At 38.4% G+C, this 72,089-nt stretch overlaps 3 protein-coding genes across 8 annotated transcripts; all 3 read left to right on the top strand.

Moving 5' to 3' along the window:
* The first annotated feature begins 9,294 nt into the window (after positions 1–9,294).
* LOC311300241 (uncharacterized protein) lies at positions 9,295–25,144 on the top strand. Its single transcript, XM_084424399.1, has 8 exons — positions 9,295–9,353; positions 22,507–22,715; positions 22,809–22,866; positions 22,989–23,107; positions 23,232–23,458; positions 23,848–24,007; positions 24,419–24,529; positions 24,932–25,144. The coding sequence occupies exons 2-8, from the start codon at positions 22,514–22,516 to the stop codon at positions 25,018–25,020; spliced, it is 966 nt and encodes a 321-aa protein (XP_084280525.1). The 5' UTR covers positions 9,295–9,353; positions 22,507–22,513; the 3' UTR covers positions 25,021–25,144.
* A 20,788-nt stretch (positions 25,145–45,932) lies between these two features.
* On the top strand, positions 45,933–51,736 carry LOC311300237 (uncharacterized protein). The gene is made up of 9 exons (XM_084424390.1): positions 45,933–46,146; positions 47,193–48,952; positions 49,278–49,486; positions 49,580–49,635; positions 49,758–49,851; positions 49,946–50,172; positions 50,557–50,716; positions 51,111–51,221; positions 51,583–51,736. The coding sequence occupies exons 2-9, from the start codon at positions 47,241–47,243 to the stop codon at positions 51,645–51,647; spliced, it is 2,634 nt and encodes an 877-aa protein (XP_084280516.1). The 5' UTR covers positions 45,933–46,146; positions 47,193–47,240; the 3' UTR covers positions 51,648–51,736.
* A 1,037-nt stretch (positions 51,737–52,773) lies between these two features.
* On the top strand, positions 52,774–71,789 carry LOC311300240 (nuclear GTPase SLIP-GC-like). Of its 6 annotated transcripts, XR_014629247.1 has the most exons (21): positions 52,774–52,791; positions 60,068–60,164; positions 61,085–61,210; positions 62,709–62,741; positions 62,838–62,897; positions 63,036–63,346; positions 63,464–63,679; positions 64,280–64,474; positions 65,347–65,525; positions 66,779–66,809; positions 67,154–67,237; positions 67,347–67,443; positions 67,557–67,693; positions 67,790–67,963; positions 68,043–68,200; positions 68,983–69,106; positions 70,131–70,239; positions 70,585–70,864; positions 71,276–71,409; positions 71,501–71,585; positions 71,706–71,789. XR_014629247.1 is itself a non-coding variant. In XM_084424395.1 (20 exons), exons 4-20 carry the CDS (start codon positions 62,729–62,731, stop codon positions 71,759–71,761), a joined length of 2,163 nt encoding a protein of 720 aa, XP_084280521.1. In that variant the 5' UTR covers positions 52,774–52,791; positions 60,068–60,164; positions 61,085–61,210; positions 62,709–62,728; the 3' UTR covers positions 71,762–71,789. The 6 variants fall into 6 exon arrangements, 4 of the variants coding, with proteins under 4 accessions (XP_084280521.1, XP_084280524.1, XP_084280522.1 ...); XR_014629246.1 differs by lacking the exon at positions 70,585–70,864 and having other exon boundaries at positions 71,476–71,585; XM_084424395.1 differs by lacking the exon at positions 70,585–70,864.
* The last annotated feature ends 300 nt before the right edge of the window (positions 71,790–72,089 follow it).

The raw sequence follows: 72,089 nt of genomic DNA, 5'->3' as shown, positions 1-72,089 counted from the left end.
TTTATTCAGAAGGCATATTTTCAAGAGGCACATTTTCAAACAACCAAAAAAGCAAATAGGCCTACTCAATATTGTATATTGCAGTAACATGAATTCAGATAAAGCAAAAAATAAATAAATAATAATAATAGAAAAAACACTATGCTGTAAACACAGAAAATCATGGCAATTGTGCATACGTGGGCTCATGGATCCCGCCGTCTGTTGGGGTCTGGCCAAAGGACCTCATCGACATCGCAAGCAATGTCTTCTCCCGCTAGGCACCGGGGAAAATATCCCCTTGCATGTCGAAACCATCCATGGATTGCTGTCACCTGAATGTCGCCGCAGGCCTGTTGCCTGCAGAAGAGGCATGCGGGCATGTGGTTGGTGGTCATATACACGCCATCTCCAAGCCGAAAAGAATTCCTCTATAGGGTTTAAAAATGGTTATACTGTAAGTAATCATGGCAGGGGCGTAGCACAAGATCCCAGGCCCTATGTATAGGCAGTCCTGATGGGCCCCCATGTTCCAAATAAAATATATTCCAGCCTTTTCAAGGGCCCTCTCTCCCATTGGGGCCCTGGTAATCAGTACTGGTTTTACCCCTGAATCATGGTATGTTTCACAAAAACTACCACTTTGGCTGCAAAAGGAGCATTAGCACCCTGCAATACCCTGTACACGTGATGTGGTAATGTGATATACTGTAGTACAGTGCTGCCTGTAAATACCATCTGAGTAGAAGGTAGAGATGTGAGTGGACTCTCTGCCCAGCTTCCCTCATGGTCAGGCCATGGTTGATGACATGGTCCACCAAAATTGCTCTTATATCATCAGAAATAGGGGTCCGTGCATGGCCTCTTCGACCTTGACCTTGACCTTGACCTTGACCTTGTCCTTGTCCTCCTCCTCCTCCTCGTCCTCCTCCTCCTCCTCCTTTTTGTAGCTGGCTGATTGGTGTTCAGTTTTGCAAGTAAGTGCCTTCAGGTGTGTATTTGAGTGGTTGCAATTACCCGATGTGTTTTGTATTTTGGATACATGTGTTTTCCAAATGGCACCCTGAGATTTCATTTTTGAACGAAGTGTCTTATGTATGAAATAGAGTGTAGTATGCAGGACCAAGTGTGTTGCATAAAGGAGTAAGTGTGTTGCAGAATTGCAACTAGAGTGCAAAGCAGCGCTTTTGTTTAAGGTATGGGTACATGTGTTGGAGGTATGGTAACAAAAGCTTCAAGTTGTGTTACTTTAGTCTAAGCATGGGTCTATAGTGTTCAAGCAAGGGTCAAAAACTGTAAGATGATTTGATTGGTCATCTTTCCAATTTATTATGAAATATTTATTTTTCAATTAGGGCTAAATATCCTGTTTTGTTTTTTTCTTTCTTTTTCTTTTCTTTTTTACTAGTCAGATCATGTATGCAGTTGTTACCTTGCAAGACTCAGATGAGGTGATGGTAGCACCGTCACACTGGTTGAGCTCAGACAAGAAACAAAGTTACTGGCCTCCATTCAGATCACCAGAGAAGTGCATGGAAGCTGTTCAGAAGAGACTTAAACCTGAAACAGGAGGAAAAACATGGGAGACATTAGATATTAGCTTTCACAAAGAACATGGTAACATTTACAATTTTTAAAATAACGTTACGTTAATGTTTAAATTTAGGTATCTTTATCATTATTTTTACTATAATATAATAAAATAAAATATGTATCTTATTGCAGACAATGTCATCAAGGCAATAGAAGAGCAAAACAAAATGAAAGAAGAGAAAGAAAAATGGTTACACAAACAAACATTTTGTTCCCAATCAAAATTGTTCAAAATATTTGACCCATGAAAAGGTAAAATAATTAATTTGTACATTGTTTGCTTTCAAATAAAGGCAATTTCTAGTAGCCGAATTCCCTGGAATACTAAAAAGACAAAAGCTTGAAAGCAATCAAGCAATGTTACAACCGCTTCCTCCTGTACCAATTCCATCTACATCCAGAATGCCAGCTAATGGTGAGTCAACTTCTTTTGTCATAATCAGTTGGAATTTTTTTTTTTTTTTTTTACTTTGTACAGAAAAAAACTAATTTTACACAACAGACAAGGAGGAGCTCCTACATATGCTGAGAGACATCAAAAGCACAGTCCAGGGAAACTCTGACATGTTAAAGAAACTACTGAAAGACACGGCTTCTGAAGCGCCCAGCAGTACCAGCTTGCCCACTAAAAATGTCAAAACAAGCCTAAAACTGCCTCTTAAAACCTTTGCAGATGTGAAGAGGATTGAAAGAGAGCTCAACACTGCACCATCACGCAAAAAATATGTGAGTCAACACAGCGTTTATCAAGAATTTAAAGGGATACTGCACACTCAGCTTACTTGTAGACAAGCTTAAATCGTTTAAGAGCAATTGCAGGCAGACAACAGCATAGTTGTCCGTATACAACATATTTGACAATTCATCAAATACAATTACAATCAAATATTGCAGCGATTTGTAATTAAAATAATCAATAAACTGTAATACAATTCTCACTATTTTCTTCACAGGTACAATATTTGTCAGGGCTTGGAGGCTTTGGACACGTGGTTAAGAATATTATGCAGCGCATCTTAACTAATGATCTGGCTAAGGAGTTCAACTGGCTGGGCAGAGGAGATAAAAGGCCCTTCTCTCAGCTCATTTTAGCAGATGTTATCAGAAGTAAACTCACTGCTACATAAACACTTCCCACATACTTAAAATATTTGTTATTATTAATATTATGTCTGCATTTGTCTTCACTTTCAAATCAAAATTTCAATGGAATAAGCTTGAAACATATTTAAAAGCTCTTCAATTTGACCAATTTTTCCCAAGAGCACATAGGCCTGGGCAATACTGTATATGGACAAATAATTGCATTACAATTTTCTTTTATGGAAATTGCGTTTGCAATATTATTGCAATTGTTTATCCTTACATGCTATCTTCAAAATCGTATTTTAGTGTACAAGAATACATATAATAGTATTAACAGCTTGATAAATAAAATGTAATATCATACATTCTGAAAGACTAGATAACGTTAAGAGGCTGCATTTCCTTTTTCAGAGGCTGCACTGAAAAGAAAAGTAACCAGGGGCGAGTGTGAAACTGAAATTAAAAAATATCTGGGTAACAAAGCTGATCGATTAGGTCGGAAGAGACCAAGAGAACAAGGAGGTGAGTGATAGATAGTATGTCAATGAACTCATGGGACTATTTTTTAGATTCAGATGGACTCCTGACATACTTCCAGGAATTTCCTTTGTTATTTGATTTTTAAGTTCACATCCATTTAAAAATAAATCATGCAATATTGGATGCTTAGGCTATATGAAATACAATCTGGGGGTAGATGTGTGCCAGATCTGGGCCAGCACTATGTTGCTGTCTGGGTAACAATCAATCAACAAATTAAACTCACTCATACTGAAAGAAATCACTAAAACGTCATTCGAATTTGACAAATAATCAATTGTCTTCTCTCTAATAGTCAACATAATGCAGGGGAACTGAATATACAGAGATCCAGGCCTACTGTTCAATATTCAGTAAAATACTATACTTGTACTATACTTATACTCTGTAGTGCTTATTTTATTGATTCATGTGTGTATGATCTAAAAGCATTGTTTTATTTTGAGTACAGCAATTGTTTGACTTTTTGAGAAGAGTCAATGGTTTTGTGAGTTTAGTTTGAAAATTTGGATTTGTGTTTAATGTTGTGAGAAAATGGGTAAAGGTTTCAAGAAATGTTTCTTAGCAATTGTGAAAAACTGTAAAGAAAGGTCAATGCCTGATATAGACAAAGTCCTCAGGCCGGACCCAACATGATTGATGCTTTGATTTTGCAGTGCACAACTCTTCCATAACATGCTTTTCATTTAGTTTTTTACTGTAAATTTTTTGGCTTTTGGAGTTGGACTATTGTATTTTTACAGTATGTAAGTGCTGAATATACAGACATTCATTACATACTATACAATATTCAGTACAATACTATACTTGCAGTACATACAGTGTACAATTTATTAGTTGCAATTACTATAGCCTACATGTTTTTTACGTAAAATTGCTAAATTTATTTACTTTGTTACAATACTTTTTTTCTGTAACTGCATACTTTGGATGCTGTGTTCTCCATTTTTTGATGTAGTGACTAACGAATGATCTGTAGTGTTTAATATTGACTCATGTGTGTATGATCTGAAAGCATTGTTTGATTTTGATCACAGATAAAATGGTTTTGAGTCAATTGTTTGATTTTGACAAAAGAGTCAGATGTTCTCTGAATGTAGTTTGAAGATTTGGTTTTGTGTTTAAGGTTTTGAGAAAGTGGGTGATGGTTCAGAGGAATGTGTTTTAGCAATTCAGAAAAACTGTAATATAGATTAAAACATGTATACCAAATGAATACATAATATACAAATAAAAAGTGGATAAAATCTAATCAAGCATGATCTTTTATTTTAAGAACTTAAGAGATCTCAACACTGACTCAATCTTAATAAAATATGATCATAATCTTTCACAAATAAACATCCTAAATGTTAAAGTGGAAAGGTTTATTTAAAACTTTCAGTAACAATATTCATATTACAGTAAAGTGTAGTAGCTTTTTTTTAAGTTTCTGGAATATCCTATTATTGGAGCACCGGAGGTGCTCTACAATTCAATCCATAACAATATTCTCAACATAACAGAACATTATTTACAAACAAACAAAAACAAACAACAAAGATGCATAACTAGTTCATAACATTTATTATCTGCAAATATTTTAAACTAGATTCACAGGTCAAAACATTTTCATATATATATGTATATAGGCCTATGTATAAATAAATAAATAAATAAATGGATATTTTATATATATACATTTATATATATTATTAAATATATTTCCAAATATATAAATCTAATATTTATATTTATGAAAACCATCTAGATCTATGTCTGTTTTTTAAATGAAAGATTATTGCAAAAAGTAAAACATAAAAATACTACATTTACAAAAAATTGTATGGACTGTGTGAACATTGTACATTAGGCAATAAAACTAACAATAAAACTAACAATAAAATAACAAAACTTTTCTATATATATATAGTTATATTTTATATAATTTTTATATAACTTTGTTACTTTATGTTCTAAAATAACAAATTAACAAAAAAAATACAAATTAAAACGAATATATTGGTCAAATTAAGACTATTGAATGTCTGTATGTAGGCTACTGTATGTCTGCTCTTTGAAAGTAAAACACATAGGCTAGCCTCAAAAGCACAGGATTTAGGAAAAAATGTTTTAGTGTTGTTTTAGGTTGTTTTAATACCTATATGTATTGCCTTTAATGTCCATTTATAGTCTTTACACATCAGCTTGGATATTTGCATATCATAGTAATTAGGTGTGTTGGTATGGATGTCAGAGTGTGGTTTGTATGTGTGTAATCAAAAACATATATATACGTATATACTGCACCCATATTGGTACTGCACCCAAACAAAATCTTACTGAAAGCTACTTTTTTGAGATATCAAGCTCAAATTTGAAACACAACTTGTTTAGATTTATGACTTTGATTTTCTAGCAGTTTTAGAGTTCAACGTGTTTCATAAAATATATATTTTAGGCTATATAAAATAATGTTCATAAATCTTTTTTATAAACTTAAACTTGTTTGTTTTACTTTTTAGACTTTTTGGTAACACTTTACTTGAAGGGGTGTGCATAAGACTGACATGACACCTTCATAATCATGACATGACACAAGGTTTTATGCATGTTTATGACAAGTGTCATTCACTCAATTATGACATTTTTAATGCAAATATGACATTGTATGAGATTACTTTGTTATGACAACTTGACATAAACCAATATATCATAACCTTTCAGTGTCTTGGTAATGACAACTTGACATTACCAAGACAACATAACCTGTCATAAATATGTCATAAACATGATATAGCAGATTAATGATCAATTATCAATAATTAATTATCAAACTTGATAAATTAATTATCCGACTTAAAGGTACACTGTGTAGTTTAAGTATTTTATTAGCTAAAATCAATGTCTTTATTCATAAATATGTCCTCATTGGTGTAAAATTACCTCTGCCAATGATCTGATTTATCTTCGTAAGCAAAGCATTTCTTATCTTTATTTACATGGGACGGGTAAGTCCATGGAGGCTTCCATGTCATTCCGCCATCTTGAAAAACTATACTAGCAGAGAGGGACAAAAAGCACTAGGCTACCTCAACGCGTTTCCTCAACGCTTTTCCGTTCAGAGCCAGCGTCACGTGACTAAAACCAGTAGAAACCTATAGGTACATAACGGCTACCGTAGTTGCAACACGCATTTGAAAAAAAGTGAGGCGCTAGAGAGCACTTTTCGTTTGAATGCAAAATACAATTTCACCGCTAGATGGGAGAAATTCCTACACAGTATTTAAGAAACTACTTAGCTTCAGTATAGTTAAGAAACTACTTAATGTCATTAAATGACATTTTAATGACTAATTCAATTTGTACCACTGTAGTTGAGGTCAAGAAAAATATTCATGACACAGTTATAATGGCATCATGATAGCAATGTCAAAACCAACCACATGACAGTTTAATGTAATGTTAACACATAAAGCTAAGTGGTTTCTCAAGTATGATAATTAATCTGCTATGTCATGTTTATGACATATTTATGACAATTTATGTTGTCTAATGTCAAGTTGTCATTACCAAGACACTTACAGGTTATGATGTATTGGTTTATGTCAAGTTGTCATAACAAAGACATCTCAAACAATGTCATATTTGCATTAAAAATGTCATAACTGACCGAATGACACTTAATGACAGTTGTCATAAACATGCATAAAACCGTGTGTCATGTCATGATTATGAGGGTGACATGTCAGTCTTATGCACACCCCTTCAAGTAAAGTGTTACCAATTTTGGTACTTCCAAAAACAATTTGCCATGGGTCTTCTTTAAAATAAGACCAAACTTAAGTCTGTGCTCACAAGCTTCAAATTTATATGACAGTTTCTCGACACAGACATTTTTGTCCACTATGGATATGTGTAACTTTTTTTAATTGACGCACAAGGGTTAATTGTCAATTGTCCATTGTTAATAGTGTCACGATGTAATGTAGCCTATTAAACTCACATAAGTCACTTTGAAGCAGCCTTCTGTTGGTCAAGCCAGCAAATTTGACCAACCTGAAATTCCCGATTGTTTGGATTTCTATTGAAATGACTAGAGTTCAACTGTGAAAATTTGCCAGACAACAGTGACAGACGCGTGGAGCACTTTAATCATGAATGTATGCGATTTGATAGACTTCCAAATAAATACAGCCATTCACTCCCATTATAAAGCTTGGAAGAGCCAGGATATTTTTTTTAGATAACTCTGATTGTATTCGTCTGAAAGAGGAATGTCATATACACCTAGGATGACTTCAGGGTGAGTAAATCATGAGTAAATCATTTTTGGGTGAACTCCTTTAAGTCGTGATGTAAGGAATACTGTTTCTGGGTCCAAGCCTCTACTTGTTTCTAGTGAGAATACTCAACAGCCGTTTATGAGCACTGTTGATTCATATGACACATTTAAGTAAACAATATGCAAACTTTTGTGCTTTCTGTTTAACACATTTGCATGCTATGAGTCAACAAAATGATCCTGTTCATATTGTTCCTCAAACAGAGATGAGAGGTTTGTTGAAGTAACCAAAAATCTGAACATATTTAACAAGCAATCAAGTTTTATTAAAACATTTATAAGCACACCAACATAAAAAAAAAAAAAAAAAACCTGGAGGTGCACATAGGCTACACAAAACAAAATGTAACATTCCTTTCTTGAATGATCACAGATCTGAAGCCTGTTGTTACATCGCAAGATGTATATTGTTGCTGATGTTTGTCTCTCTCTCTCTTTCTCTCCCTCTGTCTGTCATTCTCGCAGGTTGCCCCGCCTAATTGAACGGACCAGGGTGCACCGTGGTTGGCTGAGATTGAACTCTGCGTCTTTTAAAAGTGACAGAGATGCTAATTTCCGTGTGGGAAGCTGAAGATAGTGTAGTTGACTGTGATTATTGTTGTTGCTAATGTAATAAATTCAGTGTACTTCTGTAAAAGTTTTCTTTTTTTGTTTGTTATTTTGGCCTTGACCCAACCCCAAAGCCAATTTGCTGCTTCTTTGATTTGTAGTGATGGTGGTTTTAAGTAGGCTATATATAAAAAAGAGAATACAAGCAGTTTTGATGTATAGAACACTTTAGGCTATTTTTGTTATTTTCCCTGACCATAGACTGGGGACTTAAAGGGATAGTTTGCCCAAAAATAAAAATTCTGTCATCATTTACTCACCCTCAAGTTGTTTCAAACCTGTATGAATTTCTTTTTTCTGCTGAACACAAAAGAAGATATTTTGATTAATGTCGGTAACCAAACAGTTGATGGACCCCATTGACTTCCATAGTAGGAAAAAAAAAAAACTATGAAAGTCAATGGGGTCCATCAACTGGTTACCGACATTTTTCAAAATATCGTCTTTTGTGTTCAGCAGAAAAAAGAAATTCATACAGGTTTGAAACAACTTAAAGGGTGAGTAAATGATGACAGAATTTTCATTTTTAGGCGAACTATCCCTTTAACACTTTACAATAATGAAGATCTAATGAAGATATACTGATGTCCAACTCTGTTTATAGCTTCACTTCATGTGATTTCACTTAATTTTCTCTGTTACATTAAACTAATCAGTAACACTTTAGAATACTGTTCCATCATTAATAAACACAGGAACAAATGAGTAACACATTATTAACACTCTAGCAACTCCTATTAACTAACAAGAAACTCTGGATAATGAATTAGTAAGTAATAGTGCTCAGTTGAATGTGGTAGTTCACTATTAGCTAATCAGTAACTACACATTTTTTCAAACCTCCCAGAGGACTACTAAGAACTACTGTATACAGGTTCATAATTAATGTGAATAATTCATAATGTATAGTATAAGGTAATGGTAACCCACTAGTAATGACTCAAGTATTCCCAAATCCTTCAGAAGGAACTTATTTGGAACAGTAAAGTTAAAAGCATGATAACTCCCTAAAGTTGAAAGGTTTTTAAGAATGTTGGGGTCCAAACAATGATGAAAGAATGTAAACTATCCCTTAAAAACACAGAATGTTCAATTGGTACTGCGATTTAATAAGTCCACACCCAAGAGTGAGTCTATTAAGCAAATCTAACGTCAGACGTCTTACTCACTGTTCAACCAGACAGCTGAACTGACGACAGTGTTTTTTCCTGAGAGATACAAGGTAACTCTTCCCTCCAATTATTCTGCTGCTTAAAGTTATCTGAATTCTACAACTTAATCTTAAGAGTTAATTAAGTTGTGTTAACATGTTGTGTCTGTAGTAAAAAAGTCTTGAATTGATTCTTTCTTTCTTTCTTTTTCTTTCTTTCTTTCTTTCTTTCTTTCTTTCTTTCTTTCTTTCTTTCTTTCTTTCTTTCTTTCTTTCTTTCTTTCTTTCTTTCTTTCTTTCTTTCTTTCTTTCTTTCTTTCTTTCTTTCCCGAAACAAGCCACAAAAAAAAATTAACCCTACCTTCATAATTATTTAGAGTAAACATTTTTCTAAAGCAAGAAACTCAAGTAGGGTATGACTGATTTTTTTTTTTTTTTGCTATGATGTGTTACTTTTGGTTATTGAAGTAAATGTTTATGTTTGTTATAAAAACTGTTTATGTTTTATAAAAAAACTATTTTTGTTGCCATTAAGGCAAGTTTATACCAAAGATTTATGACGAGGCAAGCTGAAACTTGCAAAAGATTGTGGCCTGCAATATTCTAACACTGTCTCTATTGGGTGCATCCGAGGACACATCAAAGGGAATATTTCAAATTAATTTGTCCTGTTGTCAGAGGTGGCGCAACCGCATGGAGTAATGAACAGGGCATCTGCATCAAGTGTAGACAGTATCTCTGATTATAATGGACTGCTTTGCCTTTTAGTGAGAATGATAATATTAATGATGATTATATATATTAATAATAAAAGGCCAATTTTTTTGGTGGGGGCCGGTATAAGGGACCTGCACATGGGGGTGCTGTCCCAAAAAAGACTGAGAACCACTGATCTAGAGGAATCCAACACATGGTTTAGAAGCACACAGCAGTTGTAGGAGAAACAAATACATAACCTGTCGAACAACTGTCAGACAACATTGATGTCAAACACATACACTGAAATCTGAAATACTGAAAGGAAAGCAATATTTTTGGAGTTCTAAATTTTGCGATTTCCATAAATATTGCTTTCCTTGAGCTCTGCACTTAATTTTGTATTCTTGGATGTGTCATGAAATAAAGTTCCTATACCTTCCATCACTCTTTGTTTTGACAGGGAACTAAGCTGAAGATTTCTCGCTGGTCTGTGAGAGCAGATCTGTCAATGGCTACTCAGTCCAAAAGTTTCATACATGGAATGTTAATGGACTTAAAGAAAAAAAGATCACAAATTTCAAGAACTACAAAATGCTGATGTTGTTTTTTTACAAGAGACACACATTGGAGAAGGAGATGAACATATTATAGAAGACCTAAAAAAATTAGTGGCATGTTTTCTACACAAAGTTTACCTCCACTAGTAAGGGAACAGCCATACTAGTCAGGATAAGACTAGATTTTGAATGTATAAGTGATGAAAAAGATAACTGTGGAGCTTATGTTTTGTTGAAATGTAAACTGGAAGGTCAGCTGTACACTCTGGTTAGTGTTTATAACCATTAAAAACTTTCACGTTACCTGCAGTCAATGACCACAGGGCTGCTGGTGATTGGTGGAGATTTCAACACGGTTTTCAATCCATTTATCGACAAAGACAATTCAAAAGGGGTGACAGACAGGCCAAACCACAGACAGCTGCACTGTTGTGTGAATAAGTTCATGAAATCTCTTCAGCTAGTTGATGTCTGGAGAAGAAAGAACCCTGTAAAGCAGGAGTATACATTCCACAGTCAAGTTGCGTCCAGGCTGGATTACTTTTTTATTCCAGAAGAATGTATGTGTTGCGAGTCAGAAGTTGTGAAATCAGAGACTCCTCCATCGTTCCCTTTCGTTGTCACTCCGAGTTACGTCGGATGACGATGAATGGGGTTTCGCTTAGAAAGCCTATCATCTTTGAGTATATAAAACAAGCCAATGGCAAAGAAATGCCATGGGTCTGCGGAATTTGCATAGCGTAACTCCGCCCCACCCTGGGGGTCAGGGCCGGCGCTAGCCATTTGGGTGCCCTAAGCAAAAAAAAAAAAAGACTCAACATGCAGGGCTAAAGCCCCGGATCTTTTGCACTACTAGCGACGCCCCTGGACATGCATACACGCATAGGCGTAATTTGCGGGTAGGACATGTCCCCACCACTATTTTCTAAGGTCAATATTGTCCCCACCACTTTTGAAACATCTCGCGGCACGAATGTACCAATACAAACAAACAAAACATCTCCAGTTAACCAGCAGAGCATTCATTTCATTCGTTTTTTAAATAAGAGGCGAACTAGCGCTGAAGTGTGTTGTTTTTTAAAATCAACTGATCAAAGTGCTCGTTGCCGCTGCGATCGGTGGCGCGGATACTATGTTTGTTTCTGGCTCGCGCACAGCCTTCACTCAGACGCGCGCTTCAATCCGTTGTGGAGAGACTCTCTATTCGTTGAATCACTTCGTGAAATGTCTATCACTTCACAACGTGTTCCCCCCCTCCCCCCCGCACCCGCAGTGTCCCACCCACTTTTTAAAACAAAGTTACGCCACTGCATACACGCAAGGGCTACAAAACTAACATTTTTATTTAAAACATTGTCTTACATGCAAACGACGCGTGAGCATCATCCCGCTGTCTCTTCTTTTTTCTTTTTTCCACCCCCGACTCTTGGTGCCTTTTCGACGCCATGTCTGAGGTCGGTGTCTGCCAAATTTGACACTGATTGAGGCATAATCGAACAGACCACTGGGAAGTGGGGAGGGGGGGGCACCAGAGGGAGACTGGCACAGGAGATTCACCTTTTTCTCGACTAATTTGGTCTAGGCCTATATTACTTTTGTTTTGCTTATATTAACATGCTTTAGACATTTTATTTGTTATTTATACTAGTAGCCTATTGTGATGATTTTTCACGACCCAGATTTTTTGGTGCCCCCCCAAGCACTTGGTGCCCTACGCGCAGTGCGTGATGTGCGTGTGCGGAGCGCCGGCCCTGCTGGGGGTATATAAGGAAGTGCGCTGGCAACATGCAGATATGTTTTCGCTTCGGAGCCAAGTTTAGCACTTCACTCCACAGCCAAATCCCTGAGTATCATCTCTATTTCTCTTCGAGACGAGCCACTCTCCAGGTGTTGGTGTGACAGCGAGTTCCAGCGAGTGCACATTCCCTGCTTATCTGTGCAGTGATTTGCCAGTGTTTGTGTGTTCATCTCCCTGGTCACTTCAACACTTGTGGAGAAAATCTCCTTTCTAAAAGAGCTTGCACGCGGCACGTCTTTTTAAAGATGCCTCGCCCGTGCACTTCTGGTTGCGGTCTATACATTTCTGACTCTGATGGGAACAATCGCTGTCTTGTGTGTTTGGGCTTGATCACGCTAAGGCAGCGTTTGTGGATGAGTCATGTTCCCATTGCGGGAACATGCCCATCGCACGGTTGCGATCGAGACTCAATGACCTTCATGGTAGAGTCCCCTCATCCGCACCCCGATCTACGAGCTCCGCGAGAGCTGGTACTTCGGCTGGCGGCCAGGGTGATCTGAGGGTTACGGTGTGTAACAAAGCGCCGACTATTCCATGCTCCACACCGCCCTCTAGCACTGTGCAACCCGTGAGTGTTCCGAATGAGCCCGCAGTACAGTCCTCTGACTTGCCGCGGGTCTCATTCGGCGCTCCAGAGGAAGATTTGATGTCGATCGCTGCATCACAAGGTGGGCAGGAGTCCTTGGGAAGTGACGATTCGGCTGTGCTGCCACCTTCGGGTGCTCCAGCATTGCCCGAGTCGGATCCCGAGCTGACGGCCATGCTTTCCCGGGCAGCCGCGGCCATTGGTCTTGAGTGGTCCCCACCACCTGGTCCAGTGCGCTCGCGGTTGGACGATTGGTTTTTGGGGCCGACCGCTGATCCCCGTCAGCGTCCAACCCCAATGCCTTTTTTCCCGGACGTGCATGAGGAGGTCACGAGGTCCTGGAAGGCACCCTTGTCTTCCCGCGATCGCTCGGCGGCCTCCTCCGCCTTTCCTCCCCTCGACCAGGCGGCTGCCAAAGGGTACACTGGGGTTCCCCAGGTTGAACGCTCTGTTGCCATGCAACTATGTCCTCAGAGTGCTTCTTCCCGCGGCAACCCTAAGCACCCCTCCAAGGCCTGTAGGTTCTCCTCCACGCTTGTGGCGAAGGCCTATAGAGCTGCGGGGCAGACAGCTTCCTCACTGCATGCCATGGCGACACTCCAGGTCTACCAGGCTCAGATGTTGTGTGACATGCACGGGGGGAGGACTGACCCAGGGCTCTTCGATGAGCTGCGTGCCACCACGCGCCCCGCTAAACACCAGGCCAAGCGGCGCTCCTGAGCTTACAGCTTCCTGGACTGTCTCGCTGGGTCGCGAGGACCGTCAGGCTCGGCTACGCGATTCAATTTGCACGATCTCCTCCCCGCTTCGCGGGAGTCCGCTTTACTGTGGTCGGGGGCAATGCCCCTGTCATGAGAGTGGAGGTCGCCACCCATAGGTGTCATTTACACTGGGGACGCTGGGGACATGTCCCCACCACTTTTTGAAATGGCTGATTTTGTCCCCACCACTTTTTGAAAGCATTTGGTTAAAATGTTCTGAAAAATGAAGTGAACCAAGAAATGTTAAAGGTTTATTTATCAATTATCACTTAAAATATTACTAAAATCCATATTGCTATCACACGAGCCAATGGCAATTAAATGCACAGATGCATAGTCAGATTAATGATTCACGAACAGAAGATTGTATTTGACTTATGCTGCATACACATACGCAATGACAATTATGCCTACTGTAAATATAGAGTTACAACTATGATTAGAGTTGTTTGCATAAAATGCACCGCAAACATTCACATGTTTGCCCTGTGATAGGCTACGATTTATCTCCATAAATACTATTTTCTCAATTCTGCGCATATATATTTTTACTTTCATCAATTGCTCGATCAATATTATCATCACATATTTTACATTTACATTTTTTACTGTAGGTAGGCTACCTGTAAACAATTTAATATAGGTTAATAAAGTTGTAACCTTTAATATAGGTTACAACTGTTTAACTCCCCCAGAGTTAAACAGTTGAGTTTTACCGTTTTGGAATCCATTCAGCCGATCTCCGGGTCTGGGGGTACCACTTTTAGCATAGCTTAGCATAATGAATTGAACCGGACAGGACCATTAGCATCTCTCTCAAAAAAATGAACAAAGAGTTTCGATATTTTTCCTATTTAAAACTTGACTCTTCTGTAGTTACATCATGTACTAAAACCGACGGAAAATTAAAAGTTGCGATTTTCTAGGCTGATATGGCTAGGAACTTTACTCTCATTCCTGCGTAATAATCAAGAAACTTTGCTGCCGTACCATGAGTGCAGCAGGCGTAATGATATGACGCAGCGCCTGCCGCCTGATAATAGGCTACCGAGCTGGGGACTATTTTCAGGCGCTGCGTCATATCATTACGCCTGCTGCACTCATGGTACGGCAGCAAAGTTTCTTGATTATTACGCAGGAATGAGAGTATAGTTCCTAGCCATATCAGCCTAGAAAATTTTTGACTTTATTGATTCTGCTTTTATTCGTAACGCAATGGACCGGTCAACGGGACATAAATTAATCCTTAAAGGATGGGACATTTGCACAAAAATAATAAATAACTTACCGTAGCCTATTTTATAAGTCGCTCCAGAGTCGCATATCAGTCAAAAAATGCGTCACGAGGAAGAAAAAACATATAGGCCTATAGCTTAAGTCGCACTGGACTAAGTCGCATTTTTTTTTAGAAATTTATTTCACACAAAAAAAAAACATATAGGCCTATAGCTTAAGTCGCACTGGACTAAGTCGCATTTTTTTTAAAAATTTATTTCACACAAAAAAAAAAAAAGAAAAAAAAAAAAGAATTTTTACAGACAGTTCTCCATTATGGACGTGAGCGCGTCTAAAGCGGCACTAAACGAATGTTTTAAACTTTCACAGAGACCTCAAACTGAAAGCACAAAGCCTGTCTTTACATTTAATTTCGTTTTGTATTAATTGTATCTTAATTTTAATCGATGTTTCATCAACAAATTGTCTGGATTTAATAAGAAGTAGCTAAATATAGGCTATTAGAAAATAGATAATCAGGACACGGAGGCGCTGGCGAACCTGGAGCTCGTCTCATAATCAACCGAAACTCAGCGTAGGCCTATAAGGTAGCCTATTGCCTCACAGACCTGAGACATAGATAGCTTGAAATGTCTACTTTTAAGCAGAACAATTCAAAACGAAAGAAAACAGACTGCGCTGCTTATGTAATTCGTATGAAATGTGCATTTCTCTCTGGCGCTGCGAAGATCGCGATTCGTCAACTTCATGGCTATAGCCGACACTGACATGAAAAAAATAACTGTTTTATTAGTAAACAATTAAAATGTATCCTGCTATATTTTACATATTTGCCTGTTCCTTACAAAACACTAACAGTGAGGTTTTTGACTTTTTTTTCTTTTTTTTTTGCAGCTGCGGACAAATTCTTTCACACACACACACACACACACACACACACACAATACACTCTGCGCTTATGTTTTAAAATCATAATTTAACATATATAACAATTTTTAAAAAGCCCACTTAAAGTGTTTATTACAAATTAGGCTGTTATTAGGTTGCTCAGGAGTCGATATGTACTAGTCCGATCAGACAATACCGCGACAGTAGCGTACATCAATCATCAAGGTGGTTTACGCTCCCGCCATATGTCGCAACTCGCTCGCCACCTCCACATTTGGAGTCAGAAGCATCTGAGGTCGCTTCGAGCCATCTATATCCCGGGAGACCTGAACCAGACGGCCGACGAGCTGTCTCGGCTTCAGCCTCTCGCTGGAGAATGGAGACTCCATCCCCAGACGGTCCAGCTGGTTTGGGGTCAGTTCGGGGTCGCACAGGTAGATCTGTTTGCCTCCCACGACTCGTCCCACTGCGACCTGTATTATTCCCTGACCGAGGGCACGCTTGGCACGGATGCACTGGCGCACAGCTGGCTGCGGGGCCTCCGCAAGTATGTGTTTCCCCCAGTGAGCCTTCTTGCCCAGACTTTGTGCAAGATCAGGGAGGACGAGGAGCAGGTCATTTTGGTTGCCCCGTATTGGCACAACCGCACCTGGTTCCCAGAACTAGTGCACCTCGCGACAGCACCTCCCTGGCCTATTCCTCTGAGGAAGGACCTGCTTTCTCAGGGACGGGGCACCCATTGGCACCCTCGTCCCGATCTTTGGAACCTCCACGTGTGGACGGGACGAGGCAGGTTTGAGTACCCTACCACCAGCGGTGGTGGCTACCATCACTTCCGCTAGAGCATTGTCCACGAGACATGCCTATGCGTTGAAGTGGAAGCTCTTGAACTGGTGTTCTTCTAAACAACAAGAACCCACGAAGTGCCCGATCAGTGTCGTGCTTTCCTTCCTGCAAGAAGGGTTGGAGCGAAGGCTGTCTCCCTCCACCCTGAAAGTGTATGTTGCCGCCATTGCCGCACATCACGACGCAGTTGATGGTAAGTCTCTGGGAAAGCACGACCTGATCATCAGGTTCCTGAGGGGAGCGAGGAGACTGAATCCTCCTCGTCCTCCCCTCGTACCCTCTTGGGACCTCTCAGTGGTTTTAACTGCCCTGCAGAGTGCTCCCTTTGAGCCTCTGCAATCAGTGGAGCTTAAGTTCCTGTCAATGAAGACAGCGCTCCTGGTTGCTCTGGCCTCCATCAAGAGGGTAGGGGACCTGCAGGCATTTTCGGTTGACGAAGCGTGCCTGGAATTCGGACCAGCTAACTCTCATGTGATCCTGAGACCCCGGCCTGGATATGTGCCCAAGGTTCCTGTAGATTTAGAAATCATGGTTTCCCCATTATGGTTGAATAACGGAAGCCACACCAGTTACCTTTGCCAAGAGATATCAGTTTATTACGTATCATGTGTCAGACAGAGAGAAACAGGCATATAAGAATAAGGCTACATGAGAGGTCTTCATTCCAGATTTTGCTGTTCCCCATTTCTTTATCTTCTTATCCCATCATACTAGATGTAAATGGTTTCTCTGGCTTTATGTTTCTCTGCCATTATGCCTTTGTTTCTCAGTTTCCCATGCCTCTGTTTCTCTGCCTTATGCCTTTGTTACTCATGCCATTAAGTATCTCTGAGGTGGTACAGTAATGTTGAGCTTATATACATTACAGAGCAGCTTCCTTTTAAGGTAACAAACTATGTTGCTTGAGCTTTAAAAATGGAACGTATATGTCATACGAACACATGGCACAATTCACTTCCATATTAAGAAACTATCTTTGTTATTTACATCTGCATCAGCTGAAAACATGTTACAGTATACACCCCTCTGTCTCCCTCCGTCTCTGACATATGATCTTCACATGCATCCATGCTATCTATAGTCTCTCATGCACTCAAACTGTCATGCACATAAAACTCATAACTCTATAAGATAATACAACTGATTATGAATATTAATAAAGAATAATAGTACAGATACATAATATTCAATAATAAAATAATGAAATTAAAATAATGAAATTATATTAAAAGATGAAATTTTATTCTTCAGTTCCCACCACTCCCTTTCGAGACCAGGTGGTGAATCTGCAAGTGCTGCCCTTGGAGGAGGCAGACCCAGCCTTGGCACTGCTCTGTCCAGTACGCACCCTCCGTGCTTACGTAGACAGAACTCAGTGTTTCAGGTCCTCAGACCAGCTCTTTGTCTGTTATGGTGGGAAGCTGAAGGGAAAGGCTCTCTCCAAGCAAAGGTTGTCCCACTAGATAGTAGACGCCATTGCTTTGGCATACCAGCAGCAAGGCCGACCATGCCCCCTTGGTGTGACGGCCCACTCCACTCGGAGTGTGGCATCCTCTTAGGCTCTAGCGCATGGCGCCTCATTAACAGACATCTGTAGAGCTGCAGGCTGGGCGACACCTAATACTTTCGCGAGATTCTACAATCTCAGAGTAGAGCCCGTTTCTTCTCATGTACTCGCTTCAACTAGCCGGTACTAGATTCTGCTCAGGTGTCTTCGCTTGCTCGCCATTACTCTCCACGGACGGGATACGTGCGATATTTTCCTCAGGTGAGCCTAATAAGCCCTGAGTCTCCTCCAGCACTGACGACGTCAACGCCAGAGTTTTGCCACTGGCAGCTCTCGCGCTTGGCTAGGTGCCTCCATGTGTATGGTTCCCCCTCTGGGCGACCCCCACATGTGTATTTCCACTGTAAGCCTCTCTGAGCATGTGTCTTTCCCTTGGCAAGCCACCTTGCCACCCCTGGGGTTGAAATATTCCACCTGCGGCTGGACACCCCAGTGATTCTCCATATGTAGCCCTTCGGGGTCATATGTGTATTCTAAGTCCCCCCCTTCGGGTTGGGCATGATTGCATATTTCCACTGAGATATGCTTCCCAGTGTACCTTGGTATTCCTGTGTTAAGTAGGAATCCTTCGTCCGTGCCAGTCTCACGACAGGGAGCTCAGACTTATGCAGGGCACTGGAAGACAGTCGAGAGGTGGCGTGATTACACTGGGAACCCCATTCGTCGTCATCCGACGTAACTCGGAGTGACAACGAAAGGGAACGTCTCGGTTACGTATGTAACCCTCGTTCCCTGAGTAGGGAACGGAGATGTTACATCTCCCTGCCACTTCCGCTGTACCGCTGGAACGCCTGAGTTCAGTCTCGGCTCCTCAGCGAAGACATATCTGCATGTTGCCAGCATACTTCCTTATATACCCCCAGGGTGGGGCGGAGTTACGCTATGCAAATTCCGCAGACCCATGGCATTTCTTTGCCATTGGCTCGTTTTATATACTCGAAGATGATATGCTTTCTAAGCGAAACCCCATTCGTCGTCATCCGACGTAACGTCTCCGTTCCCTACTCAGGGAACGAGGGTTACATACGTAACCGAGACGTTCTCTGTCCTTAGAGATCAACAATGTTCCGACAACCCTTTTTCAGAAAGATCACCAGATACAATTAATGCTGAATCTAAAAATCAAAGATCTTTTGACAGGTGAGACGGGTTCATCGCTGGGTGAAGAAAGCTCACATGCAGTCAGTGAGATTGACATTGTATCAGCTGTACAATCTCTTCAAGTGTCAGACACACCGAGACCAGACGGCATCCCAGTTTCCTTCTATAAAGACGACATTCAGGATCTAATTCCATACATTAAGATGCTCTATAACAGAATCCACAGAGGTGCATTTAACTGCTCTGAGAAACACTTTAATGAAACTGTGAAAAGTCCACATGATGATATTCAACACTTTTTTAATGTTGACTACCTCATCATTGCAACTATTCTCAGTCTCAGTCTCAGTCAAAGGGTCGAGTACCAAAAGTTTCAGCTTCTGTCATGATCACTTCTAAAACACTCTGCACTCAGATACGTTTGTCTTGTATTAAGGATGAGATAGAAGAGCAAAAACGGTCAAACCCGACTCTGTATCAAGATTTCCTCATTGTGAAAAACCTTCTCAGAGATGCACCAGAAACTGAATCTGTAGAAGTTTCAGTTGAGAAAGACAAACTGCTGGATCAGGGCTGCCCTTTGACCCCAGTTCTCATTACACATGGCTCTGAAATGCTTTGCCTCCACAATGTTAACTGGATGTTTAAAACAGAATGATATTCTCGTTTTTAAACAAAGTGTGATACTTTGCATCCAACCTGAGGACCTTGAGAAAGTAATTACAGCTGTGAAGAGCAGAGATAAAGAAGTATATGACACTGTGGAATTATCAGTGTTTGGAATAACGCCGTTTAAAAGAACGGCGTTAGGTAACGACGTTATTTTTTCAGTAACGGGGTAATCTAACTAATTACTTTTCCCGTCGTTACAACGCCGTTAACATTACTGGACTTTAAAGTCGTTGCGTTACTATGCATTGATTGAATAAACTGTGTATTCCGAGGTGGGTTAATAACGAGTTAAGCGATTATGATTGGCTAAGGCAGAGTCATGTGTTTCATGGTAGCCAATCAGAGCCAGTGTTTTTACACACACGCCAGCACACGCGCCACAGAGAGAGAGAGAGAGAGGCGCGGGCGCGATCGAAAAGGCGCAAAGTGTTTACATTTGTGTGAGTGCGTGCGTGTGTGTGTGTGTGTGTGTGTGTGTGTGTGTGTGTGTGTGTGTGTGTGAGGTGCGGACACGATCGAACAGTGGAAACATAAAAACATACTCCGTAATTTTGTTTATGGATATTCAAACTGCAAAGTGTTTAAGTTACTGCTAATTAAAATTTTAAGGAAAACAAATATAACGTTATTAATCTGAAATGTAGCAAATTAATTTGTCAATTCATTCAGGTACAATTACCAAACATATCTCAAGGTCTTTTTGTCTTTTTATTAATTTAATTAACTAATTATATAAAACTATTGTCAGTGCACTACAAATAAACTGGTTCTATGCCTTTACTTTATTAATAAAACTTTTAATAAAAAGTTGAGAGCGGTTGATTTAATTTGCGGTTGAGTTAAATGCACTTTATATGGTGTAACTGTTTACTTTTCTTACAAAGATAATGCTTGAAGTGCAGGATAAACCTCTTGCTGTCTGTCGACATGCAATAAATATCGAAAGTTATGTACAAACACCTGTCTGTTCTATTTCAACTGACTTGTGAAAACTGCTAAAAAAAAAATCCAAATTCTTTGACATATAGCAACTTTTTTTTTAACAGTAACGCAAATAGTTACTTTCCCTGGTAGCGAGTTACTTTTATTTTATAGTAATTCAGTTACTAACTCAGTTACTTTTTGGAACAAGTAGTGAGTAACTATAACTAATTACTTTTTTAAAGTAACGTTCCCAACACTGGGAATTATTCAGAGGAAATGTTAACGATGAACAATTAAAGTGCTTGGAAAATGAGACTGAGGCATCAGACAAATGCTTAAAGGGATACTCCACTTTTTTCGGAAATATGCTCATTTTACAACTCCCCCAGAGTTAAACAGATGAGTTTTACCGTTTTAGAATCCATTCAGCCGAACTCCGGGTCTGACGGTACCACTTTTAGCATAGCTTAGCATAGATCATTGATTCAGACGAGTCCAGTAGCATTTCTTTCAAAATGACCGAAGAGTTTCAATATTTTTCCTATTTAAAACTTGACTCTTCTGTAGTTAAACCGTGTACTAAGATCGACGGAAAATGAAAAGTTGCGATTTTCTAAGCCTATATGGCTAGGAACTACTCTCATTCCGGCGTAATAATCAAGGAACTGTGCGGCCGTAACATGGGTGCAGCAGGCGTAGTGATATGACGCAGCGCCTAAAAATAGTCCCCAGCTCGGTAACTTCTTCCAACGTGACCGGGACTAAGTTTGTCTAACCTATTAGACCTATTTTCAGGCGCTGCGTCATATCACTACGCCTGCTGCACTCATGGTACGGCAGCAAAGTTTCTTGATTATTACGCCGGAATGAGAGTAGTTCCTAGCCATATAGGCTTAGAAAATCGCAACTTTTCATTTTCCGTCGATCTTAGTACACGGTTTAACTACAGAAGAGTCAAGTTTTAAATAGGAAAAATATTGAAACTCTTTGGTCATTTTGAAAGAAATGCTACTGGACTCGTCTGAATCAATGATCTATGCTAAGCTATGCTAAAAGTGGTACCGTCAGACCCGGAGTTCGGCTGAATGGATTCTAAAACGGTAAAACTCATCTGTTTAACTCTGGGGGAGTTGTAAAATGAGCATATTTCCGAAAAAAGTGGAGTATCCCTTTAAAAACAGGTGAAGGCTATGTTGATGAATGTGATTTTTTTGTCTATAATAAATGAGGAAGAAGACATTTCAATGGAGAGTGATGGAAGGTGAGGCTCATGAAGATGACCAAGATTTAATTTGCTGATTTTACTTTCTGCATTCAGTACAGAAATTTAGCTTGTGCCAAAATTTGTGCCAGTGAGGCAATTAACATAAATTATTAAATGTATAGATGTATGTTTAGACATCTACTGATTAAATAACACAAGGCTAGATCAGTTAATGGGACGATAATTTCTGTGTATATTTTCAAGAAATAAATCCTTTCACAACTTTAAGATGATTTGATTGGTCAACTTTCCAATTTACTATAAAATATTTATTTTTCAATTAGGGCTAAATATCCTGTCTTGTTTTTTCCCCCCTCTTTTTTTAGGCAGATCATGTATGCAGTTGTTACCTTGCAAGACTCAGACGAGGTGATGGTGGTATCATCACACTGGTTGAGCTCAGACAAGAAACAAAGTTACTGGCCTCCATTCAGATCACCAGAGAAGTGCATGCAAGCTGTTCAGAACAGACTTAAACCTGAAACAGGAGGGAAACCATGGGAGAAATTAAATATTAGCTTTCACAAAGAACATGGTAACATTTACAATTTTTTAAATAACTGTTTAAATTTAGGTATCTTTACCATTATTTTTACTATAATATAATAAAATATGTATCTTATTGCAGTCACTTTCGACAAGGCAATAGAAGCGAAAAAAGAAATTGAAGAACAGAAAGAAAAATGGTACCAAAAACAAACATTTTGTTTCCAATCAAAATAGTTCAAAAGTTTTGACCCATGAGAAGGTAAAATAATTAATTTGTACTTTTCTGTTTAAAAATGCATTTGTTTGCTTTCAAATAAAGGCCACTTCTAGCCGGATTCCCTGGAATACTAAAAAGACAAAAGCTTGAAAGCATGCAAGCAATGTTACAACCGTTTCCTCCTGTACCAATTCCATCTACATCCAGAATGCCAGCTAATGGTGAGTCAACTTCTTTTGTCATAATCAGTTGGAAAAGTGTATTTTTTTCTTTTGTATAAAAAAAAAATACACACACACACACACACACACACACACACACAAAAAATTTTTTTTTACACAACAGACAAGGAGGACCTCCTCCATATGCTGAGAGACATCAAGAGCACAGTCCAGGGAAACTCTGACATGTTAAAGAAACTACTGAAAGACAATACGGCTTCTGAAGTCCCCAGCAGTACCAGCTTGCCCACTAAAATTTTTAAAACAAGCATAAATCTGCCTCTTAAAACCTTTGAAGATGTGGAGAGGATTGAAAGAGAGCTCAACACTGCACCATCACGCAAAAAATATGTGAGTCAACACAGCGTTTATCAAGAATTTAAAGGGATACTGCACACTCAGCCGGTCAATATCACCAAATAAACCTTACTGGAAATGTCTTAAAGACGTTTATTTTGCAATAATGACAGACTGACTGTACAAGTTGCCCTACTTGTTCTATGATTTACCAAGAAAAGGGAAAGAAAATATTGATTGGAGTCCAAATTATTTTATGATCTCACTTGTAGACGAGCTTAAATTGTTTAAGAGCAATAGCCCAGGCAGACAACAGCATAGTCGTCCGTATACAACATATTTGACAATTCAATGCCATTGATCAATTAGAATCAAATATTGCAGAGATTTGTAATTAAAATAATCAATAAACTGTAATAAAATTCTCACTATTTTCTTCACAGATACAATATTTGTCAGGGCTTGGAGGCTTTGGAGACAAGGACATGATTAAGAATATTATGCAGCGCGTCCTAACAGATGATCTGGCTAAGGAGTTCAACTGGCTGGGCAGAGGAGATAAAAGGCCCTTATCTAAGCTCATTTTAGCAGATGTTATCAGAGGTAAACTCACTGCTACATGAACACTTCCCACATACTTAAAATATTTGTTTTTATTAATATTATGTCTGCATTTGTCTTCATTTTCAAATCAAAATTTAAATGGAATAAGCTTAAAACATATTTTAAACCTCTTCAATTTGACCAATTTATCCCTAAGAGCATTTAGGCCTTGGCAATACTGTATAGGGAGGAAAAAAATCGCATTACGATTTTCTTTTATGGAAATTGCGATTGCAATATTATTTGCAATTTTGGCAATTGTTCTTCCTTACATGCTATGTTCAAAATCTTATTTTAGTGTACAAGAATACATGTAATAGTATTAACAGCTTGATAAATAAAAATGTAAATAAATGTAATATCATACATCCAAAAGACTATAAAGTTAAGAGGCTGCATTTCCTTTTTCAGAGGCTGCATTGAAAAGAAACGTAACCGTGGTCGACTGTGAAACTGAAATGAAAAAATATCTGAGTTACAAAGCTGATCGATTAGGTCGGAAGAGACCAAGAGAACAAGGAGGTGAGTGATAGATAGTATGTCAATGCACTCATGGGACTATATTTTAGATACAGATGGACTCCTGTCCTGACATACTTCCAGGAATTTCCTTTGTTATTTGATTTTAATTTCACTTCCATTTAAAAATAAATCATGCAATATTGGATGCTTATATGAAATACAATCTGCTCAGTGTTTAGCCGTCTCTAAACCATCTAATGCATATAGCAATTTTCCCCCCTAAGTAAGTTTTAAAACACCAATCGAAAAGGGCTGGGAAAATGTAAATTAGTTACTTGAGAAATGCATGCTATAGGCTGATCTTTTCATGGTCTTCTTTTAGCCAATGGCTAAATCTATATCTAAATCTATACCTTGTTTAATTATCATTTTTATATATTGTATAAATAATTCTCACTGCAGGTCTTGGGCCTGAGATCTTTAATGTGGCTTCTTCCTCACCGATGGACAACCAGCCAAAGAAGGGAATAACTTGGAACCTTTTTGGATGACTGAGTTTTTGATCATGAATCCCTCAGCTCTCATCTAACTGGAAAAAAAAAAAACTTTATATACTGTATATATATATTGAAAAAATGTGTAATACTGCCATATTACAGCATCAACTTGACAATATTAAGTATTAAATCAATATAAAAAAAAAAAAAAAAAAAACTAAATGTATACAGCTTTGGTTTTATCAAGCTATTTCTGTCTTTTACAATGTTTATTAAATTACATGTAATGATTCCATTTAAAATAATTAAATATTACAGGTTATTTCTTCTCTACCCATGCTTTTGACTTTTTTGCTAGTATCATATATAATGAATTTGAAATTTGAATAATTTGAAAGATATTATGAACCTACAAATACACTTCCAGATACAGTACATACACACGCACACACTTACACAGAGGCCCGAAGCGCAAAAGACAGAAAGGACGGAAGAATGCCCATGGGAAACAATGTCGACACCGGAAGCCTCCTTGACTGAGGCAATAGAAGGCTGATGTCACATGATTTAGTTCCTCTGGGAAAAAAAAACAAACAAGAAATTGCATAGGAACAATGTAACCCAGTTCTGTATAAATGTGACTGCTTTTTGACTGTTAGTTGTTGCATTTTTGATTGTGTTGTCGTGTGCATCCCTGGGGAAAAATTAGTTCTCTTCAAGTTCAGTTTATTAACTGAAATTCTTTTTGCTCAAACTGCTCTGCTGTATTATCTTAACTTGAATAGCTCGGATGAGGACAAGTTATTTTTTACATCTATTCCTTGAACTGCTTACAAGGTAAATAGCCTGTGTAATTTTCCACTTATACAGGACTGCCCTGTTGAGATTGGATAAGCTGAAGTATTATAACCTGTAACCTTTTGATATATTGCTACAATTATTAATCATTGTGTAACCAGTATTTTTATCTTTTGTTCAAATACATTTTTATTTTATAAAGACAAATACTGTTCAGTTTTACTTCAGCTTACAAAGACAGTTCTATAAGTAATAGAAAGAGCATTATAGTATATCTTGCAAGACCAAGGACAACGAAGGATCCAGGAAAGATTCTTCTGGAGGGTAAGCATGAATTTGATCAATAGGCCTAGTTGTCAATGATTGTTATTTTTTCATGAAGATGTAGGGACACACCTAGATTTACTGGTATAGGCTAAACAAGCTGAGGATTTAATCCTATTCTGACCTGACAGCAAAAGACCACCTAGCTACTAGGGGTTCTTCAGGACCTGAGATGAATACCAGATCTCTCCACAGTATCGATATACATAGCTCAAAATGTATGTGTAATTCACACCTTTTTGTGTAATGCACACACAAGGCAATGATACTGAAGGGGTGGATTCTTGAATCCACTGCTGCTTCAATATACACTATTCAGCCAAAAGTTTTGGGACGTCAGCCTTTACATGCAAAAGAACTTTAATGACATCCCATTCTTAATCCGTAAGGTTTAATATGGAATTTGCCCGTCCTTTACAGCTATAACAGCTTCAACTCTTCTGGGAAGGCTTTCCACAAGGTTTAGGAGTGTGTTTACGGGAATTTTTGACCGTTCTCTTTTAAACGCATTTGTGAGGTCAGGCACTGATGTTGGATGAGAAGTCCTGGCTCGCAGTCTCCGCTCTAATTCATCCCAAAGGTGTTCTATCGGGTTGAGGTCAGGACTCTGTGCAGGCCAGTCAAGTTCCTCCACACCAAACTCGCTCATCCATGTCTTTATGGACCTTGCTTTGAGCACTGGTGCGCAGTCATGATGGAACAGGAAGGGGTCATCCCCAAACTGTTCCCACAAAGTTGGGAGCATAAAATTGTCTAAAATGTCTTGGTGTGCTGAAGCATTAAGAGTTCCTTTCACTGGAAGTAAGGGGGGTCAAGCCCAACCCCTGAAAAATAACCCCACACCATAATCCCCCCTTCACCAAACTTTACACTTGCCACAATGCAGTCAGGCAAGTACCGTTCTCCTAGCAACCGCCAAACCCAGACTCGTCCATCGGATTGCCAGACAGAGAAGCGTGATTCTTTACTCCAGAGAACACGTCTCCGGGGCTCTAGAGTCCAGTGACTGTCACTTGGTGATGTAAGGCTTGGATGCAGCTGCTCGGCCATGGAAACCCATTCCATGAAACTCTCTACGCACTGTTCTTGAGCTGATCTGAAGCCCACATGAAGTTTGGAGGTCTGTAGCTATTGACTCTGCAGAAAGTTGGCGACTTCTGCGCACTGTGTGCCTCAGCATGCGCTTGTCACAGTTGGGTTCTGTTTAGTTTGGACTTGTCTACCTGTCATCATGTCACGTGTCATTATTAGTTCATCTGTCTTACCTGTTACCTCGTTAGTCTTGTCAGCTGTGTCTCGTTTCCCTGATCTGTTTCCCCATGTATTTAAGCCCTGTGTTTTGCCTTGTTTATCGTCCATTTTTAGTTGTATTTAGAGTGTGTGTTCCTGCCTGCCTGCCTTAGAATAGTATTATTGTAGTAAAACGTTTGATTTGGAGCTCTGTGCCTCTTCGCCTTCTTCTGCCTGCACCACACCGTGACAGAACAACGAACCGCCCAACATGGAGGATAGGGTAAGAATCATCCTCCTTGCTCAAGAGAGCTAAAACGTATTTTCTTTTGTTAAGAACCGGTGTCTGGAGAGCATCGTGCCCTGATCCGGAGCACAGCCAGAGCCAGGGAATCTTCACGTCCTGCCTGACCAGCCTGATCTTCACGTCACGCCTGACCAGCCGGATCTTCACGGCTCCACCTTGATTTTATGTGGCCTAACATTTTATGGCTGAGTTGCTGTTCCTAATTGCTGCACTTTGTTATAATCCCACTAACAGTTGACCGTGGAATTTTAGTAGTGAGGAAATTTCACAAATGTAACCCTGGACAAAACCACATGGGTAATTTTTTTTTGGATTTATACATCATTATACATACTTTATTTATACATACATTCCATTGATGTACAGTTTTTTTAGGATAGGACAATATTTGTCCGAGATACAACTATTTAAAAATCTAGAAACTGAGGATGCAAAAAAAATCAAAACATTGAGAAAATCGCCTTTGAAGTTGTCCATTTATGTTCCCGATTGTGATGCATTCACTCACAAAAATAAATGTTTTATATATTTTTACAAAATATTACAAAATATCTTCATGGAACATGATCTTTACTTAATAGCATAATGATTTTTGGCATAAAAGAAAAAATCGATCATTTTGACCCATACAATGTATTGTTGGCTATTGCCACAAATATACCAGTGCGACTTGTGACTGGTTTTGTGATCCAGGGTCACATATGGTCTATGTTTGGATTAATATTTGCCCATAAAGACTATATAGTAGGTAAGTATGCGGATGCAACCAAAGTTTTACTCTTAGGCTACTTCACCAATAAAAACAAAAAAACTAAAGTAATTTTTTCTTATGGTTTAAATTGAATCATCAATGGTCAGCAGCAAGTACATTGGTCAATAAAGTGAGATTAAATGCATACAAATATTTGTTTTATTTAATATATTTAATTATTGGAGGTTTGTGTAATATTCTTTGAGGAATACTGGATCTTTTTCTTTTTTTTTGCCAGTAAGCTGCATAGTTCAAGTTCAACATGCTTTATTGTCATTACAACCATACAACAATAGTGTACAGCAAAACGAAATTGCGTTTCTCCAAGCTCAAATGGGCAAGGTAAGTACAAGCATAGATAAGAAAACAAGATAAGGGTAGTACAATCAGGACAACAACAGGTGGACATAACATATTTAGATTTTATTTAGATAGACCAAATAAATCAACATAAGACAATCAAAACTAAATACTAAAAATATACAAAAATTATATAAATACTATATAGTGCATATAGTAGTATGTGATTCATGTACATGCACATGTATCAACAATCCAACAGCCAGCATATCTGTGTATTTTATTGTGAGTTAAAGGGATAGTTCACCCAAAAATGAAAATTGAGGGTGAGTAAATCATGGGATAATTTTCAATTTTGGGTGAACTATCTCTTTAAGTACACTTAATTTTTGTTAGGGTTAATAAAAAAAGCGGTAACACTTCAGAATACTGTATCTTACTTACTGCATAACTAATAAGGGATTATTGAAGAAATAATAGGTAATTTTTCATTAACTACTTCTTCACTACTGTTAACTACTAAGAAAGATGTGTTAGCTAATCAGTATGTAATAGAATTTTATGGTTGTGTTAAGTATCAGTTAGTTAATCAATAACTAATGAATTATGTCATATCTCCTGAAGAACTACTATTAATTACCTACTACCGGTAATTAAGGTTCAAGAAAAATAACTTTGAAGTAACTAATGAACAGTCATACAAAACTACATTGAGTTGTGACCTTCCTTATTTACTAATGTTATTAATAGAAGAAAATACAATTTTAACAAATGCATATAAATGTTAAAGAGGTTTTGTGAGTGTGTTCTGTAAGAAATAAACTTCAGAAAGGAACCCCACTCAAGTGCCTTGCCTTAACTAACCTTAGATTAGTTTTTATATTGTATATACAGTACTGTGTGTGTCTGTATTCCTCAGCATAGAATGCCATTGAGTAAATTCATGTATTTGAGGCAACGACTAAGGGAAACTGAACATGTAGGGAACTTATTAGTAATTAATAAATAATTGTTAGATAATTCTTCAGGAATTACTTAGAACCTGGAACAGTATTCTAAAGTGAAAATATAGGGAACCCATTAGTAATTAATAAAGAATTACCACATACTTCCCACTCAAATTAAACTTACTGTTAAAAAAAAAAAAAACACTATTAACGTAATCATCTTAACCTTTGTAAAATACATGACAATGACTCGTTTAGGGTACATTATATCTTCCTTTATTTCAGATAAGGACATTTCTTAATACCGCTTATTTTATTTTGTTTTTGTCACGGTTAATCGATCCGTGTGTTCATTTTGCGTATCTGAAAACTCTTGGAACTCAGATAAAAACTATTCCAAGTGTAATCACCCGTCTCTGTTCTCCCGTTTCCACGGTAGTAGTGCTGGATCTCTTGCGGGAGCTGGGCTCGTGTTTGGCGGGGAAACTGCTAACTTCAAGACTGCCGCCGAAAGATGCTGTGACTCCATAACCTGCCCATAAACAAACAGTGCACAGCTCTGAGAACATATTTTAACATCTGATGTAAATAGATTTAGTATCTTTAGAAATACAATTATTTGTTTTATGCAAGGGATCAGGGCTGCGTTCTCCGAAACTATAACGCTACGTCGTTCTTAAGTTGTACCTTAAGAAGTACCTTATCGTTAATACGTGTTTTCCGAAACCTTCTTAGTTAAGTATACCTTCTGTTAGTCATACGTTCGTAAGGTTGGTCTGGAGCGCTCTTAGCTATACCTTATCGCTGCTGACGGTTCATACCGCTAGTGGCCACCACTACGCAAAAAGCTTTTTTACATCGCAGTTTAATTACACATAGAAAATTTTATATGAATCTGATTTAGTATTAAAATTACATTTTTACTTTACTTTAAAATTTTACACATAAAATACTTAAGTTATTATAGCCTACACCCAGTGTATGGAAGTGTTTTCATTAATAAAGTTTCCATACACTAATGGTTGTTAGCTTTTTTAATTACTATCCTAAGGCACATCAGCTGGCGAACCATTTGACAGAAAAGGCTTAGGAGTCTATATAAAGAAAGATGAGTTTACACAAACTTTATAGCTATGGCAGCGAGACATCGAGTACTTATTTTAAATCAAAGACGGCGCCGTCCGCAGAGCCAGTTAGTGTATGTCAACTACATGGCTGGTGGATAATCAGCATACGTTGTGGAGAACATTAATACACTTATGGCCGTGAGGGTTTGGGATTGCACACTTGCTAAATTATAAACACATACTCATATTTATTTCTGCATGTACATATTTCAATGAGCCCCGATAAATGCAGTTTGTACTATTTCTAAAACGCTTCTTTATAAAGAACATTGTTTTCTCAATACTTTACCTATACCGCTGTGAAGGAAAGAGCGCACAATCGATCATCGAGGCATCGATATCAACCTATTCAGCACCTCCACCATGGACAGCACCTGGGTCATTCTATATTTAGGGGTACATTTCATGTCAGGCAAAAAGTCAGAAAATCAGTATTCTTTTTTGATCAATAAACTAGTTGGTTAAATAATATATGCCCTTAATGTGCTAAATTAGTTATTTGGCAAGCTTAAGCTCTAATGATTTTTTAAATATGTTAATTAAAATTTACATTTGATTCATTATTTTGTCAACTGTGTTACGGACAAATGCAACATGAATGAAGTACCACATGCTTGATAACACATTTGTTTGAAGGTTTACCCAAGATTTCCATCTCCAGAGATATCCCAATCTATTTTTCTGACGGTTTAGTTCACATTTAAAAGATTTATGACATAAAAACCACACATAACACAGTTGACAGAGAAAGTAACACAGTTGACAGGAGTAACACAGTTGACAGGACACATTAGAAGGAAAAGAGAAAACTTTCTTTAAGATGATAACTTTCTTTTTATTCAACAAATGTAAGTAACAAGCAATTAAGCAAAGAGTTCAGTTAAAAAAAAGATTAATGAATATTTTATATTATCATCAAGGTAAATTAAGTTTTATAATGCATTATGACACTTCGGGTTGTAAGGACTGATCAGTCATGACTAAGCAGAAATAGACATGTAAAATCTATAATAATATATCGGTTTAAGTCAATCATGAGGAATTCTGAATGCTTTATAACCCTTGACAAATGTGAATATATAATGTGTATATTATGTTATGCTGAGTTCATAGAAAGTGTGGCCGTGATGAGATCAGTTAAGTTTATCCATTGTAATGCAAACCATAGTTTTAGGCATGGTTTTAGAAAAATTTGTAATTTTGTGTAATGTAAATGTAATTTCCATATAATGTAGTGTGAGCATAAATTGAAACTGAATTGCCAACATTGTCAAATGTGTTAATCCTTGTCAACTGTGTTACAGTTGATGGATAACACAGTTGATGGGTAACACAGTTGACAGGTAACACGGTTGACATTTCGGCCATTTTGGGGCCTTGTGCAAACTGCTGGCCTTGGACTAGTTAGTAGTTGACCTTGATTAACTTATGTTTTTATATTCTTTCTCTACACATTTATAAATATAACATATGACGTAAGTTCACCAGAACATGTTGATAACACAGTTGACGGTCAATTAATCTACTCTATGCGCAGACAATAATATAGATAATATATTGAAGAGGAGAAGTTATGACTTAACACACTGTCTTCACATTTCCCTCCAAAAAAGGAATTGCATCACAGTGATGTTGTAAAATGTGACTTTGGAACAAACCATTGCTGATTTATAGGGGGTTTTATAGCGAGTAACACAGTTGACACTGATTTCTCGGACATACACAAAATGAATGATTAAATGTAGATGCATGAGCAAAATATTTTTTTTAACACCTTTCTCACAAGTTAATGATTATTTTGGACAAATATTTATAAGAAATATATACAGAAACATGCATTCTAGAGCTAATCTGAAGAGCAAAACCTCACATTTACCAAATCGGACAGCACAAAAACAGCAACTTCCAGTATAGAATATGCCATTTTTGCAAGATAAAAGATGGGTATCTGTTGGATTTTTGTATTAAATTAATTAGAAATGTCCCCTGATATAAAAGTCACCATTGATTGAAGTGAAAAGTTCATGATTTAAAAAAAAAAAATTATAATAGAGTCCATGGACATGAGATGTACCCCTAATTATAGAATGACCCACCTGCTAAGGTCGAACTTAAGAAGGTTTACCTTAAGCAACATCCTAAGGTATAGTTCGGAGAACACACGTAGGAAATGTATACCTGTAGTTAAGGTGTACCTTTTGAGTCTTCGTAGCGCGCTAAGAGACAACGTTATCGGAGAACGCAGCCCAGGCGTTTCCATCACGCAAAAAAGACCAACGCGTTAGCTAGGTAGGCTAACTGACATCGCGTCCTTGTATGTTGCTTGCATAAAATAAAATGATTTACAGCACAGTAATGATTTTATAGATTAAATGAAACGTACACAAACCTGTATTTCGCCGAAGAAATGCACCATATCGGCGGCGCTGAGAACTCTCGAAGAGGATGCAAATGCCCGCACTCTTGATCACAAAATCACTGTAAAATGTAGTCTTGCTAATGAAATAAAAAGTTTGCTTATTTGCTGATCAATATATAGCCTATAGGTAAATGTCTGCACTTATCTTTCTTATTAGTGCTGAATGACTTAAACTGTCTAAAAAAAAAAAAAAAAAAAAACATTGATCAGTGCTTTTTACTTTTTAAGTAGGCTACTTTAAAAATTAATTACATTTGTACTTTTAAGGTTAATTTGAAAACGAATAGGCCTAATTATAATTTTACTGAAGTCATATTTTATTGGGGTATCCGTACTTTTACTCAAGTTCTTGATTTGTGTACTTCATCCACCACTTCACTGAAAAAAACCTGGATTATTGTAGTACCGGTAACTACTGTATTATTTTTCTTGAACCTTAATTAGTAGATAATTAATAGTAGTTCTTCAGGATATATGACATAATTCATTAGTTATTGATTAACTAACTGATACTTAACACCATCATAAAATTCTGTTACATACTGATTAGTTAACACATCTTCCTTAGTAGTTAACAGTAGTGAAGAAGTAGTTAATGAAGAATTACCTATTAGTTCTTCAATAATCCCTTATTAGTTATGCAGTAAGTAAGATACAGTATTCTAAAGTGTTACCAAAAAAGCTTTTCATTTATACATTTCATTTATGAAACGCACATAATTTATTTATTTTCATTGTTCTGATGTGTTCTCTATGAAAACGAAAATTAATGTAAACAGAGTGTTGCTTATTTTAGAAGCTGGAGCAGTGACTGGAATCGGATCCATGAAGAGAAGGCAAGAACTGTTAATAAACAGGGTTGATGGATAAAACAAGACTTGGTAGTGCTTAACATCAGTAGCATCACTATTAAGGGGATAGTGCATCCCCAAATTAATATTTTTGTCATCATTTACTCACCTTCATGTTTTTACAGACCTGGGGCCCGTTCTTCGTACTTCGCTAACTCAGTTAGCTGGATTTGATTGTTGGCGATTTGGCATGATCTTGGATCGTTTGGTTCTTCGACGCTCATCCTGGGGCCTGTACCATGAAGGTAGCTGAACAAACTCGGGGTTACAGGATTAGTTTTGAGTTGACAAAACCAAACCGATGCAATCAGGCTTTATTGGTACCATGATGCAGCTCATCAACTTTCTCTGTCAACTCAGGCTTTGATCCTTAAGCTATGATTACTCCACGCGCGCGTGCACATAAAAGAGTGACATCGACACTGAACAACCAATCGCGGGTAGAGCAAGAGTGTACTAAAATGAGGGCCAGTCATTAATCTGTTTGAAATCATATTACAGACATTAATATATTCATATGTATATGTGATATTTAATTCACTGTTGCTTTGTAGTCAGGCAGTAAGTTACTCGCCTATTGTTAGGACCCGACGGTGCTAAGGACCCTGATGCTGATGCAGTTTAGTTTGAGGTACGAGCGCTATTATTACTATATGCGCAAGACGGACCTAACGCGATGAGAACGCCAGTTCATCCGCGAGCGATAAAGAGTAATCACATGTGTGCGTGCATCAAAGAGTAGCCTAAGTTAATCTTTATTATACTGTGTTATTTACACTGTGAATGTGCGTAAATTTGTCTTTAAAGACGTGATTAACACATATGCAGTAGCACACGTGTCTGTAAGATAATCCTATTACGATCACTGTATAGACATATTTCCAGTGTTAATGTCATACGAAATACAGATTGTATTCACTTGCATATTGATGTTTTATCAGTGTGTATATTTATACTTTTATTCTTGTTTCTCTTTCTAGAACCACACTTAATTAAATAGTTCAAGTTTAAAAAATACAGTGTCCCTGTTGAAGCCAGCACACATACACACAGTCTCTCACACAAAGGTCAGTATGCAGCAGACAGAACACCAAACATAACCTGCTTTACAACAGTTATGCTTTGTATTGGCCTATTTTTATTTATTAGGGTGGAGGAAATGATGAAGACACTCTGTCTGTGTGTTCTCAGACAGTTGCTGATGTGAATGCACTGGGCTTTTTCTTATGGCAAACATTTGAATGTGTGGCATAAAAAAGGGACTGGCCCTTAAACATCTCTTTTATTGTAGGATTTTTCACAACCTGCCCCAGAAACTGAGGCCTCTACCTCAAAGGCCTTCAGATGAAAGGTGAACAAGGTAAGGATTTAAAACCCTTGACATAAATTACAGTCAGTCCTGTGTTTGTAGGAAGTCAAGGAACTTTTTGTGATTTGATTAGCCTCCAGAAAACTTGTAATGATCATGTTTGTGGTGGAATTATGTTTCAGGTGGAAACAGACTCAGTCAGGGCCCTGTACAAAAGGAGTCTTGAACTAGACTGCACACTAAAGGAGACTTGAACTAGACTGCACACTAAAGGAGACTTGACTGTTCACTAAAGGAGACTTGAACTAGACTGCACACTAAAGGAGACTTGACTGTTCACTAAAGGAGACTTGAACTAGACTGTTCACTAAAGGAGCTGGACTGTGAGCTGAGGAGGCTAAAAAAAATAAAAAAAATAAAAAAATCAAACAGCTGGATAAAACCGATCTCAGTATGTGAACTTATTTAACCAAGTAAAACTTTAGTATGAATATTTATTAATGCAACTTTCTCTTGCTCTCTTTCTCCCTCTCATCCCACAAAACCAATAAAACAGTTTGAGACCTATCTGCAGTTCCCTTTCGTGGTCACTCCGAGTTACGTCGGTTGACGACGAATGGGGTTTCGCTTAGAAAGCCTATCATCTTCGAGTATATAAAACGAGCCAATGGCAATGAAATGCCATGGGTCTGCGGAATTTGCATAGCTTGCAGATATGTTTTCAGATATAAGCTGGTGAAAACATGCAGATATGTTTTCGCTTCGGAGCCAAGTTGATGTACTTCACTCCACAGCCAATCCTGAGTTTCATCTCTCCTTCTCTTCGAGACGAGCCTCTCTCCAGGTGTTGGTGTGACAGCGAGTTCCAGCGAGTGCACATTCCCTGCTTATCTGTGCAGTGATTTGCCAGTGTTTGTGTGTTCTCTCCCTGATCGCTTCAACATTCTGTGGAGAATCTCCTTTCACAAAAAGAGCATTGCACGTGGCACGTCTTTTTAAAGATGTCTCGCCCTTGCACTTCTGGTTGCGGTAGACTCATATCTGATTCTGATGGGCACAATCGCTGTCTTGCGTGTCAGGCCCAGTTGTTGCGTGACATGCACGAGGGGAGGACTGACCCAGGGCTCTTCGATGAGCTGCGTGCTGCCACCGACCTTGCTCTCCGAGCGACGAAGGTGACCGCACGCTCCCTGGGTCAGGTAATGTCCACGTGTGTGGTCCAGGAGCGACACCTGTGGCTCAACCTGGCCGATATGCGGGAGGCCGAGCAAACCCGGTTCCTCGACACCCCCATATCCCAGGCTGGCCTCTTCGGTGGTGCAGTCGAGGACTTTGCCCAGCAGTTCTCGACTGCTCAGAAGCAGACTGAGGCTTTAAAACACGTCCTGCCCCGACGGCCCACTGCTGCCTCCACTCAGCCGTCGGCACAGGTGCCTCAGTCTGCTCGCCGCCGAGGGCGCCCTTCTGCGGCTCCCGCCCCTCCCGCACGGCCCCAGCAGCAGCCTCCATCCAGGTCGCGTCGTGGAGGAAGGCGCAGGAAGGCGCCACAACCCTCTCCCGCCCCGCGAGGCGCCACAACCCTCTCCCTCCCAGGAGACATTAGCATGGCCGCTCCTTCCCCCGGTGGAGGGCTGGGGGAGAATCCTTGCCCCTGTCATGAGAGCGGAGGTCGCCACCCTACTGGCGAAGGGTGCAATCGAGACTGTCCCTCCAGCCGAAATGAAGTCCGGCTTCTACAGCCCCTACTTCATTGTACCGAAGAAATCCGGTGGTTTACGACCAATCCTGGACTTGCGCGTTCTGAACCGCTGCCTTCACAGGATGCCGTTCAAAATGCTCATGGCCAAACACATTTTCAAATGCGTACGGCCGCAGGATTGGTTTGCAGCGATCGACCTGAAGGACGCCTACTTTCATGTCTCCATTCTTCCTCGACAGAGACCTGAGTAGGGAATGGAGACGTTACGTCTCCCTGCCACTTCCGCTGTACCGCTGGAATGCTTGAGTTCAGTCTCGGCTCCTCAGCGAAGACATATCTGCATGTTGCCGGCGTACTTCCTTATATACCCCCAGGGTGGGGCTGAGATACGCTATGCAAATTCCGCAGACCCATGGCATTTCATTGCCATTGGCTCGTTTTATATACTCGAAGATGATATGCTTTCTAAGCGAAACCCCATTCGTCGTCATCCGACGTAACGTCTCCGTTCCCTACTCAGGGAACGAGGGTTACATACGTAGCCGAGACGTTTCAATGTGCTTTTATTAAGTGTAATATTGTATGGTGATTGCCTCTACATCTGCACCAGCTGGGTGGTCAAGTGTGATCGGGTCAGTTTCATCGGGGAGAAGCTGGTTTAGTGGTGTTTCTCACTCCTTTCCACTGGTGGTTATATTGTGCAGAATGGCACATGCAGCCACTATCTGTGATGCCCGCTCTGGTGACTCTTAAGGGCCGAACACAGTTGAAATGTGCCTTTAGTATGCCAAAGGTCATCTCTATCTTCACTCTGGTTTTACTGAGGGCCACATTGAAGCTGTGCTGTGGCCCTGTCTGAGGGTCATGATAGGGGGTTATTGTGTAGGTTTTTCTATCTCAGATCAAATTAACTGTTTTGTGCTGTACCAAATTTAACTTGCTTTCCTCAAAGTGCTGACACAACACAGACTCATGGAAAATTTGTGAGACAAGCACTGGAGCCAGGCCATTTGGCATCCAAACTTGATCATACGTTCATGACCACAGGTCGTCTGCAGATGAAATGTTTAGTAGATCATTGTTATATCTGTTAATGTTACTATTAATTTAAAGATTCATCTCACAGAAAATAATCATCTCACATATTCACATCATCTCTACCTGAACATTAAGGCTGTGATAGGACTTCCTATTAACATAATCTGCCTCATGTTCCCCTAGAGCAGTGGAGATTGGAGCAATAGACTGCATACATGTTGTCTGGCTAAAAACTCTTTCTTTATGAAGTGCTCGTCTAACAATTTGCGCTGAGATGTCACAGGATTTGGAAGAAAAGGTGAAGTCATTGCAACAGACACTGGGAATAAGTTACGTCACCTATATGTTTCTTTGCTCTCAGCTGATTGGTCAAACTTCAGTCTGAGATCTTGAATCCAGAACATAACCTGCCCCGGAGCAGGTTAGCCGTGCAGCGTAAGATACCATGGCAACGAACACTGATTAAAGCCAAGCTACTTTCATAGTACCTAAAACCCAGGGTTGGCGGAAACTAAACTGAAACATATCTGGCTAGCTGGCAGTCATGGCCTAGTGGTTGGGGAGTTAAACTGATAACCCAAAGGTTGCTGGTTCAATTCCAGAACCGGTGGGAAATGACTGAGGTGCCCTTGAGCAAGGCACCTAACCCCTAATCGCTCCCCGGGCGCCACACAAAGGCTGCCCACAGCTCTGGGTGTGTGCATCCACGTTTGCAGTGTGTGTGTGTGTTAACTACTCACTACTCTGCTCCTAATGTGTGTGCATTAACTTGGATGGGTTAAATGCAGAGGTCAAATTCCAAGTATGGGTTACCATACTTGGCCGTCACGTGTCACTTTCACTTTCACTTTGACTTTCACCTAAACCGGCTTCATGGTACAGGCCCATGGACTTGCTGTCATAGCAATAGGTGCGCAAACTTAAACCTGCTCGGGAGCAGGCTTATTTCATGTTAACAGGATTAGATCCCGGCTTCATAAGCGGAGCTGAAACGGGAAGTCCAGCGCAGCGCGATAGTGCACTTTCTGAGATATATATTTTTTCTCGTGACTCGTGAGATTGTCGTTTACATTATTAATTTGTTGGAAACGCACATTTATTTTCGACTTGTCAGAGTCGGGCTTTAACTACAGCACAAACTGTTTGCATTGCCCTAAGATTATTTGCGAGTGGCCTTTACACTATTGGAGATGCGGAGAACTTAATGGAAAGTGCTGTCTGTCGTGTCATTTGGAGTTTACTTAGCGCTTTTAGGTTTAAAAAACAGTTTTAGGTTTTTTTGTGGCATTTCCAAGCCACTGAAGACCCAATGTTGTAAAGCAGTGTTTTTTAAAGCAGTTATTTTTATTTTTTTTAGGCTATCATAATTTTTTATGAAGATCATGCAATCACAACCATGCCAATTACAGTATGTGTCACTCAGGCTTCACTAACGTGATTGGTACCAGACTATAGACTGCCATCAAGGCCTCAATGAAGGGGATTATGTGAACAGAAAGGGGGTTCACAATGTAAATGTGCAGCCCAGTTACTATTGGGATTCTTAATATTCCAGATGAATAATATTATATCAAATAAAAAAAAGGCAGTTGACTAAAATCTTCCATATCACAAATGTGAAAGCAAAATGGCTAGGATCTGTGCATGACTTACGAATTTTCAGAGATTCACATTTATGCACATTATTTGAAATTGGTAAGGAATGTTCCACAATTAAATATCAAGCTCACTGTATTACATACTTATGCTGATCCTAACAAAACTGCATTTTTTCATAGGTGATTATGACATGTTCCTGCCTGCAGACAGGTGTTTTATGACCCCATTCCCTGACCCAAACCAGTTACAATGCAGCTCCAGGACAAGGGCACACAATGAAATTAACTTTGGTTAAAGGGAAGATTTCAGTGTCTGAAAAGTCTGAGGGGTTGCACTCCTGACAGGGCCTGTGACATTGTTGCATGTGCCATATTACACAACATTGTCAAAAAAAAAAAAAACACTTTTCATTAAATGTTTAATAAAAGACAAATATACTTAGTTCCTTGAGTTTTATTTCAATTGTTCTTTGTAAAGAAAAGCCAGTGGTCAAGTGCCTGCAACAAGAGATATTAGACACATGCCTCATGCAACAAATAAAAAGGAAAAGTTGGCTATACACTGCCCACCTGTAGGCTTATGTCTCCTCTGTCTGTGCAGACTTCTGTAGATATGGAATCCTGCAACTTATATTGCAGCCATAAAGCATACAAGTATAAATTAAGTAAAGTTATTTATGCACTTGCATAGGCTAGTTCATCCATATGACAGTTATCTGAGAGGGTTTATTCACTGTCCAGTGCAATGGAAACAAATGGACATTAGAAAGTCTCATACTTTCTTTCCTTTGGAAAGTTAGAAAATGTCCACTTACTGCACATATTTCAGCCACCACTTTCTTGGGAACAGATACAAGTGTTGGTGTATTATGTAAAAGTGCACAAAAGAGGAAAACACAATGTCATTACAATGAACTACACTCGGGAAAAATGTGATCAATAACTCATGGCAAAATATTTTTACATTAACATAAGTTTATCAGTTTTCACTTTCACAAGTCAAAGCAATTCATCATTACTCAAGATTCAACAGTTGAAATGACTATACGGCCTTAATTTAATGCAGCAAAAATGATTTTACAGTGTAGGCTACTAAGATCTTTTCTTTTTTTTTTCTCAGCCTTTTTCTTGGTTGCTTTTATAAACAGACAACCATTTATTTAACAGTGTCTTTCATAAAAGAGACTATAATATAACTAAAAATTACCATTATGTAGAATATTTTTGTACTTCACTTTTATTTTTTCCCATGTTCTAGTGACTCAGACATTACAATGAACAAAGTAATTATGCAATTATTAAAATACAAAATTAAAGGCTATTAAGTGATAAAAAACATCTAACATGGCCACTTCTAACGGATTTAAATTGTCTGCTACTTTTTGCCAGCCCTCTCTCCTGGCTTTTGCACATTTTGAGGTGTTCCCTGGCGTTTTGATTAAACATTAAAATTCCGAATAAACTTCGACTATTAGTTCTTGCTCTGCTGAGGAGAAAAACTGAGCCCGCTCTTTGGCCACGCTAAACAGCCAATAGCAGCGTTGCTGACCAATGTTTCTACTATCGATACATATCCCCTTTTAACCAGCTATACTAATCATATCCAGCAAGTGTTTTCGAATAACCTAATTAGCCAGATCATGATTAGCACAATGATATCATCTTGGATGTCTCATTTGATCGCGGATGTTTTAAGCAACCTACGAAGAACGGGCCCCTGGATGACCTTCTTTTGTGGAACCCAAAAGAAGATATAAGGGTCAATAAGGGTCATTGAAGTTCAGCTACTAAAATATAGGCTACATCTCTGTAAAGCTGTTTTGAAACTATAAGTACTGTGAAATGTTCTTTTTAAACAAAGAAACATGACTTGACAATCATTTTAATTACTACGCACTTTGTAGAACCATTTGCCCTGCAGGCCAAATGGAGATGATCCAAACTGAACTGGGGTGAGTTTCCCTAAATGCATCGTTATTATGGTCGCAAGTTCCATCATTATCAGCACAGTTCAACGAGTTTGTTTTTCCTGAAAACCATAGTTCAAATGAACATTCACAAGCAGCATCACAAAGTTGTGTGGTTGGAACGACAGCTCTCGCCCTGTGGTTAGAAGCATAGTTTCTTGTTCGCATGCCATGTAGACTCAATAAATCCTTATCTCGAGCAAAATAAGCTGACATTCAGTACAATCTGTATCTTTTATTTAGAATACATACAAATGTCGTTTACACCTTTTTTGAAGAGTGTGCATACGTGCTTATGTAAGAACAAGCCTATGATTTAATTAGAAAATAAAGCAAAATAACTGAGAAAAATGAGAAATAGTCCTCAGATGCCATGTCTGTAATTTATAGCAAAACATCTAGCATTAATTCGATCTCAAACAGATTCATTAAAAGACGTTATTACTCCACCAATGTGGTGACATCATTAACCAATGTGGTTGAGTGACCAATTTGCGACAATATGGTTTCTGGAAACAGTCGTGACTTTAGTTGATTTCTTCAACAATGTATCGTACTATGGTAGTGAAGCAGCGAGTTACGTCGTTTTATGGGAAACGCACATCTAGATGGATGTTTGCATATCAGACACTCAAATATCTGTTATTTCAAAGGTAAAGGCTTCAGGTCTGTTATCATTCAAGGAACTGGTGTTACATTTCTGATTTAACTGAGATGTACTGAGATAGAAGATGATTTCTGAAACAATGATATCTTCAGGACAAAGTTGGTTTGTGATTAAAGCAATATACCACTGAATAATGATTCACATTTAGATTAACATTGGCATATTTGGGATAGGGTTTAATGCGGCCATTTGCAGTTTTTCTTTTGTGTTCATATGCTCCAGGGCTTCTTTATTTAATTTAAGTTTGTACAAATAATAAATGTTTAAATGAAGTTTTATAGCTTCTTAAAAGTTCAGATATATTTGAGGATGGTTACTTCACCAAACCTCTCAGTTCTGTTTTGAGTGATATTATGAACATCATCAGCAGTCAGGGACGTCCAGTCATGTTTAATATTTAAGCCATGTTAATACTTGCTGTATCCACATCTGCCAAGGGTGTGTGCTCATGATAATTTTGGCACAGACAATTTTTTGTTGTGTGGCACACACTGAACTTTGTGATATGTGATGTGACATTTTGCAATTCAGGCATGGCATGTATGAACCAGCACAAAATACCAAAGTGAACAGTCTTGTCTGTTTTGTCACAGTATAATGTGTCCTTGTTTGTCTTGTGCCTGCCCTGAGTACATGGCTCTGTCTTTGTTTGTGTTGGCCATGTGCTCCTCTTGTCCCGCTTCCTCATTTCCAGTTCCCAAGCCCCCCTTGTTTAGTCTAATTGTGCTCACCTGATCCTCATGTGCTCTACCCCCTTTATATTGTGCCTCTTTCCCTCATGTCTTTGCTGGTTTGTGGTCCTATGGTGTGTTCCTATTTGCTTGCCTGTGTCTGCAGTTTATCTCTGCTCTTGTTCTAGTAAACTAGTGGTGGGTAGATCGAGGCTTCGTTGAACACTGAAACAGTTGAAGCAACTGTGCCGCGGTGACCCCTAGTGGTCAGATGCAACAAAAACCCAGGCAAACATGCATAAAAAACCTTTTACAAATCTACTGCACTTTTTTTTTTGGCCCCAACGATGAACCATTGAAATTTCGAAGTGTTTCGAAACAGCTATGATGTAATGAAGCCTCGTTTACTGAAATCACGTGACTCTGACAGTTTGATACACGCTCCGAACCATTGACTCGGAACAAAATATTTGTAAAGGTTTCGAAGCTTCATGAAGCAGTGTTTTGAAATTGCCATCACTATAGTAAAGTATTTGATTAGTTCTAGTGTAACCTTGTTGCTATTTTCTTTCTTCTAGTCTTGTTCAGGTTAGTTTGCCCCTGTGTCTTGGGCCACGTCCACACGAAGCCGCTGCGTTTCCTATCCGATAAAAAAAAATTTCTCGTTCTAAAAAATAATATCGTAAACACGGCGTCGTCTAAAGAAATATCTGCGTACACACGAAACCACTGAAACCGACTGAAAACGGTGTATATGCCAGACCAGTATGGGGCGTTGTAATTCTGCCACAGAAATACACTATATACGGAGAAGACGACTTTGAGCATGCGCATAACCTTGCGCGCTGTATCCGAACCAAGAAGAAGAAGACGAAGATGGCGAACGCAACAACTTCAAGAGCAAGAGTGGAGTCTTTCGTATGGACTGACGATGAAGTCGAACTACTACTTAGAGTCACACTCGACTACAAGTCCAAGCTCCAAGAAAACGTTGACTGGGAGTTGTGTCACTCCAAATATTGTGATATAACGGACGCGTTTCAGGCACCGTATCCGAGAGAGCTAACTAACGTCTCAAAAGCCCAAGTCACCGCAAAGTTGAAAAATATACGCAGCAAATACAGGCACGCGGTGGACACAGGGCGTCGAAGTGGTCAAGGACTCAGTAGTACTCATATTTTATGAGCTTTGCGAGGAGATCTGGGGTGGTTCGCCTGCTACACGCTCCATCGACGCCGGCTTCGAGACAGGTGACCTGGAAGAGTCGTCTACATCGACAGTGGAGCTGCCTTCCGATTCTCCAAACTCCACTGAATCCCTCGACTGTCTTCCATCTGCGGTTGTAAAGCAGCGCCGGGATTTGCTCCAGGTACAATTTAATCATTTAATTTACAAAAAAATTGTATGATAAGTGGTTGCACACAATTGATTTTAGCTTCATTTAAACAAATGCATTAAGTTGAACTTAAAGGAATAGTTCACCTCAAAGTTGAAAATTGTGTCATCAATTACTTTGAATACGAATATGGGTGCAATCCACTGTACCAATTACATTAGGAAAAGCTGTAACACAAAATAATGAGTGTCATACTGTGACTGTGCTAATGTAACATTTTGTAGTAATCTGTTATTATTCGTGTTACCTGCAATCTTGTAGAACTCCTCCTTGATGTGGATGAATCTTCTGCGACCAGGGAAGGTGATAAATATGTGCACAAGAGATTTCAATGCCAGACTTACATTTCTTATTGTGCGGCAAATAGTGGCTTTATTGAGGTTTTCTGCATCACCGACAGAATACAGAAACATGCTACTTGCAAAGAATCGCAGTGCTACGCAGACCATCTGTGGGACAGTGAGAGCATGGCTCTGTGCTGTCCTGTGCTGTATGTTTGGACCCAGCAGCCTACACAAATATCTGATGCCATCACCGGAGACTCTATACCTCTCAGTCAGATATTCGTCTGAAAAGGCCAATGGGTCTGCCCTATCTCGGAAGACTCTTTCATGCCTGAATGCTTGTCTGAGTATTAAAACTTCCTCATCAACTACATCATCCAACAAAGGGCAAGCCATTGTGAATAGGAAACACACAAATCTTTAGTCTATATATACTACATATTGACCTTGTTACGGACTTAATTGAAACCACATTTGCAACTTCATGAGCCATTTCTTATTATCTCATCAACTGCAATAAAATATAATATATTGATATTTTTTCTCATTCAACAGTACATTTCAACTCTATACTTGCATATATAGATACACATAGTCTATATTCTATTTCTCATATTGTATAGTATAGTTCTTTTGCACTGTGTTGGCATTCATTGTGGACAGCAAATTAATAATTGCTCAGGAAAATCTGCTTTTCCTCACTGGGTGTATGACAATAAACGCTTTAAATCTCGAATAATAATATATTCATCAAACCTCTGACACTAAAATGAGTTCTCCACTGTTGATTAGTTACCTATGATCACAATCAACTACTATGGACTTCGACCGAAAACAGGACATAAATAAATGTATGTGCGCTGGCCGAATTAACTTAACTTAAACATATCTTTCACATCTACTGCAGTCAGATTCACCCGTGTTCACTCTGAAGGAATCACTCACATTGGCTGTGCACTTGTAATGACACATCAAGGATGTTAAGAGGCTAAAAGCAGGTTTAAAACTTGCCCCATTGAAGTCAACAGGGTGCAAATTTTAAAAAGAGGATAACACGGTGTAAGCAACACCGATTTTTGTCATTGTTCTCTGTACTGACAGCACTCCAAATTTACAAAAAAATTAGCTCAATGTTAAAATTGACCGGAGTTCTCCTTTAATGTAGATTAATTTAGCCTCCCTTCATGCAACCGAGTCGGGGCTAAATTCAGCCAGGATAACTGGAAAATCCCAGCTTAATTCCTTATCTTGCTTTTGTGCAATACCCCCCTGGACTTTGACCTGTTGCCTGTTCATTTGTTTACGTGTCTGGATTGTCCCCTTCTGATTAAAGCTGCATTTGGATCTAAACTTTCTGGTCTCCGAGCAGTTCGTAACAGATTTAATAAGTCCACACCCAAGAGTGAGTCTATTAAGCAAATCTAACGTCAGACTTCTTACTCACTGTTCAACCAGACAGCTGAACTGACGACAGTGTTTTATCCTGAGAGATACAAGGTAACTCTTCCCTCCAATTATTCTGGTGCTTAAAGTTATCTGAATTCTACAATTCTTTTCTTTCTTTCTTTCTTTCTTTCTCTTTCTTTCTTTCTTTCTTTCTTTCTTTCTTTCTTTCTTTCTTTCTTTCTTTCTTTCTTTCTTTCTTTCTTTCTTTCTTTCTTTCTTTCTTTCTTTACCACAAAAAGAAAATCTCTATTAATGTCTATTTCAGCAAAAAATAAATAAAAAATAATTTGGCAAATTTAACCCTACCTTCATAATTATTTAGAGTAAACATTTTTATAAAGCAAGAAACTCAAGTAGGGTATGGTTTATTTTTTTTTATTTTTTTGCTATAATGTGTTAGTTTTGGTTATTAAAGTAAATGTTTATGTTTGTTATAAAAACTGTTTGTTTCATGGATGCAATTTTTGTTGCCATTAAGGCAAGTTTATACCAAAGATTTACGACGAGGCAAGTTGAAACTTGCAAAAGAATGTGGCCTGCAATATTCTAACACTGTCTCTACATTGGGTGCGTCCGAGGACACATCAACAGAATATTTCAAATTAATTTGTCCTGTTGTCAGAGGTGGCGCAACCGCATGGAGTAATGAACAGGGCATCTGCATCAAGTGTAGACAGAATCACTGATTATAATGGACTGCTTTGCCTTTTTAATGAGAATAATAATAATGATTATATTTAATAATAATAAAAGGCCAATGTTTTGGTGGGGGCTGGTAAGGGACCTGCACATGGGGTGCTGGCCCAAAAAAGACTGAGAACCACTGATCTAGAGGAATCCAACACATGGTTTAGAAGCACACAGCAGTTGTAGGAGAAACAAATACATAACCACATGTCGAACAAGTGTCAGACAACATTGATGTCAAACACGTACACTTAAATCTGAAAGACTGAAAGGAAAGCAATATTTTTGGAGTTCTAAATTTTGTGATTTCCAGAAATATTGCTTTCCTTGAGCTCTGCACTTAATTTTGTATTCTTGGATGTGTCATGAAATAAAGTTCCTATACCTTCCATCACTCTTTGTTTTGACAGGGAACTAAGCTGAAGATTTCTCGTTGGTCTGTGAGAGCAGATCTGTCAATGGCTACTCAGTCCATAAGTTTCATCACATGGAATGTTAATGGACTTAAAGAAAAAAAAGATCACAAATTTCAAGAACTACAAAATGCTGATGTTGTTTTTTTACAAGAGACGCACATTGGAGAAGGAGATGAACATATTGTAGAAGACCTAAAAAATGAGTGGCATGTTTTCTACACAAAGTTTACCTCCTCTAGTAAGGGAACAGCCATACTAGTCAGGAAAAGACTAGATTTCGAATGTATAAGTGATGAAAAAGATAACTGTGGAGCATATGTTGTGTTGAAATGTAAACTGGAAGGTCAGCTGTACACTCTTGTTAGTGTTTATAACCATGAAAAAGACACAAAAACCCTTGATAAACTTTCACGTTACCTGCAGTCAATGACCACAGGGCTGCTGGTGATTGGTGGAGATTTCAACACGGTTTTCAATCCATTTATCGACAAAGCCAATTCAAAAGGGGTGACAGACAGGCCAATCCACAGAAAGCTGCGCTGTTGTGTGAATAAGTTCATGAAATCTCTTCAGCTAGTTGATGTCTGGAGAAGAACGAACCCTGTAAAGCAGGAGTATACATTCCACAGTCAAGTTGCGTCCAGGCTGGATTACTTTTTTGTTCCAGAAGAATGTATGTGGCGAGTCAGAAGTTGTCAAATCAGAGACTCCGAGAAGCGCGACCATCGTCCTGTGTACTTGGAGATCAACAATGTTTCCACAACCCTTTTTCAAAGAGATGCCCAGATACAATCAATCGTCCAATGGCTGAATCTAAAAAAGGATCTTTTGACAGATGAGACTGGTTTATCACTGGGTGAAGAAAGCTCACATGCAGTCAGTGAGATTGACATTGTATCAGCTGTTCATTCTCTTCAAGTGTCAGACACACCGAGACCAGACGGCATCCCAGTTTCCTTCTATAAAGACAACATTCAGAATCTAATTCCATACATTAAGATGCTCTATGATAGAATCCACAGAGGTGCATTTAACTGCTCTGAGAAACACTTTAATGAAACTGTGAAAAGTCCACATGATGATAGTCAACACTTTTTTAACGTTGACTACCTCATCATTGCAAATATTCTAGCAAGACGTCTAGATGATTTCTTGGAGTCTCAGTCAAAGGGTCGAGTACCAAAAGTTTCAGCTTCTGTCATGATCACTTCTAAAACACTCTGCACTCAGATACGTTTGTCTTGTATTAAGGATGAGATAGAAGAGCAAAAACGGTCAAACCCAACTCTGTATCAGGATTACCTCATTGTGAAAAACCTTCTCAGAGATGCACCAGAAACTGAATCTGTAGAAGTTTCAGTTGAGAGAGACAAACTGCTGGATCAGGGCTGCCCTTTGACCCCAGTTCTCATTACACTGGCTCTGAAATGCTTTGCCTCCGCAATGTCCACATTAACTGGTTGTTTAAAACAGAATGATATTCTCGTTTTTAAACAAAGTGTGATACTTTGCATCCAACCTGAGGACCTTGAGAAAGTAATTACAGCTGTGAAGAGCAGAGATAAAGAAGTATATGCCACTCTGGAATTATTCAGAGGAAATGTTAATGATGAACAATTAAAGTGCTTGGAAAATGAGTCTGAGGAAGAAGCATCAGACAAATGCTTAAAAACGGGTGAAGGCTATTTTGATGAGTGTGATTTTTTGTCTATAATAAATGAGGAAGAAGACATTTCAATGGAGAGTGATGGAAGGTGAGGCTCATGAAGATGACCATTTCATTTGCTGATTTTACTATACTGCATTCAGTACAGAAATGTTGCTTGTGCCTAAATTTGTGCCAGCGAGGCATTTAACATAAATTATTAAATGTATAGATGTTTAGACATCAACTGATTTAATAACACATGGCTAGACCAGTTAATGGGACAATAATTTCTGTGTATTTTTTCAAGAAATAAATCCTTTCACAACTTTAAGATGATTTGATTGGTCAACTTTCCAATTTACTATAAAATATTTATTTTTCAATTAGGGCTAAATATCCTGTCTTGTTTTCTTTTTCTTCTCTTTTTTTAGGCAGATCATGTATGCAGTTGTTACTTTGCAAGACTCAGATGAGGTGATGGTGGTATCATCACACTGGTTGAGCTCAGACAAGAAACAAAGTTACTGGCCCCCATTCAGATCACCAGAGAAGTGCATAGAAGCTGTTCAGAACAGACTTAAACCTGAAACAGGAGGAAAAACATGGGAGAAATTAAATATTATCTTTCACAAAGAAAATGGTAACATTTACAATTTTTTAAATAACTGTTTAAATGTAGGTATCTTTACCATTATTTTTACTATAATATAATAAAATATGTATCTTATTGCAGGCACTTTCGACAAGGCAATAGAAGGGAAAAAAGAAATTGAAGAACAAAGAAAAATGGTAACAAAAGCAAACATTTTGTTTCCAATCAGAATAGTTCAAAAGTTTTCACTCATGAGAAGGTAAAATAATTCATTTGTACTTTTTTGATTAAAAATGCATTGTTTGCTTTCAAATAAAAGCCATTTCTACTAGCCAGACTAAAAAACCAAAAGCTTGAAAGCAATCAAGCAATGTTACAACCGCTTCCATCTACATCCAGAATGCCAGCTAATGGTGAGTCAACTTCTTTTGTCATAATCAGTTGGAAAAGTAGATTTTTTTTCTTTTGTACTTTGTAAAAAAAAAAAAAAATCATTTTACACAACAGACAAGGAGGAGCTCCTCCATATGCTGAGAGACATCAAGAGCACAGTCCAGGAAAACTCTTCTATGTTAAAGGATCTACTGAAAGACAATACGGCTTCTGAAGCGCCCAGCAGTACCAGCTTGCCCACTAAAAATGTCAAAACAAGCCTAAAACTGCCTCTTAAAACCTTTGAAGATGTGGAGAGGACTGAAAGAGAGCTCAACACTGCACCATCACGCAAAAAATATGTGAGTCAACACAGCGTTTATCAAGAATTTAAAGGGATTCTGTACACTCAGCCGGTCAATATCACAAAATAAACCTTACTGGAAATGTCTTAAAGACGTTTATTTTGCAATAATGACAGTCTGACTGTACAAGTTGCCCTACTTGTACTATGACTATTTACCAAATAAAAGGGAAAGAACATATTGATTGGGGTCCAAATTATTTTATGATCTCACTTGTAGAAAAGCTTAAATCGTTTAAGCGCAATAGCCCAGGCAGACAACAGCATAGTCGTCCGTATTTGACAATTCAATGCCATTGATCAATTAGAATCAAATATTGCAGAGATTTGTAATTAAAATAATCAATAAACTGTAATAAAATTCTCACTATTTTCTTCACAGATAAAATATTTGTCAGGGCTTGGAGGTTTTGGGCCCAAGGATGTGATTAAGAATATTATGCAGCAAGTCCTAACAGATGATCTGGCTAAGGAGTTCAACTGGCTGGGCAGAGGAGATAAAAGGCCCTTATCTAAGCTCATTTTAGCAGATGTTATCAGAGGTAAACTCACTGCTACATTAACACTTCCCACATACTTAAAATATTTGTTTTTATTAATATTATGTCTGCATTTGTCTTCACTTTCAAATAAAAATTTCAATGGAATAAGCTTAAAGCATATTTAAAAGCTCTTCAATTTCACCAATTTATCCCTAAGAGCATTTAGGCCTGGGCAATACTCTATATGGACAAAAAAAGTCCTTTTATGGAAATTGCGATTGCAATATTATTTGCAAGTTTGGCAATTGTTTTTCCTTACATGCTATGTTCAAAATCATATTTTAGTGTACAAGAATGTAATAGTATTAACAGCTTGATAAATAAAAATGTAAATAAATGTAATATCATACATCTAAAAGACTATAAAGTTAAGAGGCTGCATTTCCTTTTTCAGAGGCTGCATTGAAAAGAAACGTAACCGTGGTCGACTGTGAAACTGAAATTAAAAAATATCTGAGTTACAAAGCTGATCGATTAGGTCGGAAGAGACCAAGAGAACAAGGAGGTGAGTGATAGATAGTATGTCAATGAACTCCTGACATACTTCCAGGAATTTCCTTTGTTATTTGATTTTAAGTTCACTTCCATTTAAAAATAAATCATGCAATATTGGATGCTTATATGAAATACAATCTGCTCAGTGTTTAGCCGTCTCTAAACCATCTAATGCATATATCATTTTTTTCCCCCTAAGTAAGTTTTAAAACACCAATAAAATGGGCTGGGAAAATGTAAATTAGTTACTTGAGAAATGCATGCTATAGGCTGATCTTCTCATGGTCTTCTTTTAGCCAGTGCCTAAATCTAAAGAAACCACCTTGTTTAATTATCATTTTTATATATTGTATAAATAATTCTCACTGCAGGTCTTGGGCCTGAGATCTTTAATGTGGCTTCTTCCTCACCGATGGACAACCAGCCAAGGGAATAAATTGGAACCTTTTGGATGACTGAGTTTTTGATCATGAATTCCTCAGCCTCTCATCTAACAAAAAAAAAAAAAAAAAAAAAAAAAAAATATATATATATATATATATTGAAAAAAATTTGTAATACTGCCATATTACAGCATCAATTTGACAATATTAAATATTAAATCAATATTAAAACAAAAAAACTAAATGTATACAGCTTTGGTTTTATTGAGCTATTTCTGTCTTTTACAATGTTTATTAAATGACATGTGATGATTCCATTTAAAAGAAACCAATATTACAGATTATTTCTTCTCTACCCATGCTTTTGACTTTTTTTGCTGGCAAAATCACTGTGATTATAGACATTATACTGAACCCTACTGGTGATTAATATTAGCACAAAATTCTAAACAATTACACAAGGTTGCAAAACTATTACCAGTACCAGTATCATATATAATAATGATACAGGTATTGTAGGGAATTATTTGAATTTCGAAAGATATTATGAACCTACAAATACACTTCCAGATACATACACATGCACACACTTACACAGACACCGGAAGCCTCCTTGACTGAGGCAATAGAAGGCTGATGTCACATGATTTAGTTCCTCTGGAAAAAAAACAAGAAATTGCATAGGAACAATGTAACCCAGTTCTGTATAAATATGACTGCTTTTTGACTGTTAGTTGTTGCATTTTTTATTTTGTTGTCGTGTGCATCCCTGGGGAGAAATTAGTTCTCTTCCAGTTCAGTTTATTAACTGAAATTCTTTTTGCTCAAACTGCTCTGCTGTATTATCTTAACTTGAATAGCTCGGATGAGGACAAGTTATTTTTTACATCTATTGCTTGAACTGCTTACAAGGTAAATAGCCTGTGCATTTTTCCACTTATACAGGACTGCCCTGTTGAGATTGGATAAGCTGAAGTATTATAACCTGTAACCTTTTGATATTTTGCTACAAATATTAATCATTGTGTAACCAGTATTTTTATCTTTTGTTCAAATAAATTTTTATTTTCTAAAGACAAATACTGCTCAGTTTTACTTCAGCTTACAAAGACAGTTCTATAAGTAATAGAAAGAGCATTATAGTATATCTTGCAAGACTAAGGACAACGAAGGATCCAGGAAAGATTCTGCTGGAGGGTAAGCACGAATTTGATCAATAGGCCTAGTTGTCAATGATTGTTATTGCTTCACGAAGATGTAGGGACATACATAGACTGGTATAGGCTAAACAAGCTAGTGAGGATTTAATCCTATTCTGACCTGACAGCAAAAGACCACCTAGCTACTTCGATACTAGGGGTTTTACAGGACCTGAGATGAATACCAGATCTCACCACAGTATCGATATACATAGCTCAAAATGTATGTGCAATTCACACCTTTTTGTGTAATGCCCACACAAGGCAATGATACTGAAGGGATGGATTCTTGAATCCACTGCTGCTTCAATATACACTATTCAGCCAAAAGTTTTGGGACGTCAGCCTTTACATGCAAAATAACTTTAATGACATTCCATTCTTAATCCATAAGGTTTCATATGGAATTTGCCCATCCTTTACAGCTATAACAGCTTCAACTCTTCTGGGAAGGCTTTCCACAAGGTTTAGGAGTGTGTTTATGGGAATTTTTGACTGTTCTTCTATAAACGCATTTGTGAGGTCAGGCACTGATGTTGGACGAGAAGTCCTGGCTTGCAGTCTACGCTCTTATTCATCCCAAAGGTGTACTATCGGGTTGAGGTCAGGACTCTGTGCAGGCCAGTCAAGTTCCTCCACACCAAACTCGCTCATACATGTCTTTATCGCTCTTCCACCTCTATCCACCTTTGGGGAGGTGGAGTCGCCGTGGGTCTGTCTGTCACCAGCTCTATCAGGGTCGGAGGATCCCCGGTCTCCACCTCCCACATCTGCTACCTGGACTCCGCCTCAGCCCGTCGAGCCACCGATGCAGCCTTGGCTTCAACCGCCCTCAGCTTCACCATGGACCCTCAGTCCACCAGCTCTGCCAGGCTCTCTCATCCCTCCGGCTCCGCCTTGGTCCCTCGTCGACCCGCCCTCGCCCTGGGACTACCCTCCTCCGGCTTCGCCTCGTCACTCCGTCCCTCAGGCTCAGTCGGGCTCCTCACTCCCTCCGGCTCCACCTAGGTCTTCGGTCGCTGCGGTGCTGCCGCGGCCTTCGGGGTCCCTACCTGCGCTTCAGTCGCCGGAGCCGCCAGCTTCGCCGTGTCCCGCCGGGACCTCGGTGTCACCCTGGTGCGTCGGCTCTTCGGTTCCGCCCTGGTCTCCTCTCCCACCTGCTCCGCCCCTGTCAGTCGGCCCCCTGGAGTCGTCAGCCCTACCTCCACCATGGCTCCTCCCTCCGTCGGCTCCGCCCTGGCCGCCTGCACAGCCTGATCCGTCCTGGCCGCCTGCACAGCCTGATCCGCCCTGGCCGCCTGCACAACCTGATCCGCCCTGGCCGCCTGCACCACCCTGGTCCCTCCTTTCTTCTGTATGCCTTCACCTGCTCTTCGTCCTTCTCCTGAGTCCCCTCGCTCCCTCTGCAGTTGGTCTTCTACGGCGAGAGGACGCGCCTACCGGTGAGGGGGGAGTAATGTCACAGTTGTGTTCTGTTTAGTTTGGACTTGTCTACCTGTCATCATGTCACGTGTCATTATTAGTTCTACCAGAAAGACTCGGGAGAATTATTTCAACAAATCATACATTTATTGACAGCTCAGCAAGCTGATAATATACAAAGTCATTTGGCGTAGGCCCCGTCCGTAGTGCATAATCCAAGGGTATCGGATCTGCAATTCCTGCCTGACGACGAAGGCAGGGGCGCAGCCGACCCCCCCGGGAGGTATGGACAGGACCATCCTGGTGGTGGTGGGGAGGATGGGGGTAATCGTTGCTTCAGTATCTGCGAACTCAACATGTGTAAGTACCGAGCTTTATACAGTGAGCATAAGAATATGATTGGATAGAAGTGAAGGCAATAGGTGACTTCTAGAATTACTAGGTGACTAGTAATTGAGTCTTCCCGGCAGAACTTATGCTAAAGCTTTCATTTCATCTGTCTCACCTGTTACCTCGTTAGTCTTGTCAGCTGTGTCTCATTTCCCTGATCTGTTTCCCCATTTATTTAAGCCCTGTGTTTTGCCTTGTTCATCGTCCGTTGTTAGTTGTATTTAGAGTGTGTGTGTGTTCCTGCCTGACTGTCTGTACCTGTTAGAATAGTATTATTGTAGTAAAACGTTTGAATTGGAGCTCTGTGCCTCTTCGTCTTCTTCTGCCTGCACCACACCGTGACAGCGCTGACCCCGCTCTGTGATTTTTACGTGGCCTAACACTTTATGGCTGAGTTGCTGTTGTTCCTAATTGCTTCCACTTTGTTATAATCCCACTAACAGTTGACCGTGGAATTTTAGTAGTGGGGAAATTTCACAAATCACATGGGTATTTTTTTTTTGTGATTTATACATCATCTGAAAGCTGAATAAATAAGCTTTCCATTGATGTACAATGGTTTCCCAAACAACGGCGTAACTCGCTGCTTAACCACCATAGTACGATGCATCGTTGAAGAAATCAATTAGCTAGTCACGACTGTTTCCCGAAACTGTATTGTCGCAAAGTAGTCGTTCAACCACGTTGGTTTATGGCACGTGGTGGAGTAATAACTTATTTTAATGAATCTGTTTGAGATCGAATTAATGCTAGATGTTTTGCTATAAATTACAGACATGACATCTGAGCACTATTTCTCATTTTTCTCAGTTATTTTGCTTTATTTCCAGATTCAGTCATAGGCTCGTTCTTATAGTAGGCCTAGAGCACGTTCGCACATGCGCACTCTTCAAAAACGGTACTTTAAATCTCTTGACAAACTAAAAGACGTAAATGACATTTGTATGTAGCCTATTCTAAATAAAAGACACAGGTTGTACTGAATGTCAGCTTGCTTATTTTGCTCAAGATGAGGATTTATTAAGTCCACAGGTCGAGGGCTGTCGTTCCAACTACACAACTTTGCGATGCTGTTTGCGAATGTTCGTTAGAACGATGGTTTCGGGAAACACTGACTTGAACTATGACGTTGAACTATGCTGATAACAACGGAACTTGCGAACATAATTGGCAAACGATGCTTTTGGGAAACGCACCCCAGGGTGACTAGGAACATGGAATTGTCTTGCTGTGACTTCTTGTTTCACAGGAGTTTAAATATGACGAATACACAAAGGACAAATTTCTTTAATCATCCATCACAATGAGTAAAACCAAAGAATATAGTTCTGGTGTGCATCTAAAGATTGTTGAGCATCACAAAATAGAAAGTAACTGTAAGAATATAGCTTAAGAATTGAAAATCCCCATTTTGACCATCAGGGCAATAATTAAGAAGTTCCAATCAACTAAAGATGTTACGAATCTGCCAGGAAGAGGACGTGTGTCTATATTGTCTTAAAGCATGGTGAGGAGGAAAGTTTGAGTGGCCAAAGACTCTCCAAGGATCACAGATGGAGAATTGCAGAGATTACTTGAGTCTTGGGGGTCAGAAAGGCTAATTTTTTTTTTATCAAACAACCTCTACATCACCACATGTTGTTTGGGAGGGTTTCAAGAAAAATACTCCTCGCTCCTCCAAAAATAAACTCCAGCATATTCAGTTTTCAGACACGACTGGATCTTCAAAAGGGACCTGGTTCTGTGGTCAGATGAAACAAACAAAAAAAAAGGGGTTTTTGACAGCAAATCCACCAGATGTGTTTGATGCAAACAGGGATAAAAAGTACCCCATGCCTACGGTTAAAAACTATGTGTTGTGGACCTATTTTTTTTGCTAGAGGTCCTGGACATCTTGTTCAGATACATGGTATTATAGATTCTAGCAAATACCAACAGATAAAAAATCAAAAGGGCTCGTGTTCGGCGGGGAAACTGCTGAACTTTAGACCGCCGCCCTGTGTTTCACTCATTGCCGAAAGATGCTGTGACTGACTCCATAACCTGCCCATAAACAAACAGTGCACAGCTCTAAGAACATATTTTAACACCTGATGTAAATAGATTTAGTAGCCTACCATTAGGAATAAAATAATTTGTTTTATGCAAGGGATCAGGCGTTTCCATCACGCAAAAAAGACAGACTCGTTAGCTAGGCTAACTGACATTGCGTCCTTATATGTTGCCTTGCATAAAATAAAATGATTTACAGCACAGTAATGATTTTATAGATTAAATAAAACGTACACAAACCTGTATTTCGCCGAAGAAATGCACCAAATCAGCGGCGCTGAGAACCCTCCAGAAGAGGATGCAAACGTCCGCACTCTTGCATCACTAAATCACTGTAAAATGTAGGCTACTATGTAGCCAGAACTTAAAAGTTGCAAAATAAGTTTAAAATGTATAATGTGTATAAGGTGTAATGTACATTATAAGTTTTGCTAATGAAATAAAAAGTTTGCTTATTTGCAGATTAATATATAGCCTATAGGTATGTCTGCACTTATCTTTCTTATTAGTGCTGCAGAATGACTAAAACTGTCTAGAAAAAACATTTAAAAAAAAAACATTGATCAGTGCTTTTTACTTTTTAAGTACTTTAAAAATGAATTACCTTTGTACTTTTACTAAGGTAATTTCGAAAATAAATAGGCCTAATTATAATTTTACAGGAGTAATATTTTATTGGGGTATTTGTCCTTTTACTCAGGTACTTGATTTGTGTACTTCATCCACCACTCCACTGCAAAAGAAAAAAAAAAGGATTATTGTAGTGACTACTGTGTATGACTGTTCATTAGTAGTTACTTCATAGTTATTTTTCTTGAACCTTAATTAGTAGATCATTAATAGTAGTTATTCAGGAGGTATGACAGAATTCATTAGTTATTGATTAACTAACTGATACTAAACACAATCATAAAATTGTATTACATACTGTAAGCTCGCGCTCGATCGGCCCAAAACCGGCATCCGACCAGCGCGGAAGGTCTTTACGTGTTACTGTCCTTTTCTCGAGGCAAAGTATTTTTTTTATTAAATGCAATACATTTGAATATGTATTCTCTCGTTATTTCATCTGACTCCATAAATGAAAAGGTTTTAATGATATCTTTGGATCATTAATTGTGAGAGAATGTTTGACTATTCCTTTTAACTCTTTAATGAAAATAATGTCAAAGTCAGTTAGAATAATCAAATGTAACAATTTATTATGTCAGGTAAATGTATCATGCCAATTTCATAATCAATTCAAAGATAATCGATACAAAACATCAAATGCTCTGGAATAAAGAGAAAATATGCAACCCAACATTAAGAAATACAGCCTCACGGGCGAATCTGAGTTACAGAAAAGGCCCTGAACCCTTTGCTACATTTCATTATATAGACAAACCTCTTTCACATGGAAACATGTACTAACAAAATAAATTTGCATTCAGAGGTTGCACCTTTTGGGGGTGTGTGACCATTTGCCAGGAGATCACCTTTCTTTATATGTCAGTTATCTTTAAACTCTTAAAAACCTTATTACCTTTTGTTTTACTTATTTAGAAATGAGACATTTGTACCAGTTGCACTGAGACATACCAAACATGAAAAATACTTTGTGATAATCATTCACATTAAACTATACATTATCTTGGGTGAATTCAGGTGATCTGAGGGGGAGAGAGGGGGAGAGATGTGTTCTGAGGTGAGACTTTGCCTCTCACATGGTGAGTTCAAATGGTAATTTCCAGAGAGGTCCTTTGTCCTCTCAGGGTCTGGTCGCTCTTCAAACAGACTGTCCGGCATTTCCTAATTTCTCAATTCTTACAATACTGATTAGTTAACACATCTTCCTTAGTAGTTAACAGTAGTGACTTAAGTGTTAATAAAGAATTACCTATTAGTTCTTCAGTAATTCCTTATTAGTTATGCAGTAAGTAAGAAACAGTATTCTAAAGTGTTACCGAAAAAGGTTTTAATGATATCTGGGCATCATTAAAAGTGAGCGAATTTTTGATTATTCTCTTTTAACTCTTTAATTATGTTTTACCCGCTCTGGGGTGCGTTTTCCGAACAACAACAACGTAACTCGCTGCTTAACTACCATAGTACGATACATCGTTGAAGAAATCAACTAGCTAGTCACTACTATTTCCTGAAACATCATTTTGGAGGGTCATAGAAAAATGTATTGCTGGCGAAGGGGGGGTCAAGTCTTTTTTGACTACAGATCTCAAAACTCCTCCGGTAGCCCCTTAAATAAAATAAAAAAACAGTCCCTTACAATTGTTTTTGTTTTATGACAAGCATTACATGCAGCTGTACTTTGCATGGCTGTGTGTGTGTGTGACCACAATTGCCACAAAAAGCAAACTACTTTTCCATTATGCTTGGATATACATTGAGCTGCATAATCCCATTGTATTGTTGGATCCAGACTTGAGTCAACTTTTTATTATAACTGCAGCTATAACAGTAAAAGTGTTTTTAGGCTACTGTTTGTCGTGCATTTTTTATAAACCAATTTATTTTATATTGATCAAACAATTGAATAAGGAGCCAGGTTGTACCTGTGTTTTCAGAGTTTTTGCTAAAATTACCAGAGCTATGCTAAAAATAGTTTAGCAGTTTAACTGTTACATTCTTCTGTTTTATTGGCAAAGATTTAGACAAGGACAGTAGGGACATCCTACTATTATGTCTGGAGACCCCTGAATACCACCAATATTTATTGCGATTACAAACTACTGTCATTTTATGCATATTTTGCATTAACTGCTTACAATTGTCAGGGCTAGCAAACATCCTTTAAGACAATCTGTAGCTAGTAAAGAAGGGTACTGCATCATTCGACTTGACTATATGTTAAAGTTTTTGTTTTTTTGTGCTACAGTTTAGCATAAAAGTAATGCTTAGGCCTCCAATATAAGTGTATGTTCTTTGTTTGCTTCAGCCTATAAGGGCAAACAGAGCTTTAAAAGAGAACACTTGTGTTTATTGATTAACACACATGCATTTATGTCTCCAACAAGAGAAATTAAGTGTTCTCCTCTGAACAGTTAAATAAAGGTTTAAATCATGAAAAAAATCGGAAAGGAAAGAATTGTCAGGAAACAGTTTGGAGAAACTGGTGGTCAGGTGCACACACTTACATCCTGTGTGAAAATATAACTTCAGGTTCAGGGTGAAAAAGACATTATTGTGTGTATGTGTGTGAACTGTCAAATGAAATTATAATGAGATGCATATAAAGATAGTCAGAAATCTGATCAAAAAGGAAAAACGTGTATTACATTGCTACAGGAAACAGGAATTGCAGATATTTGCGTAATATTAGGGCGAGTGCATGCTGGCAGTTCACTTACACTGACTGCATAAGAAGAAGCATTATGTAGCTCTTTTGGGCACTTCCTGTAATCTGAGAGCAGAGCACACACATCTCAACAAGCAGGAAGAGGAAAGCGGTGCTTCAGAACAAGATACACTTGGCGTTTCCTAGACTCGTCTGCGAAGACGAAGGATAGGGTAAGCTTTACCTTTGATTGTACATTCTGATCAACAGAGTTCCAAGATTATATTGTAGAGAGTAATGTATTTAGTGTTTTTTTCTCTGCAAGAAATAATAAAATTAGAAATAAAATATAAAGACCTGCATGACATTGTCCCGTACTGTTCATTGCTGTCAAGTAAAAATCCATAGGGGTACCAGGATGCCAACCAGTCACCATAGAGTGCCGTGATGGTGCATAGCAAGCACGGATGCGGTGCACTGAATGTGAGAATAACTCACCCCACCCGGGTAGGCATGGTTATTATCTGCACTATAGGACTAGGGAAGTACGATAGTGACCAGAATAAGTTAGCCCAGAGATAATATAGAGGACATATTTTATGCCTATTTTGAGGGGAATCACTGCAAGTGAGTTGAGTGACCTAGATAGAGTTACATGTTTGAGGTCGAAAACACCCAGAGGGGTGATGCAGCACAACATGACTCTTGAAGTTTGATAAAGCAACTCCAAAAAATGTGAACATGTACAGAAAACATGCAATGAAGCTTAAATTAAATGTATTATTTCTACACACTTAAATAAACAGAGAATCTGGAGATGCACATAGACGAAACAAGAGGTCATATTGTGTCACAGTACATTCTCATTTACCTAGACCTGTTCTGAATCCTTTACCTTTGTCTTTGAAGCCTAGTCTTTAGGTTTAGATTTCCATCTCCATTTGGCCTGCAGGACAAATAGAACTTTGTGCCTATTTGCTTTCACTTCTTGTGCTTTTTACTTTCATTATTCCTGAAATCTGTATTTTGGTGGACTAAAGCTCAGTATAAATAAAAATATAATAATAATGATGATAAATTTAGTACAATATGAGGTCAAATAAAACTTCAGACTCAGATGATTTTTTTTTTTTATCTTTCCCTTGCTAAACAGCAAGAAGTCCACAGCCAAAATCTGAGTCTGAACAGGCAGATCTAACGTTCAGAGTTCAGAGTTCAACTGTATAGCTGAATCGACAGCAGTGTCTTGTTCCACAGACATTAACCTGAGAAATAAAAGGTAACACTTTTCTCAAATTATTTTATGGTTCTTAAATTTTGCTAAAATTTGAAAACCTTGCTGTTAGTTAATGTATTTTTTGGGGTTAATTTAGGGTTAAGTTTCGTTAACTATGCTGCGTCTGTAATAAAATAAATAAATAAATAAATAAATATAAGCTAAAAAAAAAAAAAGACATTGATAACGAAACAATGTTGAAGCAAAACGTTTTACAGTCATCAGGGGCCTCATTTATAAACGTTGCGTACGCACAAAAGAAGGCGTACGCCACTCTCTACGCAATAATTGGTATTTATAAAAAGCAAACTTGACAGGAAAATGTGCGGACCTTCACGCAAACTCTGACCCAGGCGTACGCACAAAAATGGGTGAAATGAGAAATGGCGACGGACACCGTCGGCAGATGGAAGAAATACGTGAAACTGTGTGAAACTGTAGACCGTTGTGTAAAAGAAATGGCAATACTGCCTCTCATAAATAACATGAAGACTTGACAAAGCAAGTCTTACAATTAACAGCCTACACGAACACCCGTTTGATCGAGCTGCAGTGTAAAACAAACAAAATCAAACGAAGAGTACAACATAAATGCAAATTAACACATATTTGAAAAAAGAAAAGTGAAATATGCTCTGCAATAATATTGGCATGTTATGCAATTCATCCTCATAACACATCTGTAGCTTGTCAGATGCAATCAAATGGATGGTAATAAAATGCCATGATGCCATCACAATGCGTAATGACGCACAATGGCTGATCTTGCGCTCTTAGAAGATGTGGCAAATGGAAGGATTCGAAGTGAACGCATCTTCAGACAGCAAGAAGACTTTGATGTCCGACCATTTCTTTTTTATTTCAGCCACGGTCCGAGGTTGTGAGGCTGCAGCATTAAAGGCGTCTGCAACCTTTTGCCACTCAAGTGCCTTTTTGGCATTAGTAATGCCCACACTGTGCCCTCCAAACAACATTTTACTCCTCTTTTCCACCTCGCCAACGATAATTTCTACTTCATATTGAGTGAAGTTACGTTTCTTGGTTTTCCTCTCTGTGTTTGCCATGATTTCGCAATCGATGAATATTAACTTGTGGGCGTTTCACGGACTATTTATGGGCAACTATGGGCGTGACATGAAGCCGCAAAAGCTGCGCTACATTTAGAATTGATTGTGATTTATTAAGGGAAAATTGCGTAGGCTGTGCGTGCGCACGGTTTTATAAATCCGAATATTTCTGTGCGTACGCATGTCCTATGTTTCATCCGTAGGCCACATCTGACGCAAATCCTACGCAAAGTTTTATAAATGAGGCCCCAGGTCTCCCTTTTAGTTGTAAGTTGAATAAAGAATCCTCGCAGTATAATTGGATAAAATCTATAAATGTGGACTAAATAATGTTCCATTTCTGTTATAAAAAGTAGCATAACAATGGGGTACATAAAGTTGGTTAATACAGATTCTAGACCATGTGCTTGATCCCAGTGTTTTTTCCCCTCCAGGTATTTCCATCGACCTCACAATGGCTAGCCAAGGTATAAAATGTTTCTAAAAAAAAAAAAAAACATTTTTTCTTTACTTTACAGTCAGTGATTGAGGAAATATAATGAGTGGAATTAATTCTCTCATAGGTACTAAAAGAAAGCGTGATCAAGAATCGTCTGACTCAAGCATAGAGTCACCGCTGACAGGCAAGTAAAATCTGATTCTGTTTACACTTGATCTGGAACTACCAGAGTAACAAATCACTTGGTTGCCTAGAAGGTCTGCACAATTTTTATTTTTTGCTTTAAATAATCAGTATTGTGCTTCTCTTCTTTATTGTACAGATATGGAGATCATGTTGAAGGCAAAGCAAATCATGAAAACAGTCACTGATAACTTAGTCCACACAATCATAATGCACAGAGACATCATGTCAAAGATAAATAAAATGAATAATGTCAGCAGTAAAAAGGCAACCATTGGGATTTTTGGAAAATCAGGTGAAGGGAAGAGCTCCCTATTAAGTGCAGTCCTGGGGGAAAAGGATCTACTGCCATCTGGTTGTTTTGGTGCCTGTACAGCCGTTGTTACTCAGGTGGAAGCCAATGTGACTGACTCAAACTACATAGCAGAGATTGAACTCTACTCTAAAGAGGTTTCCTTATTTGTTTTCATTTTACTATGCTTTACGATGATAGTTCTTTATAAATATGTAAATAAATCAGACAGGAAGAAAAAAAAAAGCCTTATTTTCTATATTGTACCTCTGCAGGAGTGGGAGAAAGAGCTCAAAGATCTTTTCAGAGTTTTGTCAGATGAAAGTGATGACAGGAATGATGACTTGTTTGAAATTGCTGTAGAAAAGATCACTGCGCTGTATGGAGATGATGCAGAAAAGAAAACATTAGAAGAGCTCCAGAAAGATGACAAATTTGCTGAGATTGAAACCTTTTTGTCTATCAATAAGAAAACCATCTCAAACAATGATGTAAGTTAGTAAACTAAATATGTTAAAGGGTTAGTTCACCTAAAAAGGAAAATTCTGTCAGTATTACTCACTCTCATGTTGTTCCAACCCCGCAAGACTTTCGTTCATCTTCGGAACCCAAATGAAGATATTTTTGATGAAATCTGAGAGCAGGCTCACTCCTCCATAGGCTTCTATGTAATCGATATCTGCCATCCCATTGTGTCAAACTCACTCAGAGGCCCACACAGAAGAAAATGAATAGTTGAATAAAGTTTTTTTGCGCACAAAAAGTATTCTCGTCGCTTGATAAACTTAAGGTTGAGCCACTGTAGTCACTTGGACTATTTTAACGATGTCTTTTCTAACTTTTCCGGGATGGCAGATAACGATTACCTAGCAGAAGGAGTGAGCCAGCTCTCAGATTTCATCAAAAATATCTTAATTTGTGTTCTGAAGATAAACAAAAGTCTTGCGGGGTTGGAACAACATGAGGGTGAGTAATTACTGACAGAATTTTCATTTTTGGGTGAACTAACCCTTTAATGCCTGATGGTTCAAAACACTGAAAGTATTATGAATTTGTAAATTAATATCCAACATTACTTATTTTCTCAACAGGTCTCCAAATTTTCCAATGATGTTGCATCTTACATTCTGCACAGTGAGTCCAGTCCAGGTGGCTGGTACTGGCCGCTTGTGAAGAGTGTGACCTTTAAGGTTCCAGATCGTCATGAACTCCTGGAACACATTGTGCTTGTTGATATTCCTGGAACTGGAGACTGCAACAAGTTAAGAGATGACAAGTGGAAATCTGTACGTATATCACTGCACTCTTTTCCAATGAACGTTTGGAAAAATATACACACAGTATTGTGGAAAGTTACTTTTAAAGGGGTCACAACATGAGAAATAAATTTCAAATGAAAATGCTGTTTCTTTCTTTCTTTCTTTCTTTTTTTTTTTAACATATAAGAGGTCTTTGTACCATTAAGACATCCTGCAAGTTTCGTATCTTAAAACGTCCACCTCATTATAAACAAAGCATTATTAAATCAAGCTAAAAAAATTGCTCATTTTTGATATTCCAGGATCTGTGATGTCACGCGGGCAAATACATTTGCATATGAGAGCAAATATCTAGAGCAAGACATCGACCAATGGTATCGCACCGTATAGGCCCGCCCACTGGCTTTCGGTCGTTTAACAGCTGACACATGCCTACACAGGATGTGAGCGTCACATCAAAAGCAAATAGAACCCATTATAATCACTGACAATCTGCTTACAGTATACAGATGCACATTCAGTTTGACATACACACCCACTTGAATCTGTCGACAACAGGACAAATTGATAAGTGAAAGAACGCTCGCTTTTATGCGCCGAGTTCAAACAGCTTGTTTGTGTCTCTGTACATACTTCAGAAGGATCCCAGTGTCTGAAAAAAGTAGATGGTTTATTTTAATGTTGTCCCGGAGCGAATTAGATGTTTGTTCGGAGCATTTTGTTTCGTAAATGAGGCACAGAGTAAAGAGTTTGCAGCTGCTTTTTACAGCAGCTGCATCACAAACTGCAAGTAAATGATTTCATAATGCTGTGTCTGTAGTGTATAAAAATTGTTGAATTGATGTTTCCAAAACACTACTAAAAGCATGTCTTCTAACTCACTATTTCCAATCTTGTAGAAACTGAGAGAGTGCTCTTTTGTATGGATTGTGAGTGCTATAAATCGAGCAAGCACTGACAAAGACCCCTGGGGGATTTTAAAGCATTGCATTGAGGAACTGGGACCAGGAGGAGAATGCAAAAGCATCAACTTCATCTGTACAAAGACTGATGATATGAATACACCAGCCTATATAAGGTTAGAATTAGTATCTCTTTGCCATTAAAGGGTTAATTCACCCAAAAATGAAAATTCTGTCAGTAATTACTCACCCTCATGTTGTTCCAACCATGTAAGTCTTTCGTTCATCTTCGGAACACAAATTAAGATATTTTTGATGAAATCTGACAGAATTTTGACTCCTCCATACTAGGCTTCCAGTGTGACCGAAACTCACCGGCCCAGAATAGTTATTAAAACATCGTTAAAATAGTCCAAGTAACTACAGTGGCACTACATTAAGTTTATCATGCGACGAGAATACTTTTTGTGCACAAAAACAAACAAAAATAACGACTTTATTCCACTTTTCATTTCCTTCTCTCTGGGCCTCGCAGTGTTTTTGCGCTGCGCGTCTGTGTTGCACGTCATCACGCAACACACACATGACCGGCGTCGACCAATAGTGAGCCTACGTGGTGACGTGTAACACAGACGCGCTGCGCAAAAACACTACGCGAACCAACTAGAGGTCGAGAGAGAAGGAAATGAATAGTGGAATAAAGTCGTTATTTTTGTTTGTTTTTGCGCACAAAAAGTATTCTCGTCGCTTGATATACTTAAGATTGAGCCACTGGAGTCACTTGGACTATATTAACGATCTCTTTAATAACTTTTCTGGGCCAGCAAGTTTCGGTCACATAAAAGCCTATGGAGGAGTGAAACATGGCTCAGATTTCATCAAAAATATCTTAATTTGTGTTCCGAAGATGAACGAAGGTCTTACGCGGTTGGAACAACATGAGGGTGAGTAATTACTGACAGAATTTTAATTTTTGGGTGAACTAACCCTTTAAGGTGCAGTAATTTTTTACTGGCAGATGTCACTGAAGCAGGTTTCAAAGATAAATCAACTTGTCTCTGTGTCTCAACAGCGTAGAGAGAACCGTAGTGTGGGCCATTTTTGAGCCAGTCAGGAATTGTGTCAATCATTTTTCTTGTTCAGTTTTCTTGACATGTTTTGGAGCAGGGGTGTCGAATTCTGTCCCAGGAGGGCCACTGTCCTGCAGAGTTTAGCTCCAACCCCAATAAAACACCTGAACCAGCTGATCAAGATATTACTAGGCATACTAGAAACTTCCAGTCCAGTGTGTTGAGACAAGTTGAAGCAAAACCCTGCAGGACAGTGGCCTTTATAACAGCTTCTGTTTGTCACAGCTATTTTATACAAAAAAGATCAGATTTAAAAAAAAAAAAAAACACTTTTGTGTCTTTTCAATATTTCTTTTTAGATCTACACGGCTTCCTATCTCAGGAGACAAGGTTTGAAAAAATCTTAAACTGTATAGCATATAATTCTTCTTTATATAAGTTTTCGTTTAAAGTTTGTTTAGAAAAAAGTTTTTATTTAGATTAAGTAAAAACAAATACATTTAGAAAGTTCTGAAAATAAGCTCATTTTTTAAATTGCCATTTCCTAGTCAACCTTGAGTGTAATAAGTACAGTGTTCCAGCTCAAGTTTATGTAAAAAGTTGTTTTTACATATACAGCTAGTTTGAGTACATTCAGTAATGAAGTACAGCTTGTATAATCAACCATTGTATTACATTTCACACTGGTATTATACATTACATTAATATATTGTTGTTTTTATCATTCTCATAAGGATCAGAAAAAAGTGTGCATACTTCATAGAAATAAAAATGCCAAGACAAGAGTTAAAGAAAAGTTTGAAAATTCTGAAATCAAGGTACTGTAGTTTCTTACATTTTTATTTTTTAATAAGTTCTGGTAATATATGATATAATATTATTGATTTATTATTGTAATTTTTTATATATATATATTTTTTTCCATAGAAAAGATTCAGCACTGATGATAATTTTCTTAATGTCTTCACTGTAAGTGCCAATGCCTTCTTCGAGCATAATTTAATTCTGGAACCTAGTGAAACAGGTAAACTATCCTGTTTACCAAACCACTACATTATTCATCTTAAATAAAATCCATACATGACCTAAATGTCAAATTGTAGTTAAAGGACTGATCAAAGTCATACCCTTCTGTAGAAATCCCAAAGCTACAGGATGATCTGAGGATTCTTAACAAGAACATAAACAGAGATCTGACCAGTGATTATGTCAATGAAGCAAACGGAGTTTTGTCCTTGATCCAAAGTGTCCAGCTGGATAGAGACAAGAAAACGGTACGAGTCTGAACTGCTGATATACATGTGTGTCTTCAGAATGCAACCAATATACATTATCCTGTAATTCACTGCTGTTGTGTGAATGTGTTTCAGGATGAGACAAAAGTCAAAGTCTACAACGAATTAGAGAAGAACCTAATGAAGGCACTGAATGAAATGGACAGTCGTTTTGACACTATTTATAGTGATCTGGAGCAGTGCCTTTCAAAGGGAGTGGATGAATCAGTGCAATTATGCGTTGCTTCCACAAAAGCAATTATATCCCCTGTAAGTGTGATTGTAATGTGCAAAGTGAATCACAATTTTCTTGCCCTTTTAACGGCTTTGTTATTTTTGTTTTTGTCAGAATATGGATAAAAGAGGATTCCATAAAATCCTTCAAGCTTTGTGCAAGAACGACGGATGCTACTGGTCAAAAAACTGGGATGTAATCATAGATCTGAACAGGCAATTGGCCAAACACTTGCAAGAATATATTAATGAATATTTCAATCTGATTTTCCCGTAAGTTCTATTTTATTTTTTCCATTTAACCTGGTAACTGTCAACTGTCCCCTCATTTTGAGCATAGATGTGAAAATTCTGAACTTAAATGGTTGTAAGTCATGAATGCTTTGGAATACAGACCTAGCTCTCCTTTAAAGGTGCATTGTGTAATATTTAGGAGGATCTGTTGACAGAAATGCAATATCATATACATACCTATGTTTTCAGTGGTGTATAAAGACCTTACATAATAAACCGTTATGTTTTTATTACCTTAGAATGAGCCATTTCTATCTACATACACCGCGGGTCCCCTTACAATGAAATAGCCATTTTGCGCCGACATGTTTCTACAGTGGCCCTAAACGGAGAAACGCGTTTCATTACTATGTTGTTCTTCGTGCAAAGAAGCAAGCTAAAGTCAGCGAATAAAACAGACACAATGATGAACAAGTAACAATAATATTTGCAATAATATATTGTTTTACTGAATAATTAAGTAAACCTAATTTCTTAATTTATCTTTGTAAAGAAACCTCATTGCTTAACTGGCTACTCTATGCTGTCTCAGACGACGACATCTTTTCCTGTCGGCCACTGTAACTTCTGTTGGTTGCAATTCACAACCTCACCGCTAAAAATTACACAGTGCACCTTTAAGAAGACACACACAGCGTTAGACAGGACCGAATATATAATTGGGTTTATACTGGTTATTCTTGTATTAGATTATATCATTACAACAATATTCTGTAAACAGTTTTTAAATGAAACTCTATTTTGTTTTCTCTTGGCTTCAGTGTGACTGGAACAACAGGGAAGTCAGTGCAAGAACAGATTGACAAGTTCAGTATCATCCAGAGTGACTCTGCTTCTCCTGGATCTCCCATATTACATCACATTCAGAACTTCATCAAAACAGAGGTGAGTTCATTTGTCCTCCTGTGGTCACTCGGGGGTCTTAAAGGGATACTCCACTTTTTTCGGAAATATGCTCATTTTACAACTCCCCCAGAGTTAAACAGATGAGTTTTACCGTTTTAGAATCCATTCAGCCGAACTCCGGGTCTGACGGTACCACTTTTAGCATAGCTTAGCATAGATCATTGATTCAGACGAGTCCAGTAGCATTTCTTTCAAAATGAACAAAGAGTTTCAATATTTTTCCTATTTAAAACTTGACTCTTCTGTAGTTAAACCGTGTACTAAGATCGACGGAAAATGAAAAGTTGCGATTTTCTAAGCCTATATGGCTAGGAACTACTCTCATTCCGGCGTAATAATCAAGGAACTGTGCGGCCGTACCATGGGTGCAGCAGGCGTAGTGATATGACGCAGCGCCTAAAAATAGTCCCCAGCTCGGTAACTTCTTCCAACGTGACCGGGACTAAGTTTGTCTAACCTATTAGATCTATTTTCAGGCGCTGCGTCATATCACTACGCCTGCTGCACTCATGGTACGGCCGCACAGTTCCTTGATTATTACGCCGGAATGAGAGTAGTTCCTAGCCATATAGGCTTAGAAAATCGCAACTTTTCATTTTCCGTCGATCTTAGTACACGGTTTAACTACAGAAGAGTCAAGTTTTAAATAGGAAAAATATTTAAACTCTTTGGTCATTTTGAAAGAAATGCTACTGGACTCGTCTGAATCAATGATCTATGCTAAGCTATGCTAAAAGTGGTACCGTCAGACCCGGAGTTCGGCTGAATGGATTCTAAAACGGTAAAACTCATCTGTTTAACTCTGGGGGAGTTGTAAAATGAGCATATTTCCGAAAAAAGTGGAGTATCCCTTTAATGCGACCCTGGGTTACTCCATCTGAAGTCAATGTCCTCAATCCTCATTACTGAAGTAAGCAGGGACATAAAAAAAAAAAAAAACACTTTATAGTTTTATGATGTTTTGACACTTTTCTAACTTTGTGTTTTTCCCCTATTTTAAAAGGAAACAAATCTGAAGGCATCGCTCAAAAGAGACATTGTTGATACAAAGAAGCACATCTACTCATCAATCCAAACAACCATTGAGAAGGAAATGTCTTCTTGCTATGAACGTAAGCGAGCTTTAAAAGTTACATTAAAACACTAACTATTTATATTAATAGTTATATGGGCTTGCAAAACAATTATTCTAATCACTAGGTCATTGTACAGTAAAAGGGAGCATTTGGAAACAATCACTACTAGAAACACAAAGCCATGATAAAAAAGAGAAACGGATGTGACTAGTTGGAACACATCAACATTTCCACTTTCCCCACCACAAAAAAAGATACATTTTATTATTATCACTGTATTTTAATGTTAATGTTAAAGTTTCTTTAAATAGTTTTTTTTTTTTTTTTTTTTTTTTTGCATTAAAACAGTACTGATCGGTTGAATAACTGACTGATCACCAGGCTACTTGCATATGAATGTAACCTGCAGAAATTGTCACTGAAAAAGTCTGACAGTCTGTCTGGAACACGCAAATACAGACAAGTGGAGTGATGCAAAAAGAAATGTGAAAGAAATTAATACTGTAACCTTAATTGACGCCGTGGACACCAGGACGAGGGATCAGCTCCTTGAACGCTGCTGTACTTTAGTCCTGATTTGTTGATCATGACTAAAGACTTCAACACACAAACCGGAACAGAGACATGCTGAACAAACATGTGGCTTCTGAAGACAAAGAAGGTGACGATGCACATTTCTGATTAATGGTCTTAGTGTATCGCCATGTTCATATGTTCGGCCAATCAGATTGCCGTGTTTAGACACCGGCTCATGCAGGAGTGTTCCCATAATGTCAAGACATGACCCAGCGTCAAAGATCCACTTCTTGGGGAACCAAATATTTAAGTTTGCAAGGCATAAAAACGTGTACTTAATCGATAAATTCAAGAATGGAGACTATCCAGCACTGACCCAGTGTTGGCGGGCCATCCTCGATGTTGAGCTCTGATTTATTAAATCATTTAATAAAAACATTCATAAGCCACCAATGCAAAATGGTACAATATTAGCAGTGTTAACAGTTTTATTGTAAACACATTTTCTTGTTCTAATGTGTCTTCATAAGAAAGACAACCGTGTTTCTTATTTTAGAAGCTGCAGCAGTGACTGGAATCGGATCCATGAAGAAAAGGCAAGAACTGCTAATAACCACAGTCGATAAGATAAAACATGACATGTTCAACAAGGCAAAAATTCAAATGCTTCAAAATTTCAACAATTTAAAGGTACTGATATCATATTTATTAAGAAAATCATGTATCTATAGTTGTACAGTGACTAAAGTCAAGCAGAATCTTTTCTTGTTTCTGTGTAAAGCTGCACATAAAGGATACTCTTAAATCAGGACTAAAGAGATCAATGAAACTCTCACTGTCAAAAACCAGCAATACCAAATTGATGGGTAAGAAAGAATGTCATTCTATTTTACCACAGAAACAAGAGTTTAAAGTAAACAAATAATATTTTGCGATGTGAAGTGTTGACTAATTAATCTTGATCACTCTCTGATATGTGTCTTTAGATGTCTCAAGAGAGATCGAACAGCTGGAGAGACTTGCAGAGCAACTGTCAAACTGAAGTCATCAAGAAACAAAAGGCCCAAAAGGTGAAGAATTAACAGATGAACATATGTAACACATTTCAGTAAATGTTTTCATCAGTTTTACATTATATAGATCTTATTGCTTTACTCACATTAATGTGTTGGTATTGGTAGTGGTTTTAAAATAGTTCACTTTCATCAAATTTCTCTGAACCTTGGGTTTTATTTTAGGTGAAAACTGCATGATACACAAACTGTGTATTGATTTATTGTCCTTGTTTATTACCACTTAGATTTTACTTTGCTATAGAATTTACTGATATGTTCTTTTCATGTATTCTTTAATGTCTGTGTTTGATATCT

Source organism: Rutilus rutilus (assembly GCF_951802725.1).
Source record: "Rutilus rutilus genome assembly, chromosome: 11".
In the NCBI taxonomy this organism is placed as follows: domain Eukaryota; kingdom Metazoa; phylum Chordata; class Actinopteri; order Cypriniformes; family Leuciscidae; genus Rutilus; species Rutilus rutilus.
This window is presented reverse-complemented; position numbering and strand designations above follow the sequence as displayed.

What these genes read in the sequence shown, in the direction of transcription:
- LOC311300241 (XM_084424399.1), top strand. Translation starts at nt 22,514, where the DNA reads ATGTATGCAGTTGTTACCTTGCAAGACTCAGACGAGGTGATGGTGGTA. An exon ending in CACCATCACGCAAAAAATAT is followed by an intron (nt 23,459 to 23,847) that starts GTGAGTCAACAC and finishes TTTTCTTCACAG; the next exon opens with ATACAATATTTGTCAGGGCT. An exon ending in TTTAGCAGATGTTATCAGAG is followed by an intron (nt 24,008 to 24,418) that starts GTAAACTCACTG and finishes TTCCTTTTTCAG; the next exon opens with AGGCTGCATTGAAAAGAAAC.
- LOC311300237 (XM_084424390.1), top strand. Translation starts at nt 47,241, where the DNA reads ATGGCTACTCAGTCCATAAGTTTCATCACATGGAATGTTAATGGACTT. An exon ending in ATCCAGAATGCCAGCTAATG is followed by an intron (nt 49,852 to 49,945) that starts GTGAGTCAACTT and finishes TTTACACAACAG; the next exon opens with ACAAGGAGGAGCTCCTCCAT. An exon ending in GAGACCAAGAGAACAAGGAG is followed by an intron (nt 51,222 to 51,582) that starts GTGAGTGATAGA and finishes TTCTCACTGCAG; the next exon opens with GTCTTGGGCCTGAGATCTTT.
- LOC311300240 (XM_084424395.1), top strand. An exon ending in TTGAAAATTCTGAAATCAAG is followed by an intron (nt 67,238 to 67,346) that starts GTACTGTAGTTT and finishes TTTTTTCCATAG; the next exon opens with AAAAGATTCAGCACTGATGA. An exon ending in TATTTCAATCTGATTTTCCC is followed by an intron (nt 68,201 to 68,982) that starts GTAAGTTCTATT and finishes TCTTGGCTTCAG; the next exon opens with TGTGACTGGAACAACAGGGA.